This window comes from Pyrus communis, chromosome 7 (genome assembly GCF_041283825.1).
Source record: "Pyrus communis isolate YQ-2024b chromosome 7, ASM4128382v1, whole genome shotgun sequence".
NCBI classification, from domain to species: Eukaryota; Viridiplantae; Streptophyta; class Magnoliopsida; order Rosales; family Rosaceae; genus Pyrus; species Pyrus communis.
In genome coordinates, this window is record NC_142571.1 from 17,059,216 (window position 1) to 17,131,304 (window position 72,089).

Here is a 72,089-nt window from a genome sequence, read left to right on the forward strand (position 1 = left end):
TCTTCGGAAAGTATTGAGCTTTTAATACCCATGCAGCAAGAGAATCCGGTTGTTGGATTGAAGGCCATCCTTGCTTGGCAAGTAATGCAAGGTTAAAAGTGTAGAGATCTTTAAACCCTAAACCCCCTTCACTTTTAGGATTACACATTTTACTCCACTTCATCCAATGGATTCGACGTTTTCCCAACTCACGACTCCACCAAAATTGAGCAACCATTTGACTCAACTCCTTACATAGCGTCTTGGGAGTAAGAATGTTCGCATAGTGTACAACAGCACTGCTTGCGCCACAATTTTTATCAAAATTTCCTTCCCCGCACTACTCAATAAGCTTCCTCTCCACCCATTAAGCTTTTCCCACAATTGATCTTTCAAGCAGGCAAAGGTTGCTTTCTTAGCCTTACCCACATAGACTGGTAGTCTGAGATAGCGGTCATGGTACTCCACCCTTGCCATCCCTAAGCAATCCGCAAGCAATTGGCCGTCGTACTCATTGAGATTTTCACTAAACGCCATTCAGCTTTTCTGATAACTAACCACTTGCCCAGATGCATTCTCATATACCTTTAATAGGTGTTTAACCTCTAGACATTCTTGTAAAGAGCTTCTCACAAAGATGAAGCTATCATCTGCAAATAATAAATGGTAGACACTAGGCACCTCCTTGCTTACACAAACCCCTTTTAACCGTCCTTGTCTCTCCCAAGTCTCAAACAACGTTGACAAACCTTCAGCACATAGCACAAATAAGAAGGGTGATAATGGGTCCCCTTGTCGTATACCTCTCTTTGGATGTGACAGTGGTGACACACATCATAACCAGAGAAATCCAACCCTCAGCAAAACCTAGCTTCCTCATCATTTGTTCCAAGAAACTCCAATCAATACGATCATAAGCTTTACTAATATCTAACTTCAATGCCATCACACCATTCCAACCACTCTTTTTCGTATGCATATGGTGAGCAATTTATGATCCCACTAGACAATTATCCGATATTAATCGTCCGTGTACAAATGCACCTTGAGTAGGTGAAACAATATTCAGTAAAATGCTCTTCAACCTATTAGTTAGGACTTTGGAACAGACTTTGGAGCAGATTTTGTATATGACATTACAGAGACTAATGGGCCGAAGTTAGGTCATCAACGTGGGGTCCTTGTTCTTCGGCATAAGGGTCACATGAGTGAAATTAATTTTCCGTAACATACCACCCGAAGATAGGAGAGACCGAACTCCATTACAGACATCCTGACCCACAATTTCCCAATGTTTCTGATAACATCCAGCCGACATGCCATCCGGCCTCGGGGTCTTTGTAGGGTGCATTTGAGAGAACGCAAACTTTATCTCCTCATTCATAAACGGTAATAACAGTTCACAATTCATTGCTTCCGTCACTTTGGGTACTACATGATCAAGGATCAACGACGCGTCATTTTGCCCCTGCGAGTCAAACAACTTCTGGAAATACTTCACAATAATATTCTCCATACCTTTTTTTTTTATCCTCATGCCATACTCCATTTTCATCAAACAGCCCACATAATGCATTCTTTCGTTATCTTCTGTTAGCTTTCTAGTGAAAAAATCTAGTATTTTGATCCCCTAGTTGCATCCAATTCTCCCTCGACCTTTGACGCCAATATGCTTCCTCCTAAGAAAGTAGCGAGTGGACACGATTATAGAGATCTTGTTTTGGGCAATGGCAGTCTCTGTGAAAGTTTGCCCAAATAAAGAGTTTAACTTATCCTCCGTTTCTGCAATTTCCCCCGGAATGGATCTTGCCGTACGTTTCACCCATCTGAGCAACTGACATCTCGTGGCTTTTATTTTATTTCATTTTTGTCACCTGAAACATAGGGGAACCTGAGAACGTCGACTCCCAACCTACCCTTACTGCTTCGGTACAACCCTCCTGCATCGTCCACCCTTCATATCTAAACCCCTTCTTAGCTCTTGTTCTTCTCTTTATCTTTCATTCCAGTAAAACCGGAATATGATCGGATGACGTAGGTTTCAAATGACTCACCCGGAATTGCAGAAACAAATCCAACCACCCTTGATTAGCTACGGCTGGGTCCAAGCGTACTCTAATTCCCCCTCTACGTGTAGTTTCCCAAGTATATTTATTTCTTATAAACCCCAAGTCCTAAAGCTGGCAATTTGTTAATACGTTTTTGAAGCCCTCCATTTGTCTCTCATTCCTAATATCACCCCCTTCCCATTCATCTGTTCTTAGGACTTCATTAAAATCACCTACACAACACCACAGTAAGGATCAGTAGGCAAGTAAACGTTCTAGTAAACTCCAAGATTTATGACGGTCTGTCTCCGCTGGGTAACCATAAAAGAAGGTAACTCGCCAATGTCGTGGGTCACCCAAGCCACCCACCTTAAAATCCAAGTGATTGTTAGAGTAGATTCCAAGCGAACGGCTGGCCTCTTCTTTCCACATTGCTCATAGGCCACCTGATCTTCCTCCACTTGGTACAGTAAATATAAAGTCAAACAGTAATTGTGATTTCAGTTTCTCCATATGCTCCATCGAGCTTTTCGTTTCACACAAGAAAATCACAATGGGAGCTTTGAAGAGAACAAGTCTCTTGAGTGCACGAATTGCGCGGAGGTTCCTAAGCCCCTGGCAATTCCAGCTAATGTAACTCATTTCTCTTGGTGGGGCTGATACTCAGTTAACCTCCGTCGTTGAACAACTCATAGAATCCATCACAACCGACACTTTCCTCCCTGCAGGTTCAATCTTCTCTACCCCTTTTGTCACGGGTAGTTCTCTTTCCAAGTTTAGGTCCCTTTCTAAACGCCCATTTTGTCTTCTTTCTCCCCCTTTCTCTGCATCATTCGTCCCTTTGTGTCTGTCCTTGCATAGTGCCCTCATGCTCAAAGATAAAGGGGTCCAAATTAAAATGTCCGAGCCCAAAGACCACTCAGTCTCTGCCCTTGAGTTTTGTTGAGCATTCCACCTGTCCTGCACTGAGCGTGGTGCATTTAGTTGTCTCGTACCTGTAGGATATGCCATATATGTAGGCTCGACCAATAACGATAATGATCCAAGCCCAAATCCCTCACCTATCACCCCACGTGATCTCCGTTGCACATGTGGGTTGGGCTATCCTCCATCCAAAACTTCCTGATTACAAATTAGAGATTGATGGACCTACTTATCCACCAAATCATTCACTAATTCCCATTGACCTGTGATAACGACATTTGAATCCACAAAAGGCATAATCGCCGAAGAAGTATCAATCATATCTTCCTCCTGTGCAATCTCATTTAGGTCCGGGATGTTTCGCCTTGACATATGTTCATCATGCACCCCCTGATTATGCCTCAGTTTTCCAAGGGTAGCCATTGTATCCCCAATGATCGGGTGCCCATCTCCGTCACACGCCAACCTGTTTTTCCAATCTCCGACCTTTCTTCCGCCTCTCCCATGCATTCATCACCTTCCTCTAAAGCTGGAGCTTTCATAAACCACCCACCTTCCGGGTCCAGGCCAAACCTTTTTCCTTTTGGCTTCCTATAATCTTTGCCTAACACATCGTCATGAAACCACCTCCCATACAGTTTTGCTCGACCATCGTCATTCCTCCCTTAAATTTTCCACATTGTTCTTCTACGTGATCCATCATACCATAGAGAAAACATGTGAGAGGAAGCTTCTCATACCGAACATCTACTTGAACCACCTTCCCATCCAATTGAACTGACACCCAACAACGTAGCAGCTTCTGCACATCAATCCGAACTCTAATCCGAAGAATGCTTCCGAATTGGAACTCTTTCCTGCTTTGATCTGTTAATACATACTCCCCCAAGATATTTCCAATAAGTTTGCCCATCTACCTCATCATATGGTAAATTGGGAGCCCTTTAATTTGAACGCAGAACTCTTGCGACGAAAGATTTACCCTTGCAGGATGAGTGATATCGTCCGCCTCTTCCAGGACCAACAATGACTGCTTATTGTATAAACCACGGGCCACCCCTTTGAATCATGGTCCTTTCCTGTTGTGTGTTAAAGCTAAAGGCGAATCTATCATCCTCCAATTCAAGTATTAGGACGTTTGCCCTAGGCCTCCACAAACTCCTCATCTGCCGCTTGAAATTTTCTTTATTTAAGGGTTTTCTCGTCAGCACCTCCCCCACTAAAAAAACTTTGGATGATTTTAGGGACAACACCTCCGCTTTATCAACCACAGTAATCTTTTGTTCATCTTCCGTTATTGCAAACTTCCTGGAGAACTTTGATACTATATCCTCCATCGTTGAAAAGCCCTTCCTTATCCACGTCCTGCCCCACACCTAGACCTGCACACACCGAGTTGAGAATTAGAGCGCTCTCTCCCACACCATCAAAGAAGAACAGAACTCCCCTGGGAGTCAACTGTCGTCGCCACTAAATGACTAGCACAGCCTTGGATTGGAAATCACATGAATTCCGTTGAAGTCGCTCAGTGCTTTCCTGGGATTTCTAGGGAGCCTTTTTTGAACGGATTGTAGAATTGTGCTATTTTTGAGGGAAGGTATGCAAATGGGATGAAGAAAATTGAATTATTAATGACTCCACATTTTGAAAATTGAAATTTAAAATTCTTTGCGATCGTAACCTAACATATGTTTTTCTTGTGAATAGCCAACTCAATTTTTGTAAATCACCACGGGATGGCATCATGATTGAGGACGAACTCTAGGCCCGTATTTCACACGACATGCTCTCGGTTCAATTTTTACCGCTGGTGAATCTTACGATGGTAGCCAAAGGAGGCTGAAATGCCTCTATGAGTTTTCTGAACCCCCGGAAAGGTGGACTGCCGTGTCAAAGTCACCAACTGGTCCCCTTTTTAAACAAGAAAATAAAAACCTCAATTTTTGTAATTGTAGCATCGCCATACTTTGTTAAAGAAAATGTTGAAGCTAACTCCTCCTTCTAAGGTTAAAATGTTTGCTTGCTTATGATTCAGGAAAGATTGCAAACTAGAAAACGCTTAAGTCATTTTGTTAAAAATATTGATAAGTTATGTCTGTTATGTAATATAGCCGAAGAAGACCAATGTCATCTCTTTTGTAATTGTGATTTCACTACTAAAGTTTGGAGCTTAACTTTTGGTATTTGTAATAACATTATTATTATCGGTGAATTACCAATTTAGTCCCTAAATTATCACTTGAATCAAAATTAGGTACATACACTATTTTTTTCAAAAAAATCAGTCATTGAATTATAAAAATATGCCAATTACATCCCTAATATTATATTTAAAGCTACTAGATTCAATTTTCCATCAATTTAAGTTACCTTACTTTCATGTGATATACAATGGAAGGTAGATTGGTAATTTTTCATAATAAAATAGTGTATGGAGTTAACTTTGGAGGGTAAATTAGACGTTAGATTCACAGCCTATATGAAATGTTAAGGGCTTATAGGTGAGAAAATGACGATATTACATTCTAAAGTGTGGCAAGTGAATTAAGTTGACGAAAAATTGGATAAAATAGCTTTGAATATAGTAGTAGGGATGAAATTAGCAATTTTTAATGAACTTAGGAACTTATTTTATCGAAAAATAATTCATAGACCTAATTTTCACTAAGGTGATAGTTTATAGACTAAATTGGTACTTCACCCTATTACTACAAAGGGTAATGATAACTTTTTTGATTGGCTGGAATCCTTAAGTTTAATGACAGACGGCCTCTCCGATCTTAGTGTAGTAATTCTGAATTGTTGGCAAATTTGGATGGAAAGAAATAACTTGGCGTTCAAAAGTGTGCCCTTGGTTGCAACGTGTTGTGTTTCTATCATCGGTAGTGTTGGTTCGACTTTTCTCAAGGCTAATGCATGTGTCGCCCCAAGGAGGCTTTACCTATCTCTTCCTCTATTAAATGGCATCCTCCTGACCAACACGATGTGATTAAGCTTAATTTTGATGGTTCCATTTCGAACAACCATGCAGCTGCTTCCTTGGTAGCTGAAGTGATGGGTTTGCAGGTGATATTTTGGTAGCTGCTTCCTTGGCACGATGTGATTACAGGTGATATTTTGGTAGCTGAAGTGATGGGTTTGCAAGGTCGTCAACAATGTGCTAGGCGCAAGGATTTCACTAAAATAATGGTGGAGAGGGATTTGAAGCTCATCATTGAAGCTATGCAAGATCATTGGGGAGTTCCTCAAAGAGTTAGCTCTATCATCAACGATATTCGTGTCCTTTGTCATATTAGTTGGAAGCACATTTTCAAAGAGGCAAACTTTGTAGCAGATGCTTTAGCTCACCTTGGTTTCTCCCTCTCGAATCCTCATTTTTGGGATTTCTGTTTACCTGATGTTGATTTTCCTGCCTTTAATTTTGATTGTATTGAAAACGGTTATATTAGAAGTTCCGTGCTTTAATGAATTTCTTTGCACAAAAAAAAATAAAAAAAATAAAAATCTAGAGCTTGATAGAAGCACTTTTTGGGAGGACTAAAATATTTGAAGACAAATGCAACAAAAATCAAAACAATTTCAGTTACAAAAAAAAAAAAAAAAAAAATCACTAGTAGTAAACAAAATCAAATTACATTGTTCTTGGAAACTAAACATATAGGTTGCCACTTGTCTTTCTTTTTTCGTGTAATGTAACAAAAAAGAAATGCACGTCTTCCCATCTTTCAAGCCCTCCCTGTTCTAAACCTATCAACTCCTTACACAATAGGGAACGGTGGACAAGAAAGAAACTGCATCCTTTTGATGCATGGAGACCAATTTTCACATCGGATAAAGATTAGATGGAGAATAGAGATTTATACCTACATTTTAAAGGAAAAGGGCTGTCAGTTGGACGCCGATGGCAACTGCCAAAAGTTTTTCGTTGCAACAAGGACTTTTTCTCTCCCGTGCGATTCTGCTTCTTTTTCATGTATGGTAGCAGTCCACCTTACGGCGTGAGCCATCCGAGCTATTTTTTCAATAACTTCAGGGGAGTCTCTAACCACAACGATTCCTTCAGGACGCAACATTCGATCCATCTCCACCATCAAATCCACCATGTTACATCTGCACAAAATCAATGCCTAAGGTTTAATACTTCTATAAGAATGTAGGAACCTGTAGATTCAGGAAACAGCTGAGAAACTAGAACTCAGGGATGCCTTTTCAAGTAGAAGTACCTGTTCTTGGTTGAACCTTGATGTTTTATGAGTGATTCGATGCCAGTTACATGGATGAAGTCATACGAACGAGGGTATGTTGAGAAAGGCTCGCACCTAGGATGATCAAGCAGAAACGTTAGCTCACCAGTAGAGGTTTCCAAAACACTAATAAGTCGACAAAAATTAGCAAAAGCATATCATGATCAAAAGAGGACTCTAACCTAGAAATAGAATGCATACAGACTGGCACTAAAATCGACAATAGTAACGGTAACGGTTAAAAATAGTTTTTGCTATCTATTTTGTGCTGAAAATTATCACTGCTCCATCAACAATTTACAAATAAACGGTATGATGGGGCAGGTTTAATGTTTTCTAGAAAGTAAAGCAGCTGAGAGAAGAGATATAAGAAAGACTTGTTGATGTGATAGTATGATACTAAATCAGGCATTAGAGCAGGATGACAAAAAAGGTGCACTCTTCACAGGAGTGAATTGGGGAGAGAACAATTGATAAGCTCCACCACAGGACTTACGTGTGAAGCACTTGGGGTAAAAATACAACACTCACCAGTCATGGTAGACTCCAATAAGACCTCGATCAAATATTACAGAAAGAGTTGAGGACTTGCGGGCAGGAACAACATTCATCACCCACACAGGATCAGACTTCAGTGCAGCAGCAAAACCTCCAAAAAAGGCATTCATGTCCATGACATTGCGTACAGCTGGAGTTCCAAGCTTCAGGTTTAGGGTGTTCTTATAGTAAGCAACTCTTCTTGCCCAACGTCGTGTGTCCGCCTCAAACACGTCGATCCCATTTCTCATGACTGTGGCCCTTGCAGGAGCTTTTGTCAGCCTGTCCGGCCACTTTGGAATCATCCCAACAGAAAATTCTCCCTTGACAGAAGACGTTCTACTCACACATTTCTTTAACTTGTAGTACCTGCATAACAATTGAGTTTATTGGTACTGATCTCAGAACTTCTTTGAATTCGAGGTTTGCTGATACTATGATTGTTTATACAAGGTGCTGAAGTGGTTACACTACAAGAGCTAATTTTTGGCCTGATACATACAAGAGTTTGAAATATGATGACACAATATAAGATTTGTGAAAATAAAAAGATTTGGAAAACAATCACTTCATACTAACATAAAGGTTCCATTTTGGAGAAGGGGTTAAGAAACACTAAGAAACCAAGAACAGATTATTACCATGCATCACTTGCGTTGTCTGATTCATCACACAATTCAAGACCAAATTCGTTCTGGTTAGGAAGACATGAATCACCAGCAGGCTTTTTCCAGACAGCCGTGTTTCCATCAACAGCAATCAGCTCATAACACAATGCTCTTGTGACAGCTTGGAGATCTGCCCATTCCTTGTCTTGATTAGCCCATTGCACGGGAGGACCAGAGATTACTAGGTATCCTCCTGGGCGAAGTAAACGATCCACTTCAAGGAAATATGTGGCATCTGTGAAAATTCAGGTTCCTTTATGATGAGAGCAAGTATTGGGGGTGGAAAAAAATATAGCAGTATCAGAGGCTACAATGACAAAAACTCACTATAGGCAGTAAAAGGTATCAAACATCGAGAGCAATGAATCAAATCAAATGAGAAAGCAGGAAATGGAAGTCTGCGAGTGCCAAGCATGGCAACAAATGCTGGAATTCCTCTTTCAAGTGCAAATTGTATCTGTGACTTGTGTGAATCTCTTGGGGCAAAAGACATTGCCAAAATGTCTTTGGATAGAAGATAACCCCCAAAACTGGCAACCTGTAAAGAATAAAAATTTGTGAGATTTGAGAGGGAAACTAGTGTGGTCTCCATGAAAAGAGGAGCACTGTTCTTACCCCACAACCCATGTCAAGAGCAGTTCGCAGAACGCCATCACTGATGGGGATGTACTGTCCAAGTTTTTCAATATATTGTATAGCTCCATCAGGAAACATGGTGCCACCGCCAGGGAAAATGAAATGTGGGCCTTCCAGTTTCATCCATCCCTGATGACCTTTCCTGTCTGCAATTTTGTTGTGTGGCATGTTGTCGTGCCATATCTGTACACAACTACAGTATTTTAAGATATGTCCACACAAAACTAATGGTGATGCTTCAGGCTTTGATATATCATCAAATGAAAGTCATTCTATCTCCTGAAGTCGATACTGGACATATCTTCTGAAAGAAGATTCCCAACATCACAAAGGGTTTATCTCTTTATTGTCAATTAAGAAAAGGACTAAAAAGACAATCGCATTTGAAAGTCATCGGCAATTAAAACTCCAAAAGACAAGAAAAGCCTCACGTAAGCAGTCCGTGTTTCACTTATTTAGTAGCTATTTCCAGTTATCTACGAGCTAGATGGATCTTAAACCAAAATTCAAGAACATCAAACCAAAAATGTACAACACAGCAATTAAACTCTAAACATCACAGGGTTTTTGAGAAGCTTTAGTAGCCAGGGAGAGAATGAAGAGTTTGTATGCTGGGAGGAAAGGGCATTGCTAAAATTCATCAGCAATGAGCAAGTCAAGATTTGAATACTTCTAGCATATTACAAAGTTCGTTAGCTACAATGCACATATCCTATTTAAGAATCTATGTATTACACAAGTAACACAACTGTAACTTTAGTGGTTTGCATTCCTATTCCTAGCTCAAGAGCATGCATTGAAACAATTAACAAATTTCTCAGACCAAGCTTGTCCACAAGCTCGGTTGGAGACATTCAACAGCTCAAACTTGCTGCACCACCTCTCATCAATAGATCCTCAAAGGCACCGTCCATTGAAAAATTCAAAATCATATAACAGCTGCAAATCTTAATTCAAAGTTCCAAACTTTCTATCACTCAGACACAAGTTTAACTTCCGAAAACGAAACCGGGGATTAACCCAACAACCAAATTGATGAATTGAACGAACCCAAAATCACACAAACCTTGGTCAAGCTGTCGGGCCACGGGACCGGAATCTTGTAGCCATTGGGAGGTGGGATCAAGCAGAGAGGGGTCTCCTCGGGCAGAGGGCAATGCCTCTCTCTGTAAAAGTTCATTTCCCGACTTAACTGGCTGTTGCGCCGGGGGTCCTCACAGGGCATGTGGTCGACGGCATCGGCCGGGCAGGCTTCTATAGGCTGGTGGTGCTGCCCGAGCTCCACCAACGTCACTAAACGTTGCCGTTGCTTCGGATCGGCGTTGGTCGATAAGAGAAGAGCCTGGCGACCTGAGGCGGCGAGCGAGTCGCCCAAGGGAGTGAAGACTAAGAGGAAGAAGAAAATCACTATGCCGAAGAAGGCCGCCGAGATAAGGTCGAGGAGGCGACATTGCCTCGAGCTCCGCTTCGAGGCGGGCAGGTTCAGGTGACCCATTTGGGGTTCGGATCAAGGGGGTCCGGATCCGATTAAATTGGCATCCGGGTCGCAAAATGGACGAATTGGCTTCTGGGTTTTGAAAAAGAGGGGATTTTGAGTTGGGATGGGGAGAAATTAGGTCGGTAGATTGCTAGGGTTTATGTGTTGGAGGTGAGAGAGAGAGAGAGAGAGAGAGAGAGAGAGAGAGAGAGAGGGAGGTGGAGGAGTGCGAGACAAGATGATGAAGATTGAGTGTCACAACCTCTGCTGTGTTGCCTAATGGTGGCTCTCCATTTTGGATGAGGATCCTCTACATGTTTTTTTTTGGGTCCAATATTATATAAGATTTTTAATAAGGAGTTTTAACGAAAAAAATCACGGTACTGTTTATTTTAACAAAAAATTATATTTTTACACTAAAAAGTCAATCATGATACTATTTACTTTACTCTTTATTTTGTCTTTATCATTCAAACTCAAAGTTTTCAAACCCTTTTCATTAGTTTTTTTTTTTTTTAATATGGACTCTCCAAAAGAAACCAACCGTTGTAACGCCATATATTTAATAAACTAGTTATAATTTTCTTTTAATTCACCAAACTTGAACATGACATGCCCACAAACCATTCCTTTCGTCATTTTTGTGAAAGCAAGCGTACCAACACATAACTGAGCTCGGTCAACTGAATAGAATAAATGTGGCGGTGGTGTCAAATGCGTTGCTTGCCTTTGTACTTGAATGATTATGGTCGAGGAAGAACACATCTCAGCCTTGGGTTCTAAAACCTAAAGACAAGGTTACTAGATCATTGTGAAGTTCAATAAACTTGTCCAACTTTCATTGCGTCAAACAACAAGGGGTAACTTGGTAACACCTCACTTTGTTAAGAGGATAATGACAGGGCCTCTTTAGGTGAAAGAATTGGAAACTCTTTGTCCGCCGAGTCTTGAATAAGTAACTAACCATAAGCACTGTTGTTCACTTATCTGGACAGAAAGGGCTCCCAAATTGCCTGGTTCTACAGCTCCTGTCACGCCCCGATCCCGACATACGTCCAAAATCGAACGTGACGTCACCAAGTACCCGTACATCTAACATACCTCGCTTCTGGGATATGGACAAAGCATAACTCAAGATTCGAATTATGCAGTCATTTTTCGTATTCTTTATGGCTACATCTAACCTCCTCGTTATATTGCCTACATACCCTAAATAAAGATCAAGCCATTAAGAGTTCACCATTTGTTAAACTCTGAACTTTTAGTAAAACACTTACTAGCAGAAAACATAGAGTACCACACTACACATCAACCATAAACCAAACAAGAGTTATCATCATGCCATTCACACACGCATGTGCTTTCTAACACCATTCCACAATCACATCAATCAATAACACATACAATACACCAAAATGCAGGGTTAGAGCAACATAGTTTGGCCGAAGCCTACATCTCTGAAGAATGTGATTTCAGACCACTCAACGAAATCCAACAACATCGGGTTCCAAACCACTCAACGGAACCAAAATACCAAGCGGGATTTTGAACCACTCAATAAAATCTAAACTAGGATACGATTCCGGACAACTTAACGGAATCACGGAGTACAATGGATATTGGACCATTCAATGAAATCTAAGGCATGATACGATTCCGGACCACTCAACGGAATCACAGAGTATGAGGGATTCCAGACCACTCAACGGAATCCAGACGGAGCAGGGAACCAGACCATGCAACGGAACCCCAGCGAAACCTAGTTCCAGACCACTCAACGGAACCGTGCGGAAGTCCAAGAAACATCTCAATGGCTCGAAGAAACAAGATATGAATCAAGTTATTCAATTCACAAAGGCTTAACGAAATGAAACAAAGCACAAGTACTAAATTTGGAACGGGTCAACAAAGCAAGAAATGAAACGATATCGAAGCAAAGAACCTGATGACAATGGGTTAACGATCCACTACTAGCCCTCACATTTCATCAAACAATTCATCAAGCACTTCAAATCACATTTCACAAATATCATCAATACACAAGTCAAATCACATTCAATAAACATAGATCAATGGCTAAATATAAAAAAAGAAAAATCACATTTCAATAGAAATCACATTTATAAAATCAAGTGATATCCACAAAGGGTACCAAATACGAAATCAGGGTAATAACCATATCACATATTTTAAAGTCACTCACTAACTAATATAGGCCCACTAGACTTCACTTAGTGTCTAGTAGTACTAATTTCAGTATTTAAGAACGATTTGAAACATATTGACCAAAAGTCAACTCTCTGTCAATGGTGGGTTCCACAACCCTACATAATTCGATTCAGAACGATCCAACGGTCAGATCTCCACCAATCACTAAAATTAAGTGGCTGTCAATATTTGGTTTTACAAACTTAGAAATTCAATTCAGAAAGATTCGTAAATCAGATTCTCGATCCATAAGTTCCTAAGGCCCTCAAATACTATGTATAATAACATATTAAAGTTTGGTAACGATCTAACGGTCGGATCGTCGATCGTTATAATGGTCAAGTGGCGGACCTTAATGAAAATATGTTCAAATGGTGAAATTTCATCAATTGGATGTCAAATATAAAATTAGGATATCGCAATTAATCTAGAAAGACAAAGTTGGCCCATTAGCCACGCGCTGCCGCATGTGGCGATTGGCCGCACCAATTTGCCGGAAAATTTACCTAACTCCAAAAATTACCAAATTTTACATAATTGTAGAACACAACAAGGGGAAGAACTTTCATACCTAGGCTGAAGTCCAATTCGGCCGGAAAACACTTGAAATCACCATCGATCTACCAAAAACCTAAAAATGGGTGTTCTTCGATTCAAATTCCCTATTGCGCCCCTACCCCCAAAATTGTTTGGGGTTTGTTCCTGGGCTCGAGAGGAGTATTTTGGTGGTGGTGATAGATGGAAAATATTTCAGAAATGGCGGATTCTGCCATTGTGCACCTGCAAAACCCGTCGGTGCAATCTCACGAAATCAAGTTCAATTCCCTTTGGTTTTTGGGTGTAAATGGAAGAAGAACAATGGGGAATGTATTCTAGGTGGTGGCAAGCCTTGGATCGCAAGAAAATGCCGAAATCGACATAGGGGAGTGTGGAGGAACTGAGTTGGGGAACCGGTCATCGGGTTAAGGGTTTTGAGATTCGATTCCTCTCATTTTCTCCTTCCCTCCTTTTCCTCCTTTCCCCATTTTCTGATTGGGCAACACCCACTTATTTCTCTCATTTCCCTCTTCCTTCTCCAAGCACAACCACACACGTGGCACATTAGATTTGGTGAAGCCTTCTAGATTAATGGTTAAATGACCATTTCGCGCCATGTCTTTGCTTGTTTATAACTTCTTCCTTATAACTTCAAATTACATTTTGTTTACACTCACGCGTTTGTATCAATGAGTACTATCCAAATATGTAAAGATAAGTGGAAAAATATATAGGGATCAAATACGTCTGCGAAGATTCCTTTTTAAAACAATAGAAGCAATTTCGTCTTTTTACTTGTAAAAAAAACTAGACTCCGTAAATATGAAAGCGTCGAAACTATGACTACGAAATACGTAATTTTAAATAGTGAAATCCAGGGATGAGATTTCATAGCTTTGGTGATTTTAATCCAAGCTAAAGATGTCACTGGTTGTCAACACAGTGTTGTTCACTTATCCGAATTGAATATGTGTTAATGGGAGGGTTATGATAGTTAATGTTTTTCTCAAAAGGTGCAAGAATGGTATAGCGTAGAGAGAGGGGTTTCAGGAAGAGCGTTTAAGTTATCTGTTGAGTTGAAGGCGCTCTCTACATTGCAAAAACCTCTTGTATTTATAGGAATGAATTCCGTGAAGGTCAAGTCTACTGAATGACATAATTATAATAATATTCTGATTCTTTGGCATCTTCTTTGAATATAAGCGAAAATGTTCTTGGCCGAAACTCTATCGCCGCCAAGTCTCGTTGTCTTCGATTAGGACTCTAAACCTAGATTGATTCATCCTTTATTTGAAGACCAATCTTGATCCTCAAATAATTTTTTAATCCAACAGGCAACAACTTAGAGTGTAGGCCAATGCGGAGCTACCATGGGCCTAGGGGGCGGATGCCCCCACTGAGATTTTTTCTGATGCTGGCATGCTGCTCAAATTGATCTGGTTTTGCAGCAGCAGAGCCCCTACTGAGATTTTTCTGGTTCTACTCCGATCTGGTTCTGTAGAAGCAGAGCTAGGTCTTTTTTTTTTTTTTTTTCAAATCTCGGCCAAAACGACATCGTTTTGGTCTTGGTTAAAAAAAAAAAAAAAAAAAAAAAAAAAAAGGTAGACGAAACGGCGTCGTTTCATATATGTTTGAAAAAAAAAAAACAAATGTGTTATAGTGGGGAATTACTTGTCCCCACGGTCCACCCCCATTCCATCTCTCCGTTTCCTTTTTACTTCCCTTTGCCAATCAGAGAGCAACGTGGTGTTGCTCTTCCCCCAAATTCCCAACAGCTTGAAACGAAACGGAACAGGAGCAAAGGTTCTGTTCCCATCCACTCTCTAGCCAACATATATATATTTAGGTAAAATTTTTAATTCCTAAATCTATAATCCCTAACATTAATTAATTATTTAAGACGAATTTTTGTTTAATTGGTATTGAAATATAGAATCATATGGTAATGCACTAATATGGTTATTGGTTATTGATTATTGATATGAATTCTATGATTATTGATGAATGAAATTATGAAATTACAAATTCTATGAATATGGGTATACATTTATTCATATGATTAGTTGAATTAAATGTTTATTTGTTGAATAATTTGTATGCTTATTGGTATTGCCATATTGGTTAATTGAATTGTTGTCTTGGTTGGATATGGATTAGTTATTAGGCATATTAGTATAGTATACTCTAAGATTAACAGTCTAATAATTTTATTGAGATTTTTATTCTATAAATTCTACAAATTACGTATGAACCTTATATGTTATTGGTATCAATATGATTGACTTTGCAGACTGAAACATCATGGAGAGGTTTTTCAAAAAAAAAAATATCAGTGCCGCCATCCCCAGTTATTGAGAAAAATAATGATACTCGGGGACAAGATAGTACATAATTTATTTTATCAAATCTTCCATCAGATTCTGGTAAGCGAATTCGAATTTTGGATTACAATCCTAATATTCGAGATCAAGTACGAAGAACGTATGTGCTAGCTGGTCCTCAACAACCTAAAACCCATAATTTTCCTTACAAGAAATATGGAGACACGCAAAGACAATTCAACCTTGCTTGGTTTGATGATTTTCCTACTTGGTTGGAATATAGTGTAGAAAAAGATGCTGCCTTTTGTCTGTGTTGCTACCTTTTTAAACCAAACATTGGAGTACAAGTAGGCGGTGATTTCTTTGTTGGCGAAGGATTTTCTAACTGGAAGAAGAAAGAAAGACTTCTAACTCATATTGGAGGCGTCAATAGAGCACACAATCAAGCATGGAGTAAAAAGCAACATATCCAATCTTTTTTCTCTAAAACTCATGATGAAGCTTGAATTCAATATAGAGCTCGATTGAATGCATCAATCGATTGTTGTTGATTTCTTTTGAGACAAGGGCTTGCATTTTGTGGTAATGATGAATCTGAACATTCAAGCAACCATGGAAACTTTCTTGAGCTTCTACAGTTTCTTGCTCACCACAATGAGGATGTGAAAGCCATTACTTTGAAAAATGCTACGGAGAATCACAAATTGACATCACCAGATATTCAAAAGGACATTGTAAATGCTTGTGCAACTGAGACCATCAAGGCTATTATTAAAGACATTAGCACTTCGTTGTTCTCTATTTTGATTGATGATCTCGCGATGTATCAACAAGGGAACAAATGGCTATTGTATTGCGTTATGTGGACAAGAATGAGCATGTCATTGAGCATTTTATTGGCATTGAGCATGTTACTAGTACCATTGCTCTCTCACTCATGGAAACCATTGATGAGGTATTTTCTAGGCATAAATTGAGCATGTCTAGGTTGTGTGGGCAAGGTTAAGATGGGGCTAGCAATATGCAAGGTGAGTTCAATGGTCTTAAAGCTCTTATTATGAAAGAAAATGGTTGTGCCTATTATATTCATTGCTTTGCACATCAACTTCAATTAGCTCTTGTAGCTATGGCAAAGAAGAACATCCCAATTGAGTCTCTTTTTAGTATAGTTACTATTTTGGTAAATGTTGTTGGAGCTTCATCGAAGCATTATGATCTTCTTCTAGGGAAGCAATCTATTGCAGTTATTGCTGGAGAAACACGTTGGGGTTCACACTTTGGTACTTTAGTAAGTATAATGACTATGATTTCATCCATACTTGATTTACTTGAAGTAATAGCAGATGATGGAGTAAGCTCTCAACAAAGATGTGAAGTGAATAATTTATTGGATTCCATGCAATCATTTGATTTTGTGTTTGATCTACACTTAATGAAAGATATACTAGGAATAACCAATGAATTGTCATAAGCATTGCAAAGGAAGGATCATGATGTTGTAAATGCCATGAAGTTGGTTGCAATTGGTAAGCAAAGGTTGGAGATAATGAGGAAAAGTGGTTGGGATTCTTTACTTTGTGAAGTCTCAGAATTGTGTCTTAAACATAATATTGATGTGCCTAATATGAATGATATGTTTCCTTCTCGAAGGTGAGGGAAACGAAAAGCACAAGCAGTCACAAATATGCATCATTATTATGTTGGGATATTTTATGTTGTTTTGGATTGGCAGCTTCAAGAACTAAATAATTGTTTCAATGAGACCAACACTAAGTTACTTCTTTGTTTGGCATGTTTATGTCCAGTTGACTCCTTCTCTGCTTTTGATAGCCCAAAGCTATTGAGTCTTGCCCAGTTTTATCGTAAAGACTTCTCTATGAATGAGCTGGTCTTTAAGATTCAACTTGAGACTTACAATGTGGATATGCGGTCTAGCATTGAGTTTTCAGGTTTAAAAGAGATTGGAGATCTTGCAAAAAAAAAAAAAGGTTCAATGCAAAAAACACAAGGTGTATTCGCTGGTTTACTTGCTTGTGACATTAGCACTAACTCTTCTAGTTGCTATTTCAATCGTTGAAAAAGCATTTTCGGCCATGAAAATTCTGAAGAATCGATTGAGAAATTGGATGGGAGATCAATGGATGAATGATAACATGGTTATTTTTATAGAAAGAGAGATATTTAATGGTATTGGTAATGATGTTGTCATGCAACACTTTTAGAACATGAAAACGCATCGAGGGATATTGTAAGGGACTGTTGTATGAAAAACTTTCTGGATTAATATATAAGTATTGTGTTTAGTAAATTCTTGAGCTTTTTAATTATGACTATGTTATTTGAGGATGCCCCCATTCACACAAATCTCTGGCTTCGTCCCTAAGTGTAGGGGTTGAGTGCGTGCAAAATCGAGTCCAAACAAGATGTGAATACCATATGAATTCTGGAATCCAATACATTTGATTGATTAATGATCTTGTAGTACAAGGCTATATATGTAGATTGAATAAGATATATTACAATTAAGTCTGAATATTACAATAGATGACAAGCATACAAGTATTGAATAAGATATATTTCATTTTAGTTTCTTCGAATGTTGAATAAGAGTTTGGGGATGACTGAAAAGTTGATGGAGGGTGAGGGAGGAGCCAGGGAAGATCGGCTGGGGTGGCCTATGCCGTTCTGGTATTGACAATGGGGTCAGCCATGGCACTGGAAAAAACAAAGGACAGAGTGGGGAATTGCCAAAATAAAAAAGAGTAATGTTACACTTAAGGACACGCAAACACATGTGGATCATATCTTTATTATAAAAAATAGTATAAATGATAGTATAACTAGATAGTAAGAGTAGTATTTTTGAATAAAAAAAAATATAAAATTGATTCATTAAATACGCGACCTTGCAATAACCCTTGGATTATATTAAAAGTTATGTACAGTCTTGCACCCAAAAAATTATGGGAACTTTAACAAAAAACTCCTGGTACTGTTCACTTTAACGAAAAACCACATTCTTACACTAAAAAGTTAATCATGGTACTATTCACTTTATCCTTTATTTTGTTATTTTCGTTAAAACTCAGTTTTCAAATCATTTTCATTAGTTTTCTTAAAAATTATGCGGAGGTGTTACCGAAAAAGAAAATCATGCAGAGGATCCCGATCCTTTCCATTCTAACTTTAATTTTACATATTATTAAACCAATTAAATCTAGTAGTACTAATAAATTAATAAAAATGGGAAATTATTCCTTGGTTAGAGATTTTCTCTCCCCTTTTATTAATATTTGATAAAAATGGGGGTGGAAGGCAACAAATACTTGAGGTTTTATATGGCGCGGTTAATATAAGAAAGTGACTCTTTTTAGCTTTTTTGAGAAGAAATTTTTTTTTGTTGCAGTCCTATTAGATTAGGAATGTGATTGTGTAAATCTTAGTAGATATGGGAATATCTCTTATATTCCTATTAGGAGTTGATTACCTCTTAAATGTTGTAATCCTAAAGGGTAAGGAATTAACCTTCCCTACTACTATAAATAAAGGCACAATGGGGTGAAATAACACACACCTCACAATTACACATCTCTTTCTTCTCTCTACTATTGCCACACATTTCTCTCTCTATGGCCTCCATAATTGTTTAGTAAATTATGCCTACAATACGTTATCAGTACGCTCTTGACGCTGCGCTAAAGAGAGTTTGATCTTCAATCAAGGGAGTATTACATTTTAATCATTCCTTTTATGATTAATTTATTATTTTATTGAATTGATATACATGTTATTGATTCAATTAAATTTTTCTGTGTTGAACGTGGTACAACGCATTGGAGATGCAATTCCGGCTTTTCAAGAAGGATCTTCTACAAATTCAAAGGCTTTTGTTGTTTCCTGCCAATCAGGTACGCTTAAAATAAAGTAAAATATTTGAAACAACCTTGAAGCATGAAAACATTCCCCATGATGCATGAACACCCCTATGTTTATATTTCCCTTCCCATATATATATCAAATATGTTCATATATTTGTCAATATATATATTTGTTTCATGCATCACACAAATTAAATTGTTGTGGAATTTGTGAGTCAAAATATCAAATTAAATTAGAAGCATATTTAGGGTTTCCTAAATCCTATGGGATTTTGAAAAAAAAAAACAAAAAAGAAAAAAAAAAGGAATTGGACATGGTGCAGCACACCACTGCGCACGCCACCACCAGGCCTCAACCTGGGGTTAATTGGTTAGGCTTGAAGCCCTAAGCCTGTTTGCACCTTGTCCCGTGGCCCGCTGCTCCCTCTTGGACCAAACTAAGCCTCGGCTTGGGTTCCATGCAGCCCAGGCCTGCAGCTTTCATCCAATCTAGCCCAGTTGGCTGGGTTTTCTGCCACGACCCATGTCCTCCACACCAGCCCACAAGGCTGGGCTTCGTCCCTGAGGCCCACACACAGGTAGCTAGCCCTTTCTTTGTGGCTGGGCTCAGCATTCCTGTGCCCAAAACCCACAGGCCAGCAATGCGCTAGACCTGCATGTGCCCTTTTCAACCCACATTGAAACCCAGCTGCGGCTAGGGTTTCTCCTACACCCCGTGGCCTGCAGACCACCCTTGAAGGCCTTTTGGGCCCTCCCTTTCACTCAAGGCACCCAACCCTAGCCCATAATATTTTTAGGGCTATATTTTCAATCCAATAATATTATTTTAATATTATTTAGCTTCTACAATCGACCCCGTATGGTCCGATTTATTGAATTAATTAAAAGTGACCTACAGTCCATTAATCTAATAATGAATCCAAAATTATTGACCTGAAGATCACTTTTGGACATTAACGATTCAATAATTTATTTTTTTACTTTGAATCGTCATATACTTTCGTAGTAATGAATCTCTCACACTTGAGTTCCCGAAAAACCTCAAATCCACTACACTTAGTTGTATATTACATTTTGTGTTTCTTGCAAGAACCTTTATTTTATGAACTAAATGTTCCTAAACTAAATTGAACTTGTAGTTGATAAGCTCATATTTATATAAATTTTACATCAAATTCACTTGTCTTTTCTTAGTTAGTTCCTTATATTTTTGAGCTATTTACTTTGGTTTTGTGTTTTGTAGGATTTGTCAAGCAAAGAAAAGAAAAATAGCACAAGTGGAATTTTAAGTAACAAATTCGTCAAAACTGCCTGTGCAGGTTAGCTGACTTTGGAAGCAAGTTGCAGACAGCTCAGAATGAATTAGAGAATGAGCCATATATCCTTGGAAAGCTACGGATGTCTATTTTCTGGAGCATTTTTTGGATTGTTAATATCATTTTTCTAGAAGAAGTTATGGCCATTTTAACCCTGAAAGGTTCCCAAGAGGCTGAGCAGTTTGTAACTGACAAGAAAGCATTGAAAGCAATAAATCCAATAAAACTAACAGCCAAAACTGATGCAGCCAAGAACAAGCCAGCTAACACTTATTCAAATCTCAAAGGAAATGGAAAATTAAGTGAGACTAATGGGCATAAAGGCTGCCCAAAGAGTTACAATTGTTTTAGCATTTCCTGTCACTTATTGTCATCACTAAATGGCTGTTAGTGGGTTGAGTTATGGAGAAAAAACTGTGGCAGCAAAAAGAAGAAAAGACATGCAGGTTGCAGCGGCAAAAGGTGGAAAAAAAGTGTGAAAAAAAGATAGAAAAAAAGGAAGGAAAGCAAGGAAAAAAAGGCAAGGCTGCTGCGTTAGGGAAGGAAGGAAAGGAAGGAGGAAATCTTGGCATTCTCGTCTCTCAGTTTTATCTTCTCAAACTCATGTCTTTCTTTTGGTTTAATTTGAGAATTATGTGTAACTAATTTTTAGTAGTTAGGGGCTGTTTTGACGCCCCGAATATGATTGCAAGTTTGTTATGACATTTCGTTTGAATTACTTTTATGAATGGATGAAAATTGGTTCATTATTTGTCTCATTGATGAATTCTTTATGTGTTTTCTATGGATGCATACTTAGTAAGCATATCTAGGATTCTAATGCTATGAATATGTGTGTGCCTGCCCTTGTCGAATGAGGATCTACATATGTTCTAGAATAGTACTTGTTAATTGCGATTAACATGTGAACCAATTTCTAGGATTAGTAAGACAACGCTAGTACTTACGGTGCCTTGTGATGACTCAAACTCTTTTCATTCTTAATGATTTCTACTTGTTAAATCTATGAACACACCATTCTAGATTGCATGTTAGGGACTAAGTTAAGTGAAAACGCCATTCTCTTAACATACTACATAAGAAAGAGTAATAGGTTGAGTTCTAACATTGAGCCAACTTGAGCATCTTCATCTGGAAATAGAAGGAATTTAAATGAAACATAACATGTTTGCATGATTATTTGGTGGTGGATAGCAATTCCCCTAACTCGTTTTTCTTAATCAACTTCAAAAATCCCAAAAATTTGTATGAGTGTAGCTGTGTGTCTAGTATCTGCATATAAAATTTCGTAGACATTAGATAAGTGTAAGTCGGTCTAATAATTATTTTTCGATGGCTGGTCAGTAGGGACAACATCCCAGTTTTTGTGACATTTTAAGTAGTTAGATAAAACAATCTTCTGCGGGAAAGACCCTTATTTTCATATGCTACAATTGACAAATCTTATTGTTAATAAGGAAAATTAATAGGACATTTGTGTGCTACTTTGTGGTGTGCTTTTAATCCTATCAGTAGTTTCAAATTTAGTGCCTTTGAAACCCGAAGTTTTCATAAAACAATACACCCATGAAAACCCGACGTTTTTCATGAAAACCATGTCTTAGAACTCAAATGTTCTAACTTTGATGCTTATGAATGATTCCTTCCCATAGCACCAATCACAATCTTATTTCCTCCATTCAGTGGATTGTCATGCCGTAACAAGTTCGATTTTCCTGATTTGGACGTTTTTAATAGAAACCACTTTATGTGGGGTACAAGACGTGAATCTCCACTTGACTATCAAGAAGTTGAGAAACCATTAGCACCAACAATGGCAAGGAAAAGCTGAATAAGCCTTCGCCATTATCTTCATTCGAAGACTTGTGCTCGAAGCATTACAAATGGAAATACCTCCTGATTGAGGATTCCATGGCTCTTTGGCTCGCTCCTACGGACTGTCTAATCATGAAAGACATTGCCTGAAGCACACCATGATTACGTCTATGAATGAATACAATTCTGAAGTTTATAAATTTGATCGAATTTTGATTGGAGAAAACTTTTCTCGTTCTTCCATGTTTCTAACTCGCTTCTGAAGCAGTAGTGTAGAAAGCGGAAGTTTACCAAATTCTCGGATCTGATTACTACCACAAACATATGGTCAAATCAGGGCCTGCCAAGGTGTGGCATTATGCCCGAAGCATGATCCTTGGTACCTAAGACCTAAAACTTCAAGAATAAGGGATAGTATTCCCAAACCTCAACCCTGCAAAATCTACTCCCGTCTTGATGGAATAGATCATTGGTTATGCACATGTTTGTGCCCCTACCAATTTTGTTGAGGAGTACCATTCTGGTAGTCTATATGTGAGATTAATTTTGCTCCACCGAACAACGTTGAGAGAGCAAAATTTTGACATGAATGGCCTTGTTGGCCAAATCCACCCCAGTAACTTTGGTTTACTCTGTGAACATGTTTCCATGTTCTTGGATTCAAGTTTGGTGTATGTTTTACTTAGGGATAATCTTATTGATATTGTCCTCGAATATGAGTTTATTGAATCATCTTTCTTAATACATGTGACTGATTCAATTAAACACGTGATTAGGTAGGAATGTGGGGAAGTTAGTTGTCTGGATGAATGCGTACTACACACATTAACCTTACACCTAAATCACATCTCTAACAACGACTTCAGGTCTATCCAACCTGATTAAGAGCACTGGCATGCTCCTCGTTGTATGAATGGTACTGAATCACCATTTAAGAGACCTCCCACTTTTGGTGCCCTCTCATGCCCTTCTGTTTTGTGTGGTCACAGTTAAGCCACGTCAACATTTTATATTATTTTTTTTTTAGAGATAATAAGACAAAAATGAATTGTAATATAAAATGTTGACGTGGCTTAACCGTGACCACACAAAATAGGAGGGCACATGAGGGCACCGAAAGTAGAAGAGCAGACAATCCTTGTCCGTGATGGACAATCGTGTGGAGGAACTCGCGAAAAATATTATTAATAATATTGGAGTTGTCTGTTTCCCATATGGAATATTAATAATTAATAATTAATAATTAACTAGTGTGTATAATTTAATATAATTTCAGGCCCCTAAAAGAAAGAAAAGGACAGATATTAATTTTACCAACATGCTTTTAATGGAGGTGGAATTCGATTATTTGACAGTAGACTAGTAGTCGAGTAGCAATCAGTCTACGTTGAACCATATAATATTGAATTACAAGAGAATAATTTATTATTATTGACATCTGAACTAAGAAGCAGAAATTATTTTTGAACTAATATTTAGGTACTCACTGGTAATACTTTTTTATTTGGCTCAATTAAAAAATGTTACATGTTTTGTCTTTTTAAAACTCAATTAAAATGATGTTACATGTTATGGCTTATTTTATCTAACAGGGAGAGAGAGGGGCCGGCCGCACAGAGAGAGAATAGAGAGAGATATGTTTGTAGAGTTGTGTAGAGGATGTGTTATTTCCCTTACGCAGTGCCTTTATTTATAGTAATAAGAGAGAGAATAATCATTCTCCTCCAAGGAATACAAGTCCTAATAGGGAAGAATAACTAGTATCAACTCTAATCTAGGATTTACACAATCACTTAAACAAGAAGTTTATACACTACTTAAGTGTGTAAATACTCAAGTAGATTCGACATCATGTAGAGTTGAGGAAGTCAACTTGTCGACATTGATTATGGAAACACGCTAGTCTCAAAGTAAAGTAGGAACTTGCATAAGCAACTAAGTCTCATAAAAACCCTAACGGCTATGGTAAAACCCAAGTAGGGACAAAAACCCTTAGTCTAAGGAAAAATGCGTGAAGAATGCAAAGTCAAATGAAACGTCTATGGGACGTCATCAGGGATATGATCAACCTAAGGTGGGTGCCTCGTCAAAACCTTGTTAGGTAGCAAAAACCAAAAGAGAAAAATGCCACTGATCGTAGGGAAAAAGAGTACATTAAGATCAAGTAAGTATACTTCAGGATATTCCCCCTGAATTTAACAAAATTCCAAATAGAACTAACAATGTTACAACTCAGAAAGTTCACGCATGCCAATTCCTTATGAAACGTCGCCTTCGGTAATGATTTGGTGAAGAGGTCGGCCAGATTATCTTGTGAATAGATTTGCGTGACTTCAATCTTCTGATGCTCTTGCTGTTGACGTGAGAAGAAGAACTTCGACGCAATGTACTTCGTGTTGTCTCATTCGATGTAACATTTCTTGAGTTGTTCGATGCATGTTGCCTTGTCTTCATAGATCATCGTCAAGACGTCAACGACGGGATAAAGATCGCAGGAGCTTCGAATATGGCTTACAACTGCTCTCAACCAGAAACATTCCCAAGTTGCTTCATGTAAGGCGAGAATTTCAGCATGGACGAAGTTGCAACTAAAGTCTGTTTAGTTGACCTCCAAGAGATTGCAGTGCCTTCAACGATAAAGACATAACCTTTTTGAGAATGCGCCTTGTGCATATCAGATGAGTATCTTGTGTCAGCATAACCAACAAGGTGAGAATCAACTCAAGATAAGGGGGTGCGGCATCATGCGAGGATCCGTAGTACCTTTGAGGGAACGGAATATGTCTTTAACACCAATCCAGTGTCTGCGTGTTGGTGTATTACTGTGTTTTGCTAAAAGGTTAACATCGAATGAGATGTGAGGTCTAACGCATTGAGCTAAGTACAATAAAGCGTCTATTGCACTTAGATAAAGAATTTCAGGCTCCAAAATCTATTCATTATCCTTATTTGGATGAAAAGGATCTTGTTTTGCATTTAGCGATCAAACGACCATAGGAGTACTCGAAGGCTTCGCTTTATCCTCGTTAAAGCGGCGTAACATTTTCTGGGTGTAGTTTGATTGATGTACTAAGATTCCATCCGAACGATGCTCTATCTCGAGACTGAGCCAGTATCGAGTCTTTCCTAGATCTTTTATCTCAAATTCCGACTTAAGGTGCACGACAATTCTCTCGAGTTCTTCAAGAGTTCTAGTGAGGTTTATGTCATTGAATAAACTTCAACAATCACAAAATCGGACTGTGACTTCTTAATGAACATGTAAAGGCATAGTTCGTTGTTCACATATCTCTGACTAGTCAAATACTTACTTAAATGGTTATACCACATTCTTCTGAATTACTTCAAACCGTATAGTGAACACCTCAGCCGAATTGAGAGTGTGTTCTATTGATCCAGTCAATGTAAGTCCTTCAGGAACTTTCATATAAATTTCTGCATCAAGATCCCCATAAAGATACATAGTTACTACGTCCATCAGCTGCATACTCAGTTTTTCGGAAAGTACCAAACTAATAAGATAGCAAAAAGTAATCACATCTATATCGGGTGAATAAGTTTCATCGTAGTCAATCTCGGACCATTGTGAGAAGCCCTGCGCAACAAGACAAGCTTTATAACACACAATGTTGTTCTTCTCATTACACTTCCAAACGAAAACCCACTTGTAGCTAACGGGCTTCACTTGTGGAGAAGTAGGACCTATAGGTCCAAACACCTTACGTTTGCAAGCGAATTAAGTTCGACTTGGATTGCTTGTTTCGAGTTTGACCAATTAGTTCTACATCGACATTCATCAATGGAACGAGGTTTAATGTCATCGCTCAACATTATCTCAGTAGCTACTGCATATGCTAATGCATCATCGATTATTATCTCATTTCTACACCAAACATCATCCAACCTAGAATAGTGGACCGAAATCTCATGATTATCAGGAGGTGGATTTGTCTCTTCAAGGATGCTTCCATGATTTAGAATTTCCTCATAAGTTGGATAAAATGAGTAAGCGACAGTCGGATTCACAGTAAGCTCAAAAGGAGCCTGTGCCGTGGGTCTCTTCTTCCGAAAGTGTGAATCCTTTGAACCAAATGGTATGCTGTGCTTTTTTGTAAGGGCACATGATTGGTTAACCGCTAGTATACGTGGATCAGCCAAAATGGCGTCCCGGGCCTCCAAGGGGGAAGTCCGTTGTATATTTGGTACATCCATCTTTGCAGGCACATTCGCAGCTGGAATATGTGATATGGTTACTCATGCTAGATTGATGAAAGCATCTGACATGCTCTAAGCTACACTTTGAAGATCTAATATACACTGCACTTCAATGTCAGACTGAACGGTGAGGGGATCTAAATGAGACAAAGTGGGAGTCATCCACGATAATTCGTGATGTTCTCCAAGAACGTTGAAGTTCTTATCTCCCCTTAACAACGGGAAAACTATCTCATAGAAGTGACAATCCGTGAAACAAGAGGTAAACAGATCACCTGTCAAAGGTTCTAAGTAACGAATGATGGAATGAGAATCATATCTAACATAAATTCCTATCCTTTGCTGAGGCCCAATTTTTTTATCTAAGGGCGGTGAAATTGTCACATAGATCGCACAACCAAAAATGCGCAAATGCAATATGTCGGGTTTGTATCGATAACCAACTGAAAGACGCTATTTGGTGAGGTCGCAACAGGCTTTAGGTGGACTAACATGGTTGCGTGCAATATTGCATGGCCCTAAGCAGCGATCGAAAGCTTGGTACGTATGACTAACGATCGAGCAATCATTTGTAAGCGTTTCATGAATGCCTCTGCCAAACCGTTTTAGGTGTGAACATGGGGTATTGGATGGTCAACTTCAACCCCAACTAGCATGCAATAGTCATAAAAAAATTTACATGTGAATTTTCTAGCAGTATCTAATCAAATAGATTTGATTGGATAATCGGGGTAGTGAGCCCTAAGCATGATAACTTGAGCCAATATTTTGGAGAATGCAGCATTCCTTATGGACAACGAGCACACAAAGTGTGGAAGCGTTAACCAAAACCATATCATATCTAAATGGTGAACATGGAGGGTGAATTTGTCCACAAATGTCCCCTGAATCCATTGTAGAAAAGTAGGATGATTCGAATGAATCTTGTCATAAGAAGGCTTAATAATAAGCTTTCCCATGGAGTATGTTTGACTTACGATTACTTGAATCAAACCTAAACTTCGGGTTAGTGGATACTCGTGGGATGATTTGAGGATACAGCGCATTGCTGTTCGTCCAAGGTGTCCCAAACGATCATGCCAAAGTGTAATTTCGTGCGCAGTCCCAGAGGTAGGGTCGGCCATATAGTGGCTTTCTATAGGGCGTATGGTCGTAGTATATAGATGATGCGTGATTTATACGCACACAAATTAAACCCTCTTTTCGTCAAATTGTAGTATATGTATAAGTAGGGATCGTTCTGGACCGGGGATTAGGAGGGATTGCAAATCTCTTGGAAACTGACTCAAAAACGTAAAATAAAGTTTAAAACACTAAACTAGACTCAAAGAATGCAAAATTAAAGTTTAAAACACTAAGAAAAAAAACCAAAAACTCAAAATGCTTTTAAAAACACAAACTAAATTGAATTCTAACTAAAATGAACATTAAAGCAAAATGGGGATTGAGGTTTTATGAAAATTGAAATAACGAAACAAGTTAATAAACTAGACAGAATGTAAATATGAAATTTATGGATGAATGCTAGCTAAGGGGTTCATCTCCATACATGTTACACTTGCATACAAGATTGATTCTCAGTTGGTCTTTCGATAAATTATGAAACTCAACACTCCGGGTTAATTAGGTCCGCTTAAATTAACCGTCAAGTTTTCCTTAAGTTAATGAATTGGATGGGTTAGCGCAACGCAATTCACAACATTCTCCAAAAGTCCTTTACGTGAACAGCACAATAAAGATACAATCAAAGATCATTAAGCATTATGAAAACTATAAGTGTTGACGAGGCATTTGTTACTATGATGAGCATGAAACTCATGCCAAGAATTCGTTTAACGCGATTGTTTATAAGCAACCTCCACTACTTGTGAATATAAGTTCATAACGATTAGGTGAAACTCACTTATATTCTAGCGTCATATTCATGCATGAAAATTAAGCGCGCATTCTTAATAAACATACATAAATAAGTTATCAATCAAACGGTTAAACAAATTGAATCAACAACTTATGAAATTCCAACGAAAGTTAATCAATTCATATTGCAAATATAAACATAGTTTCGAATTACCCCCTAGCTAAAGGGGGATTAGTTCCTCATAACTTTGAAATCAAAGAAACACCTAAACATTCCAACAACTCAAACTTGAATTGTATGAACGTTTAGGCACTCTTCTCTTCCATTCCTCATACGTACAAAACAAAGAGAATTGAATTTAAACTTTGAAATCAAAGAAACACCTAAACATTCCAACAACTCAAACTTGAATTGTATGAACGTTTAGGCCCTCTTATCTTCCTCGTTGTTGTAGCACAAGGTCTAAGGTGAGGTTTGGGGGATTATGGAAATGGATGAGGAGTGGTGTTTGGATTATAAGGGAAGGGGGACTCACGGCTAAAGAAGGTGGAGAGTGAATGTGGTGTGTTGTGTATGAAAATGAGATGATTTGGTAATGGGAATGCAAGGGCTTTTATAGGAGAAATGGAGGTGCAAATGGCTGTTTGTTTAAGCATGCATGTGCTGAAATGTGGTGGAAAACAGCCAGGAAAGCTGGAAAGGCATGTGAATGCATGGAAATGGGAATGAATGCCACGACAAAGGTGTTTTCTTGCTGGAAATGCATGTGAATGCATGGCATTTGAAGTGATTGTTGTTTGGAAATGAATGTGATGCATGTGAAAGCTGGAAATGCATGTGTTTATGCTGGAAATGGGAGTGAATGCCACGGCAAAGGTTGGAGAAAAGGTGTGTGAATGGGGTGATTGAATGATTAAATTGCATGTGGGTTAGAAATGTGGCTGAAATGATGAAGAATAATCTGGAAATGCAAGGTGGAAAGCTGGAAGTGTGAGTGAAGGCCACGACAAGGGTGTTTTCTTGATGGTTTTGGGGTTGTGATGCATGTGAATGCATGTGAATGATAGCTAGGGTGTGTGATGCTGAGTGTATGTGGAATAAAGAATGAATGGTGGCTTAATTGAATGAGTGGGAAGCTGGAAAGTTGAAGGGGATACACGGCACAAGGTTTTCAGGATGCATGTGTGTGCGAATGGTGGTGAAAATGCATGTGATGAAGAGTGAATAAAGAAATGCATGTAGGGTTAGCTAGGTTGGCTTTGTTTGGGTGCATGTGTTTGGTGGGAACAAAGGGGGAAGCACGGCTTTGATGGTGTTTTGTAAAGGGGAAGATGGTGTGTGTAATTGCATGTGTGTGAATGTGGGTTAAAGTGATGCACGGCTAGGAAATGTGAGTGCATGATTTGCATGTGTGTGAATGTGATAGCTAGGGTGAATTATATGTGGAATAAAGATGGAGAAGGTGGTGTAATGATGCATGGTTGTAGTTTAAGGTGTTGAATATGGATTTGTATGGCCTTTGAAGTGATTGTGGGTTTTGGAATTGGAAGGAAATGCATGGCCTTGGGGTTGGTTTAAGAGAGAATGGGCTAGGCCCTTTGTTTTATGTCCAAAGTGAATATAAGGCCTTCAAATTCGTCCAAACTTTGGCTCCATGGTTAAGCTATCCAATCCATGCCCAAAAATGCTCCAAATAGCCTCAAAATGCACTTTCTTGCTCCCTAAGCCCTTAGAACCTGAAAACACACAAAAGAAGCATAAAGAACTAAAATAACTAAAGAAACATAACGTAAATGTACGAGAACAAGCCATTTAAGTCGCATGAATATGCTCCTATCAATAGACAACTCAGGATACGCTCTATCGTCTTTAGAATGCACTTCTGGCCATATTTGTAGGAAGTGATGCACATAAATTCAACTCCATTTTCTACATAGGTTTCAGTGTGATAATTATTATCTCTAATGTCCTTGAAACTCAACAACGTTCTTCCGGAACGTGGAGAATAAAGTGTCTCAGCAATGGTTAAGATTATACCATTGGACAACATTATACGTGCCTTACCGTATCCTTCGATCAGGTGGGATGGGCCTGAGAGGGTTGTCAAATGTGCATTCTTAGGTATGAAGTTAGTGAAAGAGATGCGTTCACGCAAAATGGTGTGCATGGTTGCACTATCTGCCAGACAACTAACTTTCTCACTAGTCATACCTAGAAATAAAAATTATTTTGAATTGGTCACATGCATAAAAGTTTTAATAACAAATATCAATTCAAAATAATTTAAGTATTCAAAGATGGTAATTAAAAAAACTTAATATCCAAAAACAAATCACTAACAAATTATCCAAACATAAAGGGAAATTGTTCAAACTTAAACCAAAAACAAGAGGGGGGTTCGGCCACTATGTGGAATTCAGCCCCATTGTCCTAAAATTTAATTAAAAATAGTTTATGTCTAAGATTCTAATCTTCCATAGGGGTAATAGCCTCTTGAAATCAGAAACCTCCATCTTGGTACTCTCCAGTTCATCCATTTGCATAAAGTTTGATTCAAACTTCTAACGACGAGAATGATATTTAGCTACAACCTTCTGGGGAGCACGGCAAACACGGAACCAATGGTCCTTGGAACCACAGTGGTAACACATGTCCGTATCTATAGTTTCAGGTGCTTTGCCCTTATTCTTGAAGTTTAGGGCCTTAGGAGCGAGGTTAGGGCACATCTGGGCTCGGTTTCGTCCCCTGGATGGGCCTTAGCTCTGTTGACCTTGACAGGGTGGCTTCAGGCCACCCCTACCATGCTTATGTTGGCGTTTTGGGCGTTGGTTTGTGTTATAATGTGCTTCAGGCACAACAATCGCCCTAATAGGTCGAGCTTGATGATTTTTCATCAACAACTAATTATGTTTTTTAACGAAAAGTAAAACAGAGATCAAATTGGAAAACTTAATCAACTTTTGAGCCCTATATTGTTGCTGCAACACAATATTAGTACCAGAGAAGGTCGAATAGGTCTTCTCCAGGAGATCCTCTTCGGTCAAATTCTCGTTATAGAACTTGAGAAATGATCGTATTCGACAAACTTCATAATTATATTCATTCACAAACTTAAAGTCTTAGAAGCCTAAATGCTGCAGGTCATATCATGTTTCAGGCAAGAAAATGTCATTTTGGTGATCAAAGCGATCAGCCAGAGTGACCCAAAGTGCTCATGGATCTTCCTCAGCAAGGTACTCGGTTTGCAGTGTATCATGAATGTGTCTTCGAATGAAGATCATGGCAGCGAATTTCTTAGCTTCGCCAACCTGGTTGTCCGTCTCATCTTCAATGGCAGGATGCAAATTCTTTGCGATGAGGTAGAGCTTCACATCTTGGACCCACTTGAGGTAGTTTCTTCCAAAGACCTCTAAAGCCGTGAGATCAAATTTGTTCAAATTTGACATATCCCTATCACAAAAAAAATAGACAAGAATATGGTTAATGTAATGGAGAAAAATCAATCCATTCACATAGGAGTAGAACATTCAGGTTCTAATAGACATTTATTGGTTCAAATTTACAAGAAAAAAACTTTGGGTTTTCATGGGTTATGTTTTTAAGGAAAACTTCAGGTTTTCAAACAAGACACGTTTCTAGAAACTTTAGGTTTTGAAAGAAATATGAACTTCAGGTTCATATGTTTCTGCAGACAAACACAAATATATATACAGAAATATGCAACAAGAAAATATACAAATAGATTTTCAGGTTTGGAATTATAATTGAATTAATTATTTGAACTTCAGACCAAATTAAATTGCGGGTGGAAAATTATAAAACCTATAAGGCCTAAAAAAAAAGGCATTTAAACTCGGGGGCCCAAAATAATAGGCCAAAATTTCACGGGTGGGCTAAGTAAATTAAAATTGTGAGGTCCAGGGCCAGAAACAGGGATGGGGTTAAGCACGGGCTGATCAGGTCCCAAAAAAAAAATTGGGTTGCGGATCGATTCAATCGCGTAGGCTGCAAGCGTGGTGATGGCGGCTTAGAAGCCAACAGCTCGCGATGTGACAAGATGAGTTTTGTGAGAAACCCTAATTTTAATTGTTTTCTTAATTCCAAATTATAAATTTAATTCAATTGCATGCATATTCAATCAAATAATTCAACGCATGGACATATATTTGATGCAGTTCATGGCAATATCAAATTCAAATAATTCAACAATTATGGATATAATGCATACACAATTTATGTAGAATCTAAAATTCAAAAAGGGAATTGGTATTGGCACTCCAAATTCCTCATTCTACACTTCAAACTTTCTATATTTAGAAAGAAAAATACACTTGTGAAGACTGTAGAATGAGATTTTTGGAGTGCCAATAACACTTCCTTTCAAAAAACATAAAGTTGAGTCATGCATTATGGTGAATGTTCATGTTGTCAGGGCTGCAAAAATATCGAGATAAAAACCGTTGTTTTGAAAGAACATGATTGCTTGATGATATTGATGAACTGGTTTGATGCAAAATACTTCCAGGGTAGAAGCGTGCTAATAACATGTTGTGGCTTATTTTATTTGATAGAGAGAGAGAGGGGTTGGCGGCACAGAGATAGAATAAAGAGAGATGTGTTTGTAGGGTTGTATAGAGGTGTGTTATTCCTCTACGCAATGCCTTTATTTATAGTAATAAGGGAAGGAATAATCCTTCTCCTCCAAGGAATACGTGTCCTAATAGGGAAGAATAACTAGTGTCAAATCTAATCTAGGATTTGCATAATCACACTTAAATTAGAAGTTTATAACAAGGGAGTCTTATATATAAAGACAAAAACATACAATATAATTCAAGAAACTCCACTAATTTTAGAACATTTTAAGGAGAGACAAACACAAAATCAACTAATACTTAGCCTAAAAACATGGAAACAATTTTTAAATACCAGCCATACCCCTAACAGTTTTGTTTGTAAACAATCCAGCCAACCCAACTTAATGAATTAATGTGTGTCATCAACTCAACCACTTCTTGATCAGTTTTGCATAGTCACTTTTGAAAATACATGTAGCATCAATTTGTATCCTTTATTATTAGAATCAGTCCATCCTCCCTCAACTATTTTTACACGATCAATTTCAAATATATCAATTTTGAATAATTTTTAGTAGAACCAGTTTGTATGATTTTAGTAGAATTAGTTCGAATACTTTTAACAAAACTATATACATGTCATCATTCTTTCCACCCCTTTGCGACAATTTTTGCAGAATCAGTTTTAAATATATGTAGAGTCATTTTTGTATACTTTTTAGTAGAATTTATTTGTGTAGTTTTAGAGCTCGTTTGAATGTGCTTTTAAAATGACTGAAAGCGCTTTTGGTGAAAATGTTTTTGGAACCAATTCTTAGTAAAAATGCAAGTAAATCCTGGAAAAATACTTACAGTGCTTCCTAGAAAAGCACTTAAAGCGCTTCCTAGAAAAGCATATAACTGGTGTTTCTTGCAAAAAACACTTCCAGTGTTTTTCGAACCCAAAAACATTTCCTCTAAAAGGGCTTTCAGTCATTTTAAAAGCACATCCAAACGAGCCCTTAGTAGAATCAGCTTGTACTTTCAATAAAACTACATACATCCCATCAGTCCAATCCCTCCTCGACAATTTTGTAAAATTAGTTTCAAATATAGTAGAATCGGTTTTGTATACTTTTTAGTAGAATCCATTTGTAGAATTTTTAGTAGAATTTTAAATCCTCTCTTCCTCACATTTTCTTATTTCCGATGAATGACAATGTTTATAAAATTTCACTATTGGTTTATCAAACCATTGGTGCTAAATAAATTTCCATTTACAAAATGCACTAGAAAAATTGCCTACGCTCTGCTACGGATTTTCAAACTATCAAACACCCTCAAAAACAAAAATAATAGAGATCAAATGTACGCTTTCAGATTATGTTAAACCTCAAGACATATGTACGTATGCATTAAACACGCAAACAATAGCAGATTATGACCTAATTGCTTTGATAGGACGTAAAGTAAATACAATATGGGAAAGACACCAAATAATAGATCTTGGTATGCCTCTGCTATTATATTACTGGTAATATGAAAGCTGCATAATAGTGGCAAGTTGCAACACATGTAATGTAATACATAATACACAGACGTCACCTAATTGCTACGATAGGAGACGAATAGTACATAAACAATAGAAAAGTGCCACTAATTGAGGGTGGATGTGCTCTCCATTTTACTCTAGGATGGGCTTTTACACACCACTAATTCACAGTAATGGGTAACAAAAGAAAAACAGACAATCACAAAGAAGGCAGCACAGCGTCGCACCTGCGATAAAAATGCAGATGGCTAAAGAATTAACATGAGTATGAAACTCAACATTGGACCTCTAGCAATCATATAACTTTGAACAAAACACTCGGGTAACTTACACTAAAGGCTACTAGTATTACACAAAAGAAACAAAAAACAGAAGAATAATTCAATACCTCTGAATCTCAGATGGGAGGCCAGTATATTCAAATGAATTGAATGATGGAGGCACATTATCACCCTGGCAAAAGATGTAAATCAGATGACTCTGAGCAGATAAAAATTTGATATTAGACATCCAGAGAACAGAACATCAGGACAAAGTTGAGTTTGAAGTTCATTGAACGTCATTCAGAACAAATTCCCATGTTACCTTCATTTAGGACAAAAAATTTACAAAATTAAAGTTGGGTTTTTCATATTCTCTATTGGGTATCCAAAGTCATGCGGAAAGCTGGGAAATAACCAAACCAACATCCAATTTAGTACACACCTAAGAAAAACATAAGTAAGAAATAAAACAATGAAAGATCATAAAAGGTTTAACAATACTAAACTAAATTACAGTTGGATTTAAAGATGCATACTCGAGCAGCTCCTTATTGCTTTCAACTATGGCCAGGTCTTCTTCCTTGAGATTCAAGGATAATTCTATGCCATCTCCGTCTCGTGTATTCATCAACACAATTAGATTCTTGAACTCCGTACCTGGAGTCACCCATGGTGGCTTTCCCCATCCAAAATCGGCTTCATAGAAAGGAAACCTACATCAACTGCTGCAGCTATAAGTTTCTACATCATTCCTTATAATCAGATTCCAATAATCCTTCAAAAATTCCCATACATCGTCCCCGCTGATACCAATATCATAGTTTATTTTAGGGTAAATCTCAGTTTACTACTTTCAAGTTTCGTGGTTTTCAACATTTAGTACATGAAGTTTTTTTCATCCCAGATTCATACCTAAAGTGTTAATTTTGGAACAGTCTTATACATCCGTTAGTCTAGCTGTTAAGTCTCCCGTTAACTGATGACGTTGTGCCCATGTGGACAATGATTGGACGTCACGTGTCATTAAAAATATTAAAATAATTAATTAAAAAAAAAATTAAAAACCCAGAACCCCCTTCGTCTTCCCCACCCGATACCCCTCCACCCTCTCCACCCCATCCACCCCTCGACACCCTTCCTCTTCCCTAAAAATTCCCTCCCTCCCTTCCAAGGCCGGTCCAGAGATTTTTGAAGCTCGGAGCGACGTCAAAAAATGTGTCCTCATTTCATATAAAAAAAATATTTGTTTTGACACGTAAAACATCGATAAAATTATATTTAGAAAAACACTTCAAACTCAATAATTTAGAAATACGTAATAATTAATTTATTTTGTATCAAGAGAAGGAAACTAAAAAACTTCGGGCTTTCAAGTAGATATAATATGAGTTTTGATTTCCAATGAACTTTTAAAGTGTTTTTGTATAAATCGTGAGTTGTTTTTTCTTATTTACTAGCCTCGTCAATATAAGACTAAAAAAATATTAATATTTTTGAGTCTTTAAGGATATGTATAAGTAATGAATGAATATTAAATTAAACCTTTTGATGACACGTAATATTGTTTGCAAATTTAGTCTACTCATTATTTTTTGCTAAAGATTAGACTTGAATTGAAACAGATATTTAAAAATAGCAACTCACATAGCTACTAGCTAGTAAACAAATTAACAACCAAACAAAAATTTGTAAAAATTGAAAAAAATAAACATGCACATAGCGTTTCAAACTTATGATCTCTCGTTATTTTAAACAACAATAATCATTGCTTCTAATTAAACTTCTTGATCATTTAGCCAAATTTTATAAATTTATACTGTTATGAAAAGAAATTTATAAAAATTGGAATGTAAATAAGCACACATGGTGTTTTGAACCTAAGACCTCTTCATTCATTTTAAACAACAAAACCACCAGTTGTAGTTAAATTTCTTTGTCACTAAACCAAATTTTATAAATTTATACTCTTATAAAAACATATATAAATATATCACCCTAATAATTTTGGTGTCCCCAATTTTTTAGGCCCCGGACAATCGCCCTACCCACATTGGGCCTGGGCCGGGCCTGCTCCCTTCTCTTCTCTGCAAATCAAAACAACAAAACAGCCCTTGGTGTGGAAATTGACGATCGGTGTAATGCAGCCAGTTAGATCTCGGCAGAAAGCACCGGCGGACAACGGATACGAGGTCTCGAGAATGGAGACGGAGCGAGCGGTGGTGACGGCGACTTGTTTGTCGAGGCCTAGACTGATGAGGGTGGTGTAGAGATTGTTGCTCAACAAAACAATTTTTCACCCAAAAATAGATATTGCAACAGCTACAATACTACAAATAGTAAAAATTAATACTCAAATCCCCAGTTAAAATTCTCAATAACACCACACAAAAAAAAAAGTTAATCATTTAAAAAAAAATTGAAAAACCTGGTGGCAGTGTAGTCAGCACTTTGCTTAACTCCATGGTCCTCACCATCATCACTCCCTGACCCAAATGAATTTTCACACCCATAACTCGCTTCAGCCGCCGCTTGACCTCCGTGCCTCCACCGCTTGCACTCCACCCCCACACAGACCATATGGACTAGGCACTGAAACACGTACCCGCCAATCCAAGTCCTCAAAGGCACCGAAGACGCCTCTTTCCAACTCATTGACAGCACCCTGACAACAATCCCAAAGAGCCCGGTGTTCCACAAGAGGTCCAACACGATAATCGACCAAGAGTAGGCCCAGTCGCTCTGGCGCTCCTACAACTACTCCGCCATAGCCTCCTGTACCTGGAACGACGGCTTGCGCAACATCATGCGTCGAAGGGAGACGAGGGTTGGTGGTGGTTTAAGTTCAACATCGTCTTTCAGTTTGAATTTTATTAAAACTTTGAAACTAATTGAATTAGGGTTTTCCTTTTGATCTGAAAGAAGTGAACTTTAGGGTTTGAGAATGGGGGATTGAATTGAAAGATTGGGTTTTGGGGATGACTTGATCGGAATATAATATTTTAATATTTTTAATGACACGTGGCGCCCAGTCATTGTCCATGTGGGCGCCATGTCATCAGTTAACGGAAAACTTAACAACCAAACTAACGGATGTATAAGGCTGTTCCAAAATTAACATTTTAGGTATGACTCTACGATGAACAAAACTTCATGTACTAAATGTTGAAAACCACGAAATTTGAGGATGGTAAACTAAGATTTACCCTTTATTTTAAATTCCCTTAAATGTTCTAATACATCAATATGTACAAATTTTCGTAAAAATTACCTTTTACTGGAGACCACAACCTCAAAAGCCGCTACTAAATCCAGAATAATCACAAAGAATTCTGCAATACCTAAAAAAAATTACTAAACTGACATAAAACCAAACCTAGAAATATAAGGGTACAATTCTACAAACCCACCAATTTAATGAAGAATTCTCCAAAACCCAGAACCCTCTGCCAAATGAAATGGTCAAAGCATGGAAAGTAGACTCGAGAAATCCAATCGTCAAAAGCCATCGAAGGAAGGGTTGAAATATAGCTATAAAAACAGATCCAACCAAGTAAAGTAATTCACTTGGTTATTAAACGTAAAATTCTACAAAATCACGAAAAATTTGCTAAAATTCAATTATATTAAATCACAAATTTGAAGCTGATTTTGACATGCAATAGGTCTAAAAGGTACCTGAGGTGATGAGGTATGGTTTGACATCTTCTTCTTTCTTCACCTCTTTCTAAGTTGCTCTTTGCATAAACTACAGTAATTAAAAAAATAACCCAATTACGTTATATTAATCTGTAAATACAATTACAGGTCCACCAGAAAATTATATAACTCAAAATTAAAAAACACCAAGATGAATTTAAGCAAAACCTAGATCAGATTCTAAGAGGGTTTATCAAAAATAATAATTTAATCAGAAATTAACACTGAAAATAAATAAAAAACAAAAAAAAAATTGAAATTTCTTCGTTTCCTTTTACCTATAAGATCCTGAGAGTGCTGGAAAGCTCTAGCTTCACCGTATTAGCTTTCTGGGCTTTTACTCTGGAATCTAGTTGAGAACTGAAGAGGTGGAAGAAAAGAAAAGAAAAAAAAAAAAAAAAAAGAATTCAGCGTCTCCCCCTGAAAACCCGATAGCCACGCACGCGCAACACACATGATCAAGGGTAAAATGGCCACTCCACTATACAATCCCACCAAAATCAGAAAACACTGAAGAAAATGAGGGGCAAATCCGTATGCACACTATATGTAAACAGTAACCCAAAATTGGATTTTAGTGTATATATATAATATATAATATCTTGGATTATTTTTTTCATTTACAAATTCAAATCGTGGTCTTCCCATTAAATAAATTTTCGATAGATTTTTTCCGTAAATAGAGGTTGAAATAAAATTGTTGAATTTTTGGGGAGAAAAGCAAAGCGAAGGTCTTCTGGTTCAGAATTTTCTTGATTTAAAATTCATCTTAATTTGGAATTCAATGGAAGATTATATGTGATGAATTGTTTTTCTTTTTAATTCAGTAATTAAACAAGTGCCATCCCAATTATAAGATTATTCAACTTTATTTTATACATGTATTGACCACCATAAAGTGCACTCCCTGTAATTTTCCTTAAGCATGGAACCAATAAGTTAGAAACTACAACAAGAATCAACATAAATTATGAAGGAGGCCCTTCATAAAATAAATCACATATGAAGAAAACGAACCCAAAAAGAAAACAAATCATAAATCTAAGTGCATTTTGTCTTGGGTCAAAGATTTTCCCACTGGATATGACCAATGTATTCTTGTTGTTATTGTTGGAACTTTTTCTCCAAGTAAGATGTTGGGATCATTCTATTTTGTCATTGATTTCTCAGTCGTGCTCCGCTTTTAATTGTCAATAAAGAATTGTTGGTCATTGGATATTTTCGTAACTTACACTCCAGAGAAAAAAATATGTCAATGATGTCATCTTCTACATGTTTAACTTTCGTCTCTCCTTGAAATGAATTAAAAACCTTATCTCAACACAAAATTAAATCTTAAAAGTACACTTTTAAGAATTAGGTTTATTGTTTGGCTTCCCTTATAAAAAAAATTATAAATGTTACCACACTTGCTCATAAATTTAGAGTTAGGGTACAATGCTGATCTGAGATTACTGCTAGAATTGAATTTGTCAAAGCACCAGTTGACACATCCCGACCCGAAATATCCACCTGGACTTTAAATCGAGCTATGCTGGCCAACACTCGAACGGTGACGAAACCATAAAAGTGTAGTGGAGTGGAATATGTGAGTAAATTTAAACCTAAAAGTGCCTAAATGTAAGAGTGTGCTGGTGAGCGGGGTTCACACGTGATATCAGAGCATAAGTAAAGTACAGTAAAGTAGAATGAGAATTATACCATCGAGAGTATTCCTATAACAACATTTTGCCAGAAAGTCCTCATCAACACAGAAGCTCTGCTACTAAACCTAGAGGGGCGAAAAATAAAGGTGAGTAGGCCTGAAAATAAAGTTTTGTAAAACCTTTTCGAAAACGTATAACCCCTCTCCGTCAAACAAATATAGTTTCCAAATATATATACTACATATAGTATGAAAACAATTATCATAATTAGTAGTATTTCATAAATATGGTAAATCACAATGTTCCACCTATAAAACGTGTAACAACCAGTAATCACGATATCTTGCATAAATGGACATAAAATATTGGGTGCTAATCGACATATGCTAACACACGAGTTCATGCAAAGATATTCTGACATGAACAAGACTGGTGTAATAATGGTTTACGCTCTAGTACTACAATCACGTGAAGACTAGCGCTATGCGCATCACATACGAGTCCTAATTCCTTATAGCAATCTAGGACATGACTGGCACCTACAATGGATCCAAAGAGAGCGTACGGTGCGATGTGAACATACACATGAAGCCTTTCCCTGGCCTAGGCAAGTACAAACACCAGTGTAGCATGCATGATGAACAGTACTATAAATATGGTCATATTAAGAAAATTTCATAATTTACAACAAAAAAATAATAATATCCGTAACCGTAAATATTATTACAGCATCACGTCGAAATATGCATAATCGTGCATCCCGTAAAATTTATGAAGATTTCATAAATTATGTCAATATGCTAATTCTTATAAACATTAATCTAATCCAGGCGTAATGTAGAAAATTCTTTATCAAATATATAAATGGAAACTAAATAAATATATAATATTTAAAATCAAAGACCCACTTATAAATCATGTCGTCGAGTCGAACCCGCCTCGCGGGCATCACAGCTCCTTGTGATGTGTTTCACCTAGAAACAAAATCATTTACGTAAATATATAATGTATATCGTGCTTTTGTACAAACTACGGCTAATAAATAAATTATTTTAAAAGAATCAAATTTCAGAAAACGGATGGCGGATTCAGGTTTGACATATCGAGAAACCTAAGGAAGGACCTCGGGTTCCTCCACGCGTCGTCATAAGGTGGCTGCACTGGCAGCCACGCGCTACACAAGCCGAGGACAGGAAGCCCACACATGCCCTCGCGCGCACGCTGAGTACCAGTGTACTCGCCTTCCCCACAAAGGCCCTGGTTTTGCAGGTTTCAGAGCCATATTCTCGAGCTCATTCTAAGCTCATTTCTCAACCAAATCCGATGGTTCAAAAACCAAAAATGTAGTTAGAAGTGTAAGGAATAATTTATACCAAAAGCAAGGCTCAATGGAGGTCGGAGATGATCGAAAAAGAGGTCTGAATGTGGTCTAACGATCACGGTTCCTTGCTCCAAACATCTAGGGAAGTCTTCCCCATTCGCCCTATCTGTAATAACCTTCCCCCCAAAAAAGTACAAAGGTTATAAACAGTTCCAGATCATCACTAAAAGAGAATTTGATGAATTCTGAGGCTTACCTTGGTCGGGATCACCAAGGACTTCACCGAAAAAACATCAAGTTCAAATAGAGCTCTGTGTGAGCTTCTGCGCACAGTCTCTGTAACCCAAGGCTTGAATTAGTTTGTAGGGGTAAGATGATGGTGGTCTGATGGTGTGTCAAACTTGGCTAGAGATCGTCATCTCAGTTTCTGTGCAGAGGACACAAGGGAGAGAAAGTGAGATTGATGGGGTCTAAAAGCCAAAAGGAAAAGAGGGATGGTGTTTCGCCAGAGTTGGCGATGGTGATGATGGTCCAGCGTTGCTGCACTTCCTGTGTAGTGTGCACAAAGTTGAGGGAGATAGTGAGATAAGGGTTCGCTAAGTTTATAGAGAATAGAGAGTTAAAGAGTAGAGAGAGAGAGTATAATATAAGAGACAAAAGAGTGATGTGAAAGGGTTTTAAAAAAAAATAAGGGAAAAAGAGAGGGAGACACGGGGTTAAGAAAGAAGAATGAGTGTGGGCCCCACTGGCTCACCAAACAAAACCAAACTTAGAAAGACAGAAAAATATCTTCCGCACCATGTGAAATTACCAAATTACCCTCAATGTTCGGTGTTTCTTAAAATCTCATTGTAGCTCCGAATTCGATTCAACTTGCATTTATGAGTTCGTACCGTCAAGTACTACAAGGATACGTTAAAAGAATGGGTCATACGTCTCGCTATACAATGGTCAACGAAAGTCAACATTCTCGCCTTTAGGGGTATTTTCGTCAATTCACTCTTTTAAAATTGAGAAAATATTTGAAATGCCATGTGAACTTGTTCATATTTTTCAATCATATAAACTAAAATTTTAAGCAATTTGTCATACCAACTTTACAAAATCATTCATTTGTCATCTCTCCCTAACTTCGTTAAGTTTTCCATCCAATATAGGTCATGTGCCTCGCACATGACTTGTGTTCACGGTTATTTAGGTCATTTAAATATCTTCTCACAAGTTTACTTTTCTTTAGTACAAACACTTTTTTTACTTCTTTAGCACATGTGCATCTACAACTCCATTTATGGCACAAAACGTCAACATGCTTCTCCTTTATATAGCCCATATGAAATTATGTCTTTGTGACATGCTAAAATGCTTGTGGATCATTACATATTTTGAGCAACCAGAAGAGAGTGCATTGCATGATCATTTCATTGCTATCATATCAAAAATATTGTTCCATTGCCTGATTATATTCAAAATCTTTTGAATCAAACAAAGAACCAAATAAAATAAACATTCGAATTCAGAGTAAAAGACATTCCATCAAATAAGAAAGTCATAAAACATAGAATCAAAATCTCTAAACTCACAAACAAAGCCAAACAGAAAGACCCTCATCTATATTTATCATAAATTAAGGGGTCCCCATCAACTCTATATTCTTGAGCCATCTTTAATTTAAAACACTTGATAGTCGTCGCTCCTCTTTTTTGACAAAAAATTCTAAGAACATGTACTCATATCATTAGCCCCTTTTGTTCCTTTAGAAACCCTAAAGTTTTTTGTCGAATACAATTTAATAAAAGGGAAGTAAGGTATTAGAATGACCGAAATAACTCTAAACACAAGTCATGTGAGAGGCACATGACTTATTATGGATGGAAAACTTAATGGAGTTAGGAAGAGATGACAAATTAATGATTTTGAAAAGTTGGTCAGACAAATTGCTTAAAATTCTAGTTTATATGACAAATTGAAAAATGGGTACAAGTTCATATGATATTTCAAACATTTCCCTTTTAAAATAAATAAAATCGTAAAACTAGGGACAGGTTGTTACACCAGTCATCTTCACTACAAAAGGTTTAATTCACAAATTTGCAAATGCATACCAAGCATATTTTTTCCAAATTCCTTTTGTTTAGTGTAGTTGTCTAGTCAGAAATTCCTTCTACTATCTAGCTGTCTAGGCACGTAGACAGCCCATATGGGTCAACTGACACATTTTCCCGTTCGTGGATTTCTCACCCTGGATCTGAAGAAAAAAAAGTCTTTTTGGCTTGTGACACGTGTGTCCTTGTTCCTTTAGTCTGAAACATCCAGCCCTTCCATTAAAAGAGGTTTCAAGGTTTCATTTGTTGTTGGCTAGATTATTCACATCTCAAGAAAAATAGTGCATTTAGCCTAGAGCTACCTCTTAAACTTCAAAATCGAAACCCTAGCCACAAAACTATCTCATGCACAAATACCCAATCACTGCATATTAGGGTTGCATTGTATTCATCGTTTTGTATTAAGTTCTCAGTCTAAACCTTGAGTTTCATATCCTTCATAGACCAATCTTTTAGATTCATGTTAGGTTCTTCTTCAACTATTTGACTGGAGAACCTGACTAGTTGTTTGAATCCTCAGTTCATAAACATATCATAACATCATATCCTTGATCGTGTTGATCTCAGTGCCACAAGGTGAATAACTCAGGAAAAGCTACCACTTTGTGAAGACTAAAAAAGTTCATCTCGTGTGGGGCAAGGTTGCACAAAGTTAAAGCTACTCCATAGATAGGAATCTAGGAATTGAGCTTGTGTGGTCTTTGTATGAACCTTGTTTATACTAGTGGATTGGACTCAGTGGAGAGTATTCAGTTTTTTAACCCATATGTGGGTTTTTCTGACCAAAAACTTCCTTCTGTTCAATACTTTACATAGCATTGTTTATGACCATATAATCAATGTTAGAGATAAACTTTGTAGGGTTTGCTAGTATTGACACTTTGTTAACCAAGTAAAAATAACTCAAAAACTAAGGCTAAAACATAATAAAAGATCACATTGTCTTGTTTTAGCTTCATAAGTTTACTGGGTTTATATGCTTGTGGGGACCTGACAATCTGTACCTAGTTGACTAGTACGTGTGTCTAATCAATACAGTTGGTTTTAAAGTTTTTATTATAAGGTAATCCATCTGGTACCAATTTTAATTGGTATCATAGCCTTGCTCTAGACGTACATAGAGTAATCTCCAGGATTTTGTTGGTATTGGGTGAATTCTCATTGGATTGTGATCGTGTTGCTGGATGGTGTAACTCTCCTCCATTCTTTGATGGCATGAATTATGCGGCTTGGAGTGAGAAGTTTCAAATATTTCTAGAGGCACAAGACTTTATTGCAATTGATTATCTTACCTTTGAGTAGAAAGCTCCCTCTAAAGTTGTTGATGGGGAATCGGTGATCAAGCCTAAAAATGAGTGGACTCCTAGTGAAGTGACGTCTGCAAAGGCTAACAGGAAGGCAAGAAATGTCATTGTATCTACCATATCACCAACTCAGTTTGCTCATATCCGTTACTGCACAACTGTGAAGCAAGCTTGGGATAAACTCTGAATCTTTCATGAAGGTGACAAACAAGTGAGGTATTTAAAGCTCCAAATGACCCTCTCAAAGTTTGAAGATTTAAGAATGCTTAACTCTAAAACCTTCTCATCCTTTTATGAGAAAGTTGAAATGTTGACGAATGAAGCTTTGGGATTGGGGAAACCTATTAGTGAAATAACGATAGTTCAAAAGATTTTGAGATCTTTGCCCAAGAGATTCCAGTCAAAGAAGGCTGTTATCCAAGAGTTTCAAGATTTAAGTGAGATTAAGCTCAAAAAGTTAGTTAGGAAACTCATTACCTATGGGATGGAGCTTGACATGGATAATGGTGTCTTTAAAAAGGGAAAAGAAGTCGCTCTTCAAAGTGTTGAGAACGGAAAAGTTACAAGTGACACATGTGAATAGTTCTTAGAGGATGATCTTGCCCTATTTGTCAAGCAATTCATAAAAGGTCTAAAAAACAAAATAAGGGATGTCAAGTGGTCTAAGAGGTTATCAAACAATCGTGGAAAACTATTCTTTAGTGACAAATATAGTGATTCTTCAGGAAAGAAAGACAAAAGTCTATCCAAAGTTTCTTGTCCCTTTTTGCATATGGTGGAAGTGGGCACCATGCAGTTAAATGTGCCAACACCAAACTTCTTGGTCAGAAATGTGAAAAGGCTATGATGACTACTTGGAGTGACAATGATGATCAAGATTGTGTGTCATCAGACAAGTCATCAGATGATGATGATGATGATGAAGAGATTGTTGTGTGTGTTGCATCTGTTGATGGAGCCTCACCCAATGGAAATGATAAAGTGTTAGATGATGCTAATGAGTCATCATCTCAGGAGTTGTCAAGCTTGTATGAATCTTTGTTTGATGAGATATGTGTTGCAGCATTGGACAATACTAAGCTTACCAAAAATGTGTCTTTGTTACAACAAGAGGTTAAGTTTATTCAACTAGTCAGAGCAAAATTGAGTGACAAAATCATACGGTTAGAGGCTGAATGATGCAGGCCAATGACTAAAGGTGTAATTACATAAAATTACTGACAGCTGAGATTTAAGTTTTATAATCTAACACATGCATTTTTTAAGAGTTATAATGCATGTATCTAGCTTTAAATTTGTGGCTTATGGAATTCCTAGGTTAATGACATTTTATGAAATCATTTAGTTTTTTAGGAGTTATATTGTAAGCCTTTATTTTTTTTATGTCTTTTCATAATTTTTCACTTTAAGTTGTAAGCCTATAAATACTTGTATTTGTAAAGAAGAAGGGGAGAAGTTGTTTGAATTATCATATTGATATTTGAGTTGCAAACTTGTTTTTATGTGCCTTTCTCTTTGTAAGAGTCTGCTGCTTTGTTCTTTCTAGTGTCTACGTTGTAGGCTGGTACTAGAATCAAAGTTTATAAGGTTTTCAAGCCTCTCCTCGCACTAGGAGATAGTGGACGCTACCTATCCATTCTATCTATCATTTTAATTCATTTTTGTCCGATGTGCCCTACATCAGTTGGTTTTAGAGCGTTAGCTCGATCCAAGGGTGACGCTATATTCAGCATGTTGCAAATGCCATTAGATGAAGGTCTTAATTTGGACCTTCCTCCAATATTTGATCGTTGTTTAGATAGTTCATGTCCAATATGTTGTAAAAATTATTAAGGTGATTGTCTCATAAATCTTGATCTTCCTCCCAAGTTTGATCGTTCTCCATATGGTACTTATCACTTTTGCTGTCAAAGTTCTTGTTTGGTTCAATGAAATGTTGATATGGAATCTTCTCTAATTATTAAAAATGTTGATTACAAAGAATTTTTGAAGTTGGAGTTTCATGATTTAATTGGGGTTGATGTCTTCTACTTCAAAATTTCCAAAGTTTTGGTTGACATTATAAATCAAATGAAAGAGAATGTCAAGGTAGCGAGGTATGCTATTAATGATGCTTTTCACACTTCAATAGTCAATATTAAATGCTCTAAATATCTATTTGTTTGGACTGGCAGAGTTCAATTTTATCGCTCCAAATCAGATGATGATCCGAATTCGAGGACGAATTCTCTCCAACCCCACCAGAATGATGCAAGCCAAAGACTAAAGGTGTTACTACATAAAATTACTGGCAACTGGGATTTAAGTTTTGTAATATAATACATGCATTTTTTAGAGTTATAATGCGTGTATCTAACTTTAAATTCTTGGCTTATGGAATTCCTAGGTTAATGACATTTTATGAAATCATTTAGTTTTTTAGGAGTTATATTGTAACCTTTATTTTTTATGTCTTTTCATATTTTTCACTTTAAGTTGTAAGACTATAAATACTTGTATTTGTAAAGAAGGGGAGAAGTTGTTTGAATTCTCATATTGATATTTGAGTTGTAAACTCGTTTTGATATGCCTTTCTCTTTGTAAGAATCTGATACTTTATTCTTTCTAGTGTCTACATTGTAGGCTGGTACTAAAACCAAAGTTAATAGGGTTTTCAGGCCTCCTCACACTAGGAGATAGTGGATGCTACCTATCCTTTCTATCTATCATTTTAATTCATTTCTGTCCACTACGTCCTACATCACTGAACTTTGCATGCTAAATGAAAGAGACTCTTTTTATGGTGATGATGATGAAAGGGATGACTTAAGCACCTCTCTGGAAGATCATGTGCAGAGTTTAATGATATCACATGAAAGTCTACTTCAACAAATTCATTTGCAGCGGGAAAACAAAGAATTGTATCGATAAGCTAATTTGAAGCTGTTTTCTAAATTGAATGAGGCCACGTACAAGTTAAGTTGTCTGTCTATGGGTGCTGACTCATCAAAAAGAGTATTGTCCATTGGAAATCAATTTGAAGGTATAAATGTCATTGCTTGTGATGAAAGCAGTTCAAGTTCCATGGGTGTCAACTCACATGTTTTTTAGGAACTTCCTTTTGTATCTATTTTGGTTGACTCTTCTTCAAAGACTAGTTTTGTTCCCAAATGTCATCATTGTGGTGATCTTGGCCACATTAGACCTAGGTGAAGAAAGCTACATTTGGAAAGGAAAAATGATCTAAAGGAACAGGTTGATCGTCTAACTATTGAGGTCTACAGAATGTCCAATATTGTCAATTCATCTAGCTCAAGAAATGTCAAGTCAAGTTTAGGTGGATTTCAACGTGGGTTTGATAAGTGCTTTATTGCTCAAAGTTCAACATCATTTTGTAAGCCAGACACCTAGCATCTTGACAGTGGTTGCTCTCACCACATGACTGGTGACAAAAATACTTTCTTGTCTCTTATACCATCCAAAAGTGGTCTGATTGAGTTTGGTGGATGAGACAAGGCAGAGATTGTTGGAAAATGAGTGGTGAAAATTCATGGACTCCTTATGCTTGAAGATGTTTGCTATGTGACTGGGTTGTCAACTAGTCTTCTTAATATTGGTCAACTCTATGATGAAGTTGCTAATGAATTTTGTTTTTCCAAGATGAGTTGCAGAATTGTTGATAAACATGGGAAGAACATGTTGGTAGTTCCAAGATCAAAGGAAAATTGCTATACAGTTGTTGTCTCTAGGTGTGATGATTCCTCAATTTGGAACACTGAACTTATTCAACAAATGTTCCGATGTGGACATTACAAGTCTTCGTCTCTGAATACTACTTGTGTGATCCTTGCATCTTGGGAATGCATCCTATTATATCTCACACAAGAAGGTATTGCTCTGATTTTGCCAAAGCCTGTTGTCAAGAGAATGAAATTTTGAACATTCAATCTCCATTGCTGATTTGTGGTGATCTTCCCCTCATATTGGTTGCTGGATGTATTACAGCACCAAGGTATGCTTCTCTCTCACTTATGAATGCAAATTCTCCATGTGCCTTGTTTGATTAAATCTTTGCATTGTGGTTTGTTCTTCAATTTGATAATCTTAATTGGTTTTTGATGTGCATTCTGATCATGGTTATGCACTAGTTGTTTAGATGAATGTTGTCAAATATTTAATCTCCAAGTGTCTTTGGAACAAATATCTTGCTCTTAGGAGATTCTTGCGAATAAATGTTTTTGATATAAACTTAGGGCCATGTGAGGAACAACTGGCAGTGTATCTCATAACTCTTTTGGAAAATCCAAGACACAAAAATCTTCGATGGTCTATTGACTTTTGTGCCTTTGACTAAATAGGATGAGTAGCCTTGCTTCCATTTTTTTTTCTTTTGCACGTTTCTCTTCCTGCGCTTGTTTCTGTCTTGTCAATAAACTCATTAGTTAAATGTGTGTGTGTCACTTAGTGCATTTCTTAACTGTCTCACTTGTTAACATTTTGTATATATACCTTGATTAATCCTTTCTCTGTGATGTCAAGGGTTCTCCATGTTATGGCAAATGGCCTATGAAAATTCTTTGTCTCGTTTGACAAAAGCACATGTTGACTTAAGAGTTAGATTTACTTTGGTCTTGATTGAGGTGTAGTGACAATTCTTCTCTATAAAATGGGCTAAGTGTCTCTTCCAGTGCAAAACACCACCTAGTTAGTCTTTCATTGTGCTCAGACCCTCTTAAAAGTAAAATCATATATCTGAGCTTCAATCCCTTCACTTATAAGCAAAGTTCTCAAAAAATTCAAAAAATGGGGAGAAGGGAAAATTCCAAAATTCTGAAAAGTATTCTCATGCAATGTCATGATCATTCAATTCCTATCTTCCTGTCTCAAGAAAGACTCAAAATGTTTCTTCGATTGTCAAAATGCAATTCTCACCAATCCTATCAATGGTCATGTGCTCCATATCACATTTGCCAACTTAAAAGTTCTATTAGGCTGGGTACTTCATTGTGAGTAGTTTTGTGTTTAGATATTACCTCGATTTATGTTGTAAGGGTTGTGTCTTAATCTCAATGGGTTATTAAAAGTTTGGTCAGCTTTTGAATTAAATCTTCGCTTAGTTGCATGAAACTTAGTTTTCATTAGCTATCACGAATCCCTTTCCCTTATCTGGACACATCAAGGTTGTGGTATGAACAAGTGTTAATCTGTGTTGTGCTATCTGTGTGTGTTCGTAAAGTTGTGTTTCTGAAGTATTGCATTGCATGTTTCTTTTCAAATGTATTTGCCTTGTCAAAAATTTATTATCAAAATTGTCTTGGAAGCTTGGTTATTAAATATGTCTATTCTTGGATTTTCTCTGTGAAATTCCCAGTTGGCTGTAGCTCAAATGGTATTAGGTTTGTAACTGTAGCTTGTTTTCTCATGTTTATGTATTGTCTTCTCCCTTGGTTACATCTTGATGCACTTAACTAGTTTTGTTGTAATTAATTTCAACATTTTAACTAGTCACGTGGTCTCATCATAAAGGTAAGGTTCATTAAGGGTATTCTTGTCTTTACACCATCTGTTTTTAACTATTGCATCTCATCCGTTGGTTTTATCATGCTTAGACTACTTCACAATGTCCTAGGTTTTAACATTCTCTAACCCATCTAGGTTTTTACCTTACCTCATTTTGTGTCGTTTGCCCTTGGCTGAATTCATTCCTTCCATTTCAAAATCTTGAACCATATCAATGGAACCCATGACTGGAAACTTAAGTTCTTTCCGTGGTTAACCCTCCCATCATTTTACTCGGTCTCAGACTATGAAGAACTCATCTAATGTTGCATACAAGGATCAAGCTCTTGCTTTTTCTACCACTCGAGCCAAGAATTTTTCCACAATGGTGGCTGCTGGCAAAGTTGTGCATGAACGAAGAATCATTTGGGATGATCTCCCCGTGATTGATGATATCCAATTTGATAACCTCATCGAAAAGTACAAGTTATATAGGGTAAACTCTCCTCATCCCAATTTCAATCTAACTATGGTTCAAGAATTTTATTCTAATATTTAGTCCAATTTTTCTGAGTTTGGTGAGCCTATGTATGTTCATGGTATATTGGTACCCTTTGACCCATCTATCATTTGTACGTTTCTAGAACTTAACCCATCATTTGCCTTTGTTAGTATGGCATGAAAGCCTACCATTGTGAAGCTTATGTTGATTCGTCTATTCTGCTAGTTAAAGGTCAAGTGTCCAAGTCTTGTCTCAAACCATTCTATAAGAGTTGGTTTGATTTTCTATGTAGAAATGTCTTAAGGTCTTCAAGCAATGGTAATCCTACCCTAGAGTCTGCCAAAGTGTTGTTCGCAATGTTGACTAATTATGATGTTCCTTTTAGGTTCCTGATTTTAAGTTTGTTTTGTCTAAGTCGAAATGTTCTGGAACTCACCAGAGAGGCTCTATAATCCATCCTTGTCTGATCACTTAACTCTGTAAGCATGCTAGAGTTCAAAAGAATCTAGGTGATATTTGTCCTAGAACCACTAAGGATCTTGACAAAAATCTGATGAACTTAAGCAATGTAATGAGTGTTGTTACTCAAAGTGGTCCTAGATCGGCCCCACCACCAAATGTTTCCCAAGAAAGAAAAATAGCACACATTGAGTTCAAGATCAACTCTCTTAGGAAACAATTTTTTTATTTTAAATCTCTAGTCAGTCAATCAGCGTCTTCTCCTTTTGTCAGTTACTCTTTCTCCAAACCGTCTGAGGGTCAAACCTCCATGAATCCTCCATATTTTGTCCCCAAGCCATCTCTATGTCTTCCAAAACTTGTCCATCAGTGTCTCTTGGATCCATCTTCCTTGTCTTATCACATTGCCACCTCGTCTAGTATTCGAGTGACGTTGCTGCCAAGATGGTTGCAATCTATGATGCTAAAAGGAAGGGTGTGTCCATCAATGTTCATCAGCACTTTTCATACACTCCTACTTCAAAGAGCAAGCACATCAGTTTTACCTATTCCAATGATGACAATGAAGAAGGCTTTGGTTCTATTACATTCCCTAGAGATGCCTCTGTTGAAGGCACCATTCCTACTGGATCTCCTGACTACTCAGATGACTCATCACATTCGGATGAGTTCTAGGATGATAGGGGAGTTCTTTTAAGGGTTTTTAGTTTTTATGAGAGCAAGTGTTATGGGGGAATTCTCTTATTTTAATTCTTGAACAATGTTTCGTTGAACAAGTTAGATCTCCATTTCTTTTTGGCTCTTATTGCAATTAACCTTGCTACTCTTAGCTTGGTTTTATCTTAAATTGTTTGGTATTTGATGTTTTAAGTACTAAGAGTAGTACCTTTTGGGCTGTTTTAATATTCCTTGATGCATTGTCCCTTCTTTGATACTTGTTGTGCTTCATTGTTAATTCCTTTCTATTTGTTATGCTTACTTGTTTATCACCTTCTTCCTTTGTCTTACCATGACAAAATAGGGGAGAAATTTTAAATGTGTTTTATATATGTTACTAGAATATTCATTTAAAGATCATGCACTTGTTGGTATCATTTATAAGATGAGCTTATTATGTTGTAATAACCCATGATCAATCTCACTTGTCTTTTGCCGAGAAATGTGTGTTGCTGCAAGAGTTGTTATTTGCTCTTTTCTTGTCACTGCATGGTTTCTTAATTGTGAGTGATGTGTGAATTTTGTTATAGGTTTGGGGTTATTTTGTCAAGGAAAGTCACAGGGGGAGATTGTTAAGTATTAAGTTTATTGTTTGGCTTCCCTTGTCAAAAATTATAAATGTTGCCACACTTGCTCATAATTTAGAGTTACGATATAATGCTGATCTAGGATTACTGCTGGAATTGAATTTGTCAAAGCACCAGTCATCTTCACTACAAAATGTTTGATTCTACACTTGCATATGCATACCAAACTTATTTTTTCCAGATTCCTTTTGTTTAGCGTTGTTGTCTAGTCAGAAATTCCTTCTGTTGTTCAATTGTTTAGGCACACAAATTAAGACAGCCCACATAGGCCAACTAACACATTTTTCCGTGCGTGGATTTCTCACCCTTGATTTGAAAAGGTCTCATTGGCTTGTGACATGTGTCTCTTTGTTCCTTTAGTCTAAAACATCAAGCCCTTCCATTAAAAGAGGTTTCAAGGTTTCATTTGTTGTTGGCTAGATTATTCACATCTCAAGAAAAAAGTGCATTTAGCCTAGAGCTACCTCTTAAGCTTCAAAATTGAAACCCTAGCCACAAAACCATCTCATGCACAAATACCCAATCATTGCATGTTAGGGTTGCATTGTATTCATGGTTTTGTATTAAGTTCTCGGTCTAAACCTTGAGTTTCATATCCTTCATACACCAATATTTTGGATTCATGTTAGGTTCTTCTTCAACTGTTTGACTGAAGAACATGACTAGTTGTTTGAATCCTCAGTTCATAAACATATCATAACATCATATCATTGATAGTGTTGATCTCAGTGCCACAAGATGAATATCTCAGGAGGAGCTGCCACTTTGTGAAGACCGAAGGAGTTCATCTCATGTAGGGAAAGGTTGCACAAAGTTAAAGCTACTCCATAGATAGGGATCTAGGAATTGAGCTTGTGTGGTCTTTGTATGAATCTTGTTTACACTAGTGGATTGGACTCAGTAGAGAGTCCTCGGCTGTTTAACCCAAATGTGGGTTTTTCCGGCAAAAAACTTCCTTGTGTTCGATACTTTACATAGCATTGTTTATGATCATATAATCACTGCTAGAGATAAACTTTGTAGGGTTTGCTAGTATTGACACTTTGTTAACCAAGTAAACATAACTCAAGAACAAGGCTAAAACATAATTGAAGATCACACTGTCATTTTTTTAGCTTCATAAGTTTGTTCGGTTTATATGCTTGTGGGCACCTGACAATTTGTACCTAGTTGACTAGTACGTGTGACTAGTCAACACAGTTGGTTTCAAAGTTTTTATTGTAGAATAATCCACCTGTTACCAATTTCATACACTTCATGTGTAATTTCTCCAAAAGTTAAATAAAATGTCTATTATTTTTTTATACAAGAAAACATTTGTTAAAATATAATTGACCAAATAAAAATATGAGTATTCACTAATGTGTATCTACGTATTATTCTCATTTTTACGCTTATTATGTAATGAATGAAACCAAATCACTGTACCGCCATCTGGCATCTTAGCTAAGGTCATAATTAGTAAAACACAATTCCCTACGGTTGGAGGATTCAACGATTATACAACTTTTTAATATATTTGTTTATTTAAAATTTTAATATCTTTATTCTGTCAACATATATTAAAAATATGTGAATTTTTTTATGTGGTATTTAAAGAGGCGTGAGCAAGTGTTGGATTGTCTTTATTGTAGGTCATCTTAACTAAAAGGGTTAAACAAAGTTCCTCAATTATTTATTAATTTAAGTTTATACTTTAAATATTGATTAATTTAATTAAATTACCGTTGAATATTTTCAAATCTAATTGTTAAATTTGAATCAATTATTGCGAATGAGAAGTTGGGCGCCAAAAAAAGGCTAAGATGGGGGCTATATTTAGCTAGCCTGATGCCTTTTTGACCAAATAATAACATGTCCACTCTATAGAATTATGGCCCAACCATCGGTTGGAGATGAGTTTTTACACAAATCAGGTCATTTTTTGGCTTTTGGACTTCTAGCCCACTTCATCTCCAATCAAAGGGGCTACGTTTAGCTTCCGTCTAGATTATAGCCTCACAAGAAATTATTTTTTATTGAACAGTATCAGGCTATATTTATATACCATCTCCAACATAATGGAGCTATTTTTTAGCCCCCTCAATAATTTATTGTTTTACATTTATTCTTTAATTTTATTGGTTAATTGAATTAAACTACCATATTAAAATAAGATTTCCAGACATATTTTGAGTGTCACTTGTTGCTAAATGAATAAGTCTTCGGATTTGTGGGCATTAAAGAATTATCTTTGGTGGGTTTTAATTTCTCACTCAATGCATTCATATTAGCCATCATCATCACACTCCACCTATTCACTCTCTCCCACACACACCACAACCCCACCTTGTTCATTTAATCTAAGAAAAACTAATGAAAATAACTTGAAAACTTTGAGTTTTAATCAAAATGACAAAAATGTGGTGTAAGTGAATAATACCAGAAGTGACTTTTTAGAGTAAAAATGTCTTTAACATTAAAAGTGAATAGACCAGGAGTGTTTCGTTAAGACTCCCTTTAATCTATTAGAAACGTCATTACTTTTGTCCTATTTAACTCTCTCTCCCTCATCCTCTCTATCACGCCTCACATCTCTCCCTTTCCCTCTCTACCCACTCATCTCTCCCATATTGCTCTCCCTTTACAACTCATCTTCTCCCTCTTGGAACAACCCAGGCATCTACTATTCCACCTCCAAACACGACCTAAACTCACTGAAAAACCACCAAAGCTTCTTGAACTCGTCCATATACTCGAGAAAGCAAGAAATCTGGGGAAAACAAAGAATTTCTAAGATTGAAAAATGAAGAAACCTGAGCTTTCTTCAGGATTGATCCAGGTCAGGTATGTCAAATAAAATTTCGTCCTAAAAAAAAAAACAAAAAAATTGAAAACCAACAGCAAGCTGATGTCAGCTAGCAAATGGGCTGCTGACAGCTTGGGCCTCTCAAACGGGTTGGCTGGCTAGCTCAAAATGCCCAATTGAATGGCCAAAATGCTGACAAATGGCCTGGTAGGTCTCTTTTTTGGCCCAACCCTCCATTGGAGTTGGATTTTGTCTTATTTTGAGCAAAACATAGCCTATGGCCCTATGGCCTGATCCTTTGGAGATGACCTTAGAATCTTCCTCTTCAACCCAATATGTCTCAAGTTTAATCCTCCGTCTTCCTCTTAGTGTAGATTATTTTAGAATATAGCTTGAATTCAATTAAAACGAATTGAGTGAAATACGTGTAAAAGATTTGTATTAAACAATTTCAGCAAAAAATGGTGAGTTTTCGTAGGGTTTACAGCATCCTCTTCAACGCATAGCGTTTTGATTTCAAACACTCCACCTTATCTTTAGTGTGCATTAGTGTAAAATATTCTTTGTAATAAAAATAATCAATGAGCAGTACAAGTAAAGCCGAAATATTTTACAAAGCAATTCCTAAATACATGTATAACATGCGAATTTACTAACTAGGGTTGAGTTTATATTGCCTCACTTATCACCGGTATTAGAGTAATTAAAACTTTCGGTAAAGTCTAAAGCCTAAAAGTAAACTCAGCAACCAACACTGTACAACTTCAAAAAGCTTTCAAAGAGCTCCAATTTGACGAACTCTGACGGGCCTGATGGCGCAACAGCCTAGTAAGTAATCTACTGTTAAACTTGAGGACCTGATGGCACAACGGCCTAGTAAGTAATCTACGGTTAAACTCGAGGAGAACAAGTTACATGGCACAAAAACAACCACAATGTAGCTTCTAGTACCAATAAAATAAGGACGTGAGTAATAATGTTCACATTCTTATTTCATTGCCACGGCACGCATTGTGACTGTACAAATACCATATAAGTCCTCAAACTGGGGCATTAAAATTTATGCAATTCCTTCTTCAATATTCAATCTGAATATTCGATATTGACATTGTCCAACAGAGAAGAAACTGAAAAAAAGCAGCAGCTACAGATGACACAATAATCAGAATCAATGCTGCAACTACTAAAAACCTAATCAAAATCAAAATCCGAATATACAAGACAGCAACCATCTAATATCGGTAAAGATCGCATATATTTGCACCCTGGTTTTCTAAATGTGTCAAATCCTCCACCGTACTACTTAACCAAGCTGATGAATGTCAAAAACAAAAAGTGCAGACGCAAACCTTGGCCAGATTGCCAGATTAACACATTGTCTAAAATAGTCAGTGTTTCCTTGATGACCTGAGATTGTGCTCATGCTTTATAAGATTTACCCTAAGGAGCATAGACTTAACATCCCGATCAAACTCATTCCCTGTCTGTAGCACCCGTTGAAAAGTTGCATTCCTTTGATCTGCATGTCGTGCATAGAGGACTTTGTTGTGCGAGTCAATTCTAGCCTGAAGTGGCATCATGTATTGGGTCAATAAAGAACAAAATACTACACATGAAAAACAACCGATCTAAAGTTTCACTTCAACCCCACCGCCCCAAACCCTACCACAAAAACCGATTCATCATGCATAATACCTCAGTTAACCGATTGGGTTCCATACGCCATGCCTAGTCCTAGGACATCAGGTAAAGGCCCACTTAAGTGAACCAATATATATGAGGTCCATTTAACAAATGGGCATGGAGTGAGTTAGCAAGATTTTGTAAGTTACAAGCTAGGTAAATATCCCATACAAATAGATACAGCAGATAGCATTGAAAAGCACACCTGGACTTGGTTGTCAGTGATCAAAGCTTCAAGTTCTTTCTCAAGCCCTGAAACATCAGTTTTGAAAGCATTGGCCATCATATGTAAATCCACCGATACAAAGGGGTGCGTATACTGGATGAGAGCCTTGTGGCGGATCTGGCCATAGAGTGTCTCAAGGTGATCATGCAAATGGATGTCAAGCAGCAAATTTGCTTTGAGATTCCCAAGGTAATCCAGGCATGAAGCATAATGGCTACAAAAGAAGAACGAATGAATGTTACTGAAACTGAAATATTTGAACATCAATCAGATAACAAGCCTTCGACACTGCCAACGGGTAAACGCAATTGCACAAGCACAAGCACCTTCAACTTCTATATTCATTTCCAACAAGGAATTGGAAAGCGGGCAATCTTTGCAATTGAAACTATGAGTAAGCAAGGTCTCATGTCATTTCAAAGTAACCACAGGATGGATTATGGTACAAATAAGTAATGTCTAATCTCACTTGACAAATTGGTTTAAAAAGAAAAATAATTTTAAGATCTTCACATGATTTAAATCTATAAATGTTTATATAACTTGAAATTCCCCCACCATTTATGCATTGTGTAGAAGCACCATTGCCGAAATTGACACACTGATGAAGCAAGGCAACAACTAAAAAGATAACATCACTATTGATTACCTTGAGTAGAAATCATTGATAAGCTCCCTGACTTCAGGTACTAACTCTAAAAAATTCCGGAAATTCAGGTTGTCTATAACTTTGTTCTGTCATATAAAATCATTCACTGAGAAAGAAGCTTTATGTCTAAACCACAAAAACCATAAAATCAAAGAGAGATGGTTAAAAGGAAAGAAAGAACATATGCCTTAAGCTCCATTCTGTCAAAAGTTGCAAGTGCACAAAGCCCACCATATGTTGCAACATCTTGAGGAGCAATCACTTCATTGTAGTGGTTTCCTAATTCAGGCCCAGTTTCCAGGAACTGTAACGTCACAATGAATGAGCATGATTAAAACATTAGATGTCTCACGAGAGCAACAGATAAAGGGAAGACAGAGACTACTACACTGTCAAAAGACTGCAACTGATTTTACTAAATAATGGGCATATAATAACACCCTTCATGTAGGATAGAAATAAAATTTAGGGAACCAGGGACAATCTTAAAACCAGGAAAAATTAAATTAGCAATACTTAAAGGTCAAACTGTTTCTTTTGATTTTGAAGGCATAAGTTCAATATTATCGAAATATCTTGTCATAAATTCTGCCCAACAAGAACACATAAATTACAACTGAAATAAGATTGGAAAATAATAATGACATAGTACAGTTGAAAGAGCTGTAAGGAAATAATTATACTATGAAGGTTCTCACAAGGCACACTAAATATGATCCAGAATATAAGATATAAAATGAAAGATGCCATTAATACTGAATAATATATAAACATACACGAAAAAGTTCATTGTGTGAACACCAAATACTGAGCATTCAAACACTCCCTCACAGTCTGCATTTGAACCTGCTGGTATACGATACACACACAAGGCACCTTAATTCATCATTAGCTAAGTCACATCCTTTTAGTTTGTAGTTGAAACAACTTTAGCGCATGAAATAATTGACTGTTAATTGACCTTCTCAGTATTTGTAAATTGTATTAGCATACCAAACACAACATGCCTAACTGATTAAAATCATAAACTCACAAGCTCTTATGTTAAAGCACAAAGCTAGAAGATTTTAATATATATTTTAAAAAAAAAAAAAAACAAGAAAAAGAAAAAAGCATTACGATAGACAAAAAGTAATGAAATATCCACAACCTTACGAGCAGCAAGTTTGTATTTTTTAGATTCCAAGTGAGCCAATCCAGCAGCACAACGAAGTTTAGCCACAGTGACAGGGTCAAGGGCATCTGGTATTTGCTCTGCTTTGGTAATATAGCTTGTGACATGAGTAAATTGACCCATCTCGATGCTGACCAGAGTTGAACTCATGCACATGTGAACAATATGCTTTGACGTAGTGCAATAATCACGAGTCCGAACATAACTTTTAAAAGCATCCCCAAGTTGACCATGAGCATAATAAAAATCTCCAAAATCATTGTAACCCATTCTTATGCTTTCTTTGATCAGATTTGTCTGCACAAAAGCACTTGAAAGAATAATGAGAGATCATGGTACGCCATAATGGGAGCCAAAGAAGATTCAATCACATAAATTGCACTTATTTCACCATTTAGGAACATAAGCAAGGAAATATGCACAACAACCCTCAGACAGAGAAATCCCAAATGTAAGTTTTTCCCACCATAAAAATATATACAATAAGCATCAAAAACTCAATATAGCAGAAACCTAATCATTGTGTATGAGAACTCATTAGATCCCAATAATAAGTACACAAAAAAGAAGTTCTAAGTGGATCAACAGTTGAAAAACATGCAACACGTATAGGTAAATGTGTCTGAAAATATCTGTCATGCATTAACCACTGACAATGTTGCATTTGGAAACCTCCATTTTGAGCCCATAGTTGATTATTACCCGACAGCTTCGCTAGGTTGACGAGAACGATGACCACGGTCCATTTCCATTTACAAAACATCAAAACCCCATATTCATTTGCATGCACAAAACTGCAGTACACCATCTCCTTTACTTTTCCTATACCCGAAAGAATAACATCTACTATGTCCCTTTAACATCTTTTCACTGATCCACCAAAACATCTGAAGGCAAAGCTAAAGTCGAGGGGTGAACAAGTTGTTTCCTTGCTGCCCAACACTGCCTAGAAATACAAGCCACAGGACCATGACTACCTGTATCCTGAATAGAACATCTCATCCATAACCTCGTTTGTATATACAACATAATCCGAAAACGATAACTATGACAAATCATTAAACCCAGCAAACAGACTACGGGCACACCATATCAAGTATATCAACATGAACAGTTAAAGAAAAATTAAATAAACACAACAAAACCCACCACAAAAAAAAAAAAAAAAAAAAAAAAAAAAACCTATATACTACTCAATCACATAAGCCCTAGAAATTAAAGAGAGAACCACAAAGATGTGAGAGTTGTATGGACGGCATACCCTGTAGGCATTGAGCTCGTTCTCGAGCTTCTCCTTCTTCTGCTCGGCCCTCCTATCCACAGTGTCGCACCAAGCGACGTCCATTCCGTACTCCGGCCCCAATCGACCGACTATCTTCTGCACGACCTCCCTGTGCAACTGGGTGTTCTCCCCCTTCTTAATTTCGTCGTAGGCCATGCGGAGCGCTTCCAGCTCCATAGCCTCGTTGCTCTGGCTCCTCTGGGCGATGAAAAGGAGGCGCATGATCTTGGTGCGGCCGCTGTAGAGGCTCGCGTAGGCCTCGATGTCGAGTTGCTCGCTGCTCATGATGGGTCGGCTCCGCTTCTCGTTGTCTCCATCGACGCCGTTGGCGTAGATCTCATCGTCGATCATTGGTCCCGATGTATCGTCATCGCCTTCCATTTGGGAAAACTCGAAATCCGGCACAAATTTGGGGGAATTTTTTGGTACGTTCTGTAGGTAATGCTACAGTGCTGCTCTCTCCCTCTCTCGTCTCATCCCTTTTCTTTGTACAAGTTTGTGCAGCGAGGGAGGAGAACGAAGCGACGCCGTTTGGGACCAGACTATTTCTTTTCCTGGGCTTTCTGATTGGGCAATTATTGTGGGCTTTGGTTCGAGGCTTTTGAGCCTTTGAACCTAGTTTGATGCAAGAAGCATACACGTAATGGGAGTCTGAACGCACCCTAAAATCTAAACAATACACTCTTCCATTACTTTTAAAATATATATATACACATTAAATTTAGTGATTATTTTTTTTAAATTACAATCAATTAACCATTTCATTGGCTGGATATGGTGTGATTCTTATATTCATAATCACCTAAAAAGATGATGAATTTGATACCAAAATAAGTTGTTCATTATGTGACTCAGCCCAATTTTTCATCTCCTTAGTGTAAAAGATATATCTTGTTGAAGTTCTAATTAGGTTAAGAATGTGATTGTGCAAATTCTACTTCAGTTGTGTTATATACTTTAGATAGTGTCCTAATTCAGTTGTAATACCAAAGGGGTAAGGAATTTATTTTTTTCTAGGGTAAATTACATTTTACCCCCTCAGGTTTGGGGTCGATTTCAATTCCTTACAACATCTTTAAAACATTTCAATTTCATACATTTACTATCATTTTATTTCAATTTTATACATCCGTTAGAAAATATGTTAAGTAAACCGTTAAGTGATGATGTGGCAAATAAGGGGTCCCCTTTGTGCTGACGTGGCTGCCACATTTGTGCCACATGGCTAAACACTTAATAAAAATTTTAAATTTTAAAATAATTAATTAAAAAAATAAAAAAGCCAAAACCCAGTTCTTCTTCACCACCCCTTCTCCCCCCCTTGAGCACACCCTCAACCCAAAATCTCATTCCCTCACCCTCATCCACTGTCTTCACCTCCCCTCCCATCTAAAAAACCTAATTCGTCTTCCCCACCCGAGGACACCCCATATTTCAATTTCATATAGCAGCGTCGGATTCATCAACAAAAAATTGGCGGAAGGGAAAATTCCTCAGGGGAACAAGTTGAGTAGCTTTTTCTCCAGTCCAACGACGTAAGAGTATGGGTGTTGATCTTCGAACCCATTCTTGAAGCACGTGGTGACACCGGACTCATCTAAGTTCATGGATGGGGTTCCCAGTTGTCGGATCTTCGGTTTGGGCTTGGGTTTGAAAGATGAGGTTGGGGTCAACCAGAGATCTAAATCTGCGTATTGCTAGAGCTAAAGTAACTTGGTGGAGGACTCGTTGGCAGCCACAAATCGCTTGTGTTTTGGCGAGGAGGCCCTGGCGAACCGGGAGGAGGAACCAGATTTATGACTCGGATCTCGAAGCCTCCATATGTCTATAGAGATATTGACGCCGTCAACATTGGCATCGGAGCCCTCGTCGGGAGTGGACGCTCCACCGAAGAGCTCGGGAATCGGTCGGAGCATACCATCACGGAGGACAGTCTCAACGGCAGCCTGGCAGAGATGAACTAGGATGTTAGGAATCGGGGACGGTGGAGATGAAGGACATGAGGCCGGCATGGGCGAAGAACTTGGAGGAGGATGTGCTCAGGTGGGGAGAAGGGGTGGGGCAATGGGATTCTGGGTTAGGGGTGTGCTTGGGTGGGGAAGACGAATTGGGTTTTGGCTTTTTTTTTTTTTTTTTTTTTTTTTTGCTTTTTTTTAATTAATTTTTTTAAATTTTTAAATTTTTTATTAAGTGTTTAGCCACATGGCACAAATGTCGCAGCCATGCCAGCACAAATGGGGACCCCTTATTTGCCACGTCATCACTTAACAATATACTTAACAGATTTTCTAACGGATGTATGAAATTGAAATAAAATGATAGTAAATATATGAAATTGAAATGTTTAAAAGATGTTGTAAAGAATTGAAATTGACCCCAAACCTAAGGGGGTAAAATGTAATTTACCTTTTTCTACTATTATAAATAAAGGCACAACTCACATCAGAATACACCAAATCAATCTCTTTCTCTGTGTGCCGCACCCCTTTCTCCCTCTCTTTAATTCTTCAGTTAAATAGGTCTACAACACATTATCAGCATACTCTTGTCTAACGCTAAGGAACTTAAGGTTCATGGAGGAGGTTCTTCTACAAATTCAAAGCCTCAATGTTCTTTTTTTGCCCATTAGGTGCCGCTCCGCTGGTTGGCCTGCGTTTGTACCCAAGTGCTAAGTCAAACCGAGCCGAGCTGTTGCTGGACCTAGCAGGCCTCTAGGCTTGCTTTTTGCGCTTGAAAACCAGGCTAAGTGCCTGGTCTTTCCTTTCTGTTGGACGGGCATGCACACCTGATCACTCTGATGGGCACTTTCCCCTCGACCTGTGCATTGCTACAGCCTACAGACACACGATGGGGTTGTTTTTCCTCAACTCCGTGATTGTAGCAAACCTGCAACTTGTTTTGTAGGATATTAGGTTACCAGCAGCAGCCTGCTCGAGCCCAACCCGTAGTCTGATGGTTGCAAAGCCTTATTTTGCAAAAGACATCAATTCCTTGATGGGTTTCCATGAATTTCTTGACCCATTGTTAATTTTTGGCCCCAACATCCAATTATGTTGGGGTGTCCTTGACTAAAGCTTAATTAGGCTTTGTTTTCTCAATTGCTTTGCCCAAAGCCATTCAAAGTGAATATGACTCAAACGTCGTTATTATTTTTTTCTTTCACAATTGATCTTGTATGGTCCCAATTTATTGAATTAATTTAAGAAATCAACAGTTCATTAATTCGACAAAAATCCAAAATTATTATCCTGCAATCCACTGTATTGGAAAATAATGATTCAATATTTTGTTTCTTTTCTCAATTGCTTTTGTAGTCTCAAACCCACTCACACTTGTTTGGTAGTTTTCAATGTGTTCCATGACTGTATCAAGGAAGTAGAATTTGAATCCAATGACTTGCAAGACTGTCTTTGCACCCTCAATTTACACAGCATTCCTCTTTACCTTTATTGTTTGGTAGTTTTCCAGTACTTAGAGTTAAGATATCGGACCCAAATTGTAAGTATTAGTTAATTAGGTTGAGGTTTATGATGGAATGATTGTTGTTTTGATCTTTCAACGGCTTAATATTATAAGTTTTTTTTCCCTAAAATCTGATGGCAAGAATTTGAGAGTAGGGTTGCTGCAAAAAATGATTCGCTTCCTTGTGAACCAACAATAGATGATTAGACTGTTGCTACTCTTCTTGTAACGATGCCAAATGGAAGTCGTCTTAGTCGTCGCTTTCACAAGTCTAACAAGCTTCAGATCCAATTTTAAAATCTTTTCAAATTTAAAAGCTTGCCTCTTTTGTCTCAACTGACCAAAATTTTTGTTCCTTTTTAAGTTTTGTTTGACTTCATAGATGTCGGTAGAGAGGTGAAGCCTGGAACTTACAAGGTGGTAAATATTCATCTTTCCTTTCTGTTTTTTTTCAAGGCAAACTAGATGAAATTTATAGATTTAGAAAAAGCACATGATAGGGTCCTAAGAGACATTCTTTTGAGGATTCTAGAGAATAGAGGAGTACGAGTAACATGTATCCAAGCTATAAAAAATATGTATGATGGAGCAAGGATTGCTATAAGAATTCATGAAGGACAACCCAAAAGCTTTCCCATAACTATAGGGTTAAATCAAGGCTCATCTTTAAGTTCTTATCTTTTTGCATTGGTAATTGATGAGTCAACGGGACATATTCAAGATGATATTCCTTGGGGTATGCTTCTTGCCGACAATATAATGTTAATAAATGAAACTCAGGAAGGAGTAAATGCAAAGCTTAATGTTTGGAGAGAAATGTTGTAATATACAGGTCTTCGCCTAAGTCAGTCAAAGACTGAGTATATGGAGTGCAAGTTTAGTACAAATGAAAGCTCAAATGAGTCAGGGGTGAGGATTGGAGATCAGGAAATACCAAAGAGTGACTGCTTTCGTTACCTAGAATCTATCTTGCAAAAGAACGAAGAATTAGATGGAGACCTCAACCATAAAATACAAGCTAGATGGATGAGGTGGAAGAGTGCATCCGTCGTGTTGTGTGACCGTTGTATGCCACTGAAGCTTAAGGGAAAATTTTATAGGACGGTAATAAGGCCAGCAATGCTTAATGGCACGGAATGTTGGGTGGTGAAGCATTAACACATACATAAAATGGGTGTAGCGGAGATGAGAATGCTTCGTTGGATGTGTGGGCACACAAGAAAGGATAAGTTTAGGAATGAGAATATCCGAGGTAAAGTAGGAGAAGCCGAAATTGAAGGAAAGATGAGAGAAAATCGGTTACAATGGTTTGGACATGTGAAACGAAGGCTTATTGACACTCCGGTTAGAAGATGAGATTACGGAACAGACGTTCAGGGCTGAAGGGGTAGAGGGAAGACTTTAGAAAAGACTCTAAGAAAAGACTTAGACTACTTGGATCTAATAGAAGACGTGACACAAAACCAAGCGCAATGACGTTCTAAGATTCTTACAGCTGACCCCACTTAGTTAAAAAATGCTTTATTGTTGGATGAATTTATTTAATTTTTTTGAATACATCGATATTTTTACACTAAGAGGAGGGAGAATTCGGTTAAGCCACACAATGAGCAACCTAATTTAGTATCAAATTTGCCATCCATGAGATTAGAACCTAAGACCTTTCACTTCCAAGTGAAGAAAAATATCACTAGACCGTAGTACTAGGTGACAAAACTGGATGAAATTTATTATTAAAAAGAAAGAGTAGAAAATAATACAACATTTTAAATTGGTTTTCGGATTGGGGCATTAACGAGCTGCTAAGGCATCCGCATTTGCCTTTTTTTAGTGATGGATCACGGGATGTTATATGGGGAAACTTGACCCGAATCTGGTAATTTACGACAGGGACAATGCCGTTGACTCTAAATCACATGCGCTGTTTTAATTGAACTATTTCAGTAGACATGCAATGGTTGGTTCTTTTTGTTTATAAGCGAGCGAGACTGCACAACTACTTCTCCGCGGTTTTGTGTATTCTGATTGAGTTGTTATGATTTCATGTAGAGGGGAGGTCTTATCCCCGGCGTGCTTTTACTGTTGATGACGGCTTACTAACATTGAGCGAACTTGGCCTTACAAATAAACAAGAAGCCCTCTTCCTTGTAAGTTCCATCTCTGAAAGGTTGAAACCACAGGCGATGCCCTCGGATGGTAGTGTATATTTGAACTGGTTGATTGCTGCATCTTCAATTTCCGATGTGGCTCCGTTAATGTCGTTAGTAACCCTTCTCATAGGGGGTAATGTTTCAAACAACCTGCCATACACGTCAAACCCTGTAAAGCAAACGAAAGTGACATGTATTCAGCAGGATAAGATAATGCCGGTGTACGTAATTTTAACTTCTACTTGTCACATGCCTTACAGAGAGACGACTTCATAGTGTACATGTTTGATCATCTTGTGGCGTCTTTTGTTGCTGAACTACATTTTTTGATAAATGAGAACATGTTTTGTAAAGAATTGCTTTAAAATTGCTTTCTTTCATTGGTATAGAATTCAATCCAAGTTTCACACCACAAAACAAATCACGGGTGCCTGACAAAATCATTACATTTCTCAAAATTATCGACATAAAAATTGGAATAATTTGGAAAAAAAATAGAAGCCCTAGAGGTCTATGAATATGTTTTTCTTTGTCCTTCATCTTGTTAGGCAGGAGCTGGCGCAGTCCAATACTGTTTGACCGCCAACATAATCTTTTCTCTTTCTATGGGTCCGTCTTCATGGTCAACGATTCTGGCATCGTATTGCATTGCATCCATGATGCTCTTGACTTTCACCAACACGTCCACGTCGTCACGGAAGATTATACTTCCTTCTGGCCTTAAAATCCTATCCATTTCTAAAAGAATATCTTCCACTTCACATCTACAACGCAAATGAATCGTGTGCTAGTTAGTAAATGCTTTAAGGATCTTGAAAGGGACTATTGGCCGTTTGTGCGTGCATGACTGATCCAAGACAATCACTACATGTATCAAAACAGTCATCTACGTGTGTGTGAATGTACGTATATAATGCATTGTGGGATCCACATGCATCAAAGACAATCACTATACATATCAAGATAGTCATCTAATTTGTGAGCTAGCGTAATTGTTGAAATCATATCAAACTTTATCAATGTTCATGTAAGGTTGAGGAGTCACCTGTCCTTGTAGAGGGTAAAAACTGAATCAGAGTGGATGAAGTCATAGGTTCTTGGGTAAGTAGACATGGCCTCACACCTGCCAGGCAACAAAAGTCATTAGCATATTTCTAATTGACGTGAAACCCACTTGTATACGTAGGTTCCACCTCGATCAGAGACGTGGTTCGTAGCATGGTTAGTAAATGTGGTTCAAATAACTTTATCGTTAGGAGGGAAAGAGCATACCAATTCTGATAAGTTCCAATCAATCCTCGTTCATAAATGGCTCCAAGGGTGTTAACCTCCGCCTCAACAGGGACAATGTTCATAACCCACACAGGGTCATGAACAAGTGCAGCTGCAAAGCCGCCCAAGTAAGCATTCATATCGAGCAGATTCCGGTACCTCCCGGGTTCCGCCAACTGATAATCCATGGTCTTGTAATATGCTACTCTTTTATTCCATAGCTCTGTGTTTTCTCTGAATGTCTGAGCTGTGACTCCTGTCAAACTCCCACTGCTGATTCTTGGAGGGACTGAGTTTAGCCTCTTTGGCCATTTACTCAATTCCCCTCCTGCAATTTCTTTTATGTTGTTCACTCCAGGAAGTGGAGTCAAACAATCCTCCATTTTAGTATACCTACCAAAAAGGAAAAAAAAAAGGCAAGGGTGTTGAGTAAAATGGAGAAAAAGAATATATGGTATTGAAACAATCACATGATATAATTAACTGACATGTTATAATATAGTCATTGAGGCATATGCAAGCCGTTTTATCTACTGCTATGTGAAGGGAAAGCGTAGCATTGAGGCGTAACCCCTTATGAAGTGTAAAAATAATGGACCAAATATATCTAATTCAACAACAATTTCATCATTTGTACTTGATAATCAACCAAAACACATAATCTAACAACAATATCATCATAAGTGATTACATGACATGAATATGTTTCGGCACCATAGGAAAACTGATTATATCACTGACTGTGTTCCAATATCGATCATATAATTATTTATTCCACTCAAGTCTTTTTAACAGATTTTTCAATCTTGGCAGCTGAACGAACATTGAGTGAAGAACAAAATAGGTAGCAAGAAGACAACAGTAGGGTGGTCCTGCGGAGAGGTCATGGTGTTTGGAAGGTTCATGGTTGGACTTGACAGTTTAACTAACACTGATTCTGATTCTTCACTCTGCCTACCTTTGCTATCTTATTGGTTTTGGTATCAATGCCAAACTGTACCTTCTTTAACCTTATTTAACAGTTAGACGAATTCTCGTTTCTAATCTCTTCACAAATCCCACAAAGGTAAAACAAAGTTCTAAACCACTAAACCAAAATTTTACACCCAAAAAAAGAGATTCAAAAGCTGAAGAATAAATAATTTAAGAAGGAAAAGCACATTACCATGCAATGTCGGGATCTCGAGCTTGACAGAAGGATGGTTTCTTGAAGACCCTTCTGTTCATCTTACAGTGGAAATGGTTAGTGGTTTTTTGCCAAATTGCAAGATCACCCTTCTGCTTCAGTTTCTTCCAACACAAGCTTTTTGCTACATTCTCGATCATAGTCTGCTCAGCTCTAAGATCTTCAGCTGTTCTTTCCCATCCTTTCCAGTGATTCTCCCAGTTTATTGGTGGACCGGAAAGAATCCAATACCCCCCGGGGCGTAAAACTCGATCAACTTCAATTAAGTAAAGCCCATCTGCATATATAATCAAAATCCCTGTTAAAGAAATCAACCCCATCTCATTAAAGGACCTACACAAATCTAGAATAAAGAATTCTAGAATTTTCACTAAGGTTGGTTAGCTAGATTATCCAAGTCAAAGTAGTACTTTGTAGAAATAACTAGAATGTTGTTTCTTAAGTTGGTGGAAGAGTCTAGAAGAATGGTGAGGTTTCCACCAACATGCAAGATTAGTGTAGATAATTCTAGCTTACGAAGTTAGTGGAATTATCTAGATATCTCTAGCATGGTGTGTCCATGCTTCTCCAAGGTTCCATCCATGCCTATAAAAGGAGAAGGCATCCACACCATTTGTAACAACAAATCAACAAGTAACCAACCAAGCAAGCTTGTAAGCAAGCAAGCAAGTGAGAGTGAGAAGAAAGAATAGTCTTGTAAGAGTGTGAGTGCTCTAGAGTTTGTCTCTAGAAAGTGAGTGAGTGTCATTGCTTCTAAGAGTGTCCTTTGAGAGTGTTGTAATATTTGTTTGTGTAATACAAGTAATTTGTTTACTTGTATTGTCTCTCCAACACTTGTGCTAGAGTTTAGTACTCTAAGTTTTTCTCCCCAACAATCCCAAGTTAAATAAACATCTTCAAGCACCATATCTAATAGAGCAGAAGAAAATGTTTAACCTAAAGTTGATTAGGATTCACAGCGATTTTACCATATTGGCCCCAGGGAATGAGGCAACGAGAGCAGTGAGCCATGTCAAAAGCTCTAGAGGGGTAAGGAAGTCTTTTGGAAGCAAGAATGCCAATCAATGCAGGGACTCCTCTTTCAAGAGCAAATTGAACTTGTGCTTCATGGGTGTCTCTTGGTGCAAATGCCACTGTTAGGATGTCCCTGGACAAAAGGTAAGCTCCCCAACTTGCAACCTGAAACAAAAATAATAAGAACAAATACAAATATTACTTGAAATATGAACGTTTTTTTTTATTTTAAAAACAATATTATCTACACTAAAAGGAAGATGGTGGGCTTAGCCTTACAATAACAATAATGTGGTTCAAACTCGCCTTTGGCGAGAATCGAACCTAAGACCTCTCACTTACAAGTAAAGAGGAAGACCACTAGACCATAATACTAAGTGGCGAAGTATGAACATTTTGACCATGGAATTTCACATGATAAAGGAGAAAATCAAAGCTTTCTTAATGTTTAATGACATTATAATAAAGAGGGACAAATTTTAATGAGTTTTAGCTTGAGTTGTTCAATTTAATTTTATCCCGTTTGCACGAACAAATCTTCGTTTCAATCAGTTACATATTGTTTTGTTTTTGTCTCTCGTTACATGAATACACCATTGAACATGGCATATTAAAGAAATATGAACAAGTTACCAAACGGGCAATTAACTTTTCTAACTTATCTTTATAAATAACACTTTCCATTAAATAAACGTTATTGACTTAAGAGAATAGCAAGTATAATTGACGACGGTTGGCAACCTTATCAACAAATATTCTTTTCATCAACAAATAATTTTTTGTCACTTAGTACTACTGTCTAGTGGTATTCCTCTTCACTTGTAATGAAGATGTCTTAGGTTCAATTTTCTCCAATTGCTAGCCTATTGTGATGCTAAATCTACCCCCTCCCTCTTAGTGTAGATAATATCATTTGTTCAGCCAAAAAAAAAAAAAAAGTAATTTTTTAACATTCCAACATTTAATTTAGGATTAAAAGAAGATTAAGTGATTAACATTATAAATAAGTACATTGCAAGATATATATAATTGCTTTCCCACATGTCAATCATAATTAAGAGTAATATAAACGTCTTGTTCATCCATATCTTTTATGAACCACTTTACTTCAGTGCCAAGGGAGAGAACATGTAGAAAATATATTTTCAAGTTATTTTCATCCATTGTCTAATTTTTACTAGAAATTGTTTAATTAAGACAAGCTGGAGTACATGGTTTTCAAAAACCATTTTTCCCAAAATAATGTGTGGTAATTCTACCCACCACCCTACCAACCCAGATTTTTGCTAATTTCTTTCTTTTATCACGTGCCAAACAGAAAAACATTTCATTTTGATGTTTTCTAAAACTTACTTTTCTGGGTCCACAAAGACGACTCAACCTTATCTGCCTCTATTTAGACAATTAGAATAAATATTTTTTTTTATTTTTTATCAAAGACAATTAGAATAAAATATTGTTAAAATGGTTTTTTCTTCTAATTTTATAAAAACTGAGCTGTAACTTTCCTTTGCTTCTTTTTTGAGTATTAAGTTTCTGCCCATCAAGGGGGAATCACACAAAGGTAGTTAGGGAATGTCTACGTGAGTCTTTTTAGCTCTTGAAATGGTAGACTGTTGTGACGAAACTACTAACTAATTTTTTTGTTTTTTGTTTTTTTTCTTTAGTTTTCTTCTTTGGGATTTCCTTGAATTACTGGATTTACTCAAAAACAAAAGGAAGCACTCGAGAAAAAAAAAAAAAAAAAAAAAAAAAAAAAAAAAAAAAAAAAAAAAAAAAAAAGGAAGCAAATGGTAGACAAATCCCATCAAACCGTAGCGCCATTTACACGCATACTTTCTCACCACTCAAACAATTTTCAATCAAGAAGGAAAAAAAAAACAAAGACTAAGAATTTAAGTCACACATTGGCCGATTGGGCCATTCCGGTTGGCACATGACAATTCGGACAAATTATGCAGCATAAACACACCCATAATTGAAGCACACACAATAGAGTGCGCATGCTAAGCGTTTTCTTGTTAGATAACTAGAAGCACATATATCCAAAGAAATAAACGTAAGATCTCGATTATCTCACAAAACAAAAAATAGAAGGATTTAAGAAATAATGATAATGTTTTCTTGTCAAATTATTTGACATCCTGCCACTATCGTACTCTTTGACAAAGAACCAACCTACCGATTACCAAACTCATGGTCACCTTTTAAACTGAATTAAAAACATAAAAAACGAAAAAACTTTTACTTACCCCGCAACCGGTATCAATGGCGGTCCGTACAGACCCATCTCTGAGATTAATCAACTTTCCGATGTCGTCGATATAAGCATCAGCACCGCGAGGAAACATGGTCCCGC

General features: G+C 37.3%; 4 protein-coding genes, 2 long non-coding RNA genes and 1 pseudogene across 10 annotated transcripts in view; 1 reads left to right on the top strand and 6 right to left on the bottom strand.

The window, feature by feature from the left end:
* Positions 1 to 6,476: 6,476 nt before the first annotated feature.
* On the bottom strand, positions 6,477 to 10,848 carry LOC137734020 (putative pectin methyltransferase QUA3). The gene is made up of 7 exons (XM_068473261.2): positions 10,103 to 10,848; positions 9,016 to 9,219; positions 8,728 to 8,938; positions 8,374 to 8,635; positions 7,727 to 8,101; positions 7,175 to 7,270; positions 6,477 to 7,061 (listed from the first exon to the last, which is right to left on the bottom strand). The coding sequence occupies exons 1-7, from the start codon at positions 10,529 to 10,531 to the stop codon at positions 6,839 to 6,841; spliced, it is 1,800 nt and encodes a 599-aa protein (XP_068329362.2). The 5' UTR covers positions 10,532 to 10,848; the 3' UTR covers positions 6,477 to 6,838.
* Positions 10,849 to 16,420: 5,572 nt separating this feature from the next.
* Positions 16,421 to 17,831, top strand: LOC148695785 (uncharacterized; annotated as a pseudogene).
* A 16,886-nt stretch (positions 17,832 to 34,717) lies between these two features.
* Positions 34,718 to 36,074, bottom strand: LOC148695786 (uncharacterized). The gene is made up of 2 exons (XR_015963952.1): positions 35,158 to 36,074; positions 34,718 to 34,996 (listed from the first exon to the last, which is right to left on the bottom strand). It is a non-coding gene; the product is annotated as an uncharacterized LOC148695786 (long non-coding RNA).
* Positions 36,075 to 36,797: 723 nt separating this feature from the next.
* LOC137735721 (uncharacterized) lies at positions 36,798 to 39,125 on the bottom strand. Of its 5 annotated transcripts, XR_015963950.1 has the most exons (6): positions 39,007 to 39,125; positions 38,708 to 38,777; positions 38,440 to 38,560; positions 38,301 to 38,361; positions 37,458 to 37,810; positions 36,798 to 37,359 (listed from the first exon to the last, which is right to left on the bottom strand). It is a non-coding gene; the product is annotated as an uncharacterized LOC137735721 (long non-coding RNA). The 5 variants fall into 5 exon arrangements; XR_015963948.1 differs by having other exon boundaries at positions 37,458 to 38,361; XR_015963949.1 differs by having other exon boundaries at positions 38,301 to 38,560.
* Positions 39,126 to 56,691: 17,566 nt separating this feature from the next.
* Positions 56,692 to 61,159, bottom strand: LOC137734045 (COP9 signalosome complex subunit 1). The gene is made up of 6 exons (XM_068473301.2): positions 60,626 to 61,159; positions 59,341 to 59,661; positions 58,378 to 58,494; positions 58,191 to 58,276; positions 57,521 to 57,755; positions 56,692 to 57,197 (listed from the first exon to the last, which is right to left on the bottom strand). The coding sequence occupies exons 1-6, from the start codon at positions 61,025 to 61,027 to the stop codon at positions 57,021 to 57,023; spliced, it is 1,338 nt and encodes a 445-aa protein (XP_068329402.2). The 5' UTR covers positions 61,028 to 61,159; the 3' UTR covers positions 56,692 to 57,020.
* Positions 61,160 to 62,097: 938 nt separating this feature from the next.
* LOC137734308 (LOB domain-containing protein 37-like) lies at positions 62,098 to 62,658 on the bottom strand. Its single transcript, XM_088697397.1, is given in 1 exon segment — positions 62,098 to 62,658. A coding segment is annotated over 1 exon segment (519 nt). The 3' UTR covers positions 62,098 to 62,139.
* A 3,956-nt stretch (positions 62,659 to 66,614) lies between these two features.
* The window catches only part of LOC137733952 (putative methyltransferase PMT15), a 6,128-nt gene continuing 653 nt past the window's right edge, over positions 66,615 to 72,089 (bottom strand). The window contains exons 1-6 of the mRNA XM_068473173.2: positions 71,983 to 72,089; positions 69,685 to 69,895; positions 68,696 to 68,993; positions 67,531 to 67,923; positions 67,304 to 67,381; positions 66,615 to 67,022 (exon numbers count right to left, since the gene is read on the bottom strand). The exon at positions 71,983 to 72,089 is cut by the window's right edge and continues 653 nt beyond it. Of these exons, the coding sequence (XP_068329274.2) occupies positions 66,803 to 67,022; positions 67,304 to 67,381; positions 67,531 to 67,923; positions 68,696 to 68,993; positions 69,685 to 69,895; positions 71,983 to 72,089 (1,307 nt within the window). The 3' untranslated portion in view covers positions 66,615 to 66,802. The remainder of the gene's footprint in view (positions 67,023 to 67,303; positions 67,382 to 67,530; positions 67,924 to 68,695; positions 68,994 to 69,684; positions 69,896 to 71,982) is intronic.

Excerpts from the sequence above, each read along its gene's own strand:
- LOC137734045 (XM_068473301.2), bottom strand. The coding sequence starts at position 61,027 with ATGGAAGGCGATGACGATACATCGGGACCAATGATCGACGATGAGATC. Across the intron at positions 58,277-58,377 it reads TTGACAGAATGGAGCTTAAG|AACAAAGTTATAGACAACCT; the intron begins GCATATGTTCTT and ends TTTATATGACAG. Across the intron at positions 57,756-58,190 it reads ATCAATGATTTCTACTCAAG|CCATTATGCTTCATGCCTGG; the intron begins GTAATCAATAGT and ends CTTCTTTTGTAG.
- LOC137734020 (XM_068473261.2), bottom strand. The coding sequence starts at position 10,531 with ATGGGTCACCTGAACCTGCCCGCCTCGAAGCGGAGCTCGAGGCAATGT. Across the intron at positions 9,220-10,102 it reads GGCCCGACAGCTTGACCAAG|ATATGGCACGACAACATGCC; the intron begins GTTTGTGTGATT and ends AGTTGTGTACAG. Across the intron at positions 7,271-7,726 it reads ATTGGAGTCTACCATGACTG|GTGCGAGCCTTTCTCAACAT; the intron begins GTGAGTGTTGTA and ends TGATCATCCTAG.